General features: G+C 44.3%; 1 protein-coding gene across 2 annotated transcripts; it reads right to left on the bottom strand.

Moving 5' to 3' along the window:
- Positions 1–13,290: 13,290 nt before the first annotated feature.
- LOC125023979 (protein jagged-2-like) lies at positions 13,291–64,438 on the bottom strand. Of its 2 annotated transcripts, XM_047611587.1 has the most exons (26): positions 64,081–64,438; positions 62,980–63,303; positions 46,915–46,972; positions 37,704–37,958; positions 37,174–37,234; positions 31,498–31,628; positions 31,286–31,405; positions 31,051–31,164; positions 30,249–30,362; positions 28,652–28,765; positions 27,598–27,644; positions 26,928–27,101; positions 26,672–26,822; positions 26,413–26,577; positions 26,122–26,235; positions 25,361–25,474; positions 24,926–25,039; positions 24,719–24,838; positions 24,523–24,550; positions 23,007–23,092; positions 22,191–22,304; positions 21,205–21,320; positions 20,844–21,104; positions 19,934–20,065; positions 17,185–17,344; positions 13,291–16,085 (listed from the first exon to the last, which is right to left on the bottom strand). In XM_047611587.1, the coding sequence occupies exons 1-26, from the start codon at positions 64,147–64,149 to the stop codon at positions 15,589–15,591; spliced, it is 3,753 nt and encodes a 1,250-aa protein (XP_047467543.1). In that variant the 5' UTR covers positions 64,150–64,438; the 3' UTR covers positions 13,291–15,588. The 2 variants fall into 2 exon arrangements, with proteins under 2 accessions (XP_047467543.1, XP_047467544.1); XM_047611588.1 differs by lacking the exon at positions 28,652–28,765.
- Positions 64,439–72,089: the final 7,651 nt, after the last annotated feature.

The raw sequence follows: 72,089 nt of genomic DNA, 5'->3' as shown, positions 1-72,089 counted from the left end.
TAGTATTTTGACCTCCTACGCTGCTTACGCTGGAGTAATGTGTATGAAAAGCAATGCAGCCAACTACAACAACTACTCTCACACTCAGACGAACAGTAAAAGTTCCTTCAAATCAGTATTAGAAACTTGCAAATGAAACCAGCACAAACTTTTTGAGGTGCAAAGTAAAATCCAAAGTTGGGCGTGAAGCTGCTCAGTCTGGTTTCAGGCTGAATCACAGCTCCGACCTCAATCTGTGGAAGAGTCAGTCTCAGATCATCTGTTCACATCAACCTCCCAAACATGTTCGACATTTAGGATTTAAAATCTGTTTTCCCCACATGCATGTTGGGTCAATTAGCGATTCAAAAATTGTGTGCAGTCGTCTGTGGTCGGTTGGATCTGGGACGGATTTGTGACCAAGAAAAACACAGGCAGAATGAAAAGCAGCGACCCGGCTTCAGTCCTAAACAACGGGTCATCTCTGGACGTTTAACCAACACCAGCCTTAAGTTGCTCCCAATGGTGGACGAACAGCTTCTGCCATGGATAAGAAATAAAAGCGTGTGCAGGACATCAGTCAAAACTTTGATTTATTTCATTTTCTAATATAGAAAAATGTAAGAAGCTTGCTAATAAAATAAAATATAGTACCAGTCAAAAGTTTTAGCACACGCCAATATTTCTTTCTTTTTCATTGAAATGTATGAAGTTTAATGACTTATTTTACTCTGAAATGAAAGTATAGAAACAACTAAAGTAAAATAAATAAATAAATAATGGAATCAGTATATAACCCACAATCTATTCTAAGCTTTGGACCCATCACAGTAACATCTCTGTCTGATTTAACACGTGAACACACTTGTTTTTATACTGAGGTAGTTCTGGTTTAGCTTGGACTAACGTTGTGGGTCATTATCTTTCTGTAGGATGAAGCTCTGACCAACTACACCAGAGGAGACTGATGCTGGTCTAAAACTTTTAGCTTTTACATCCTTCTATGTTCATGAAACAGAGGAACAGACTTTATGTGGAAACCTTGTAAAAGTTAGAATATTTCCTGTGAGTTTGTGTTCTGTCCCAGATGGACAACAGCCGGATTCAGACGGGATCATCAGAAACCTCATGGCTTCCAGAAGTTTTCCTCGCTTGAGGAAGGATTTGGCTCCAGTTATGACACTTGAAACCGTATCTAAACTGATAGAAACATGTAGTGAAGAGCTCCTTTATTAATCACGGTCAAATCTCTTCTATTTAGTAACTGAACATAGGATCAGTCGTGTGTTGTGTGTTCTCCCTCTGGGTGAAAGAATGAGTTTTCCAGTTTTTTTGTGGTGGGGGGGACTGACACTAATAAAGGTATGAAATTCACCGCAAGATGTTCAAAGGACTTCGTCAGCCCAAGGCTTGTAAAACGTCCTCGACCTTAAGATGAACAAGTAATCCTTCAACTCAAGCAGAAGCACGCGCGAAATAATCCAAAGTGCAGCTACAGTGTTATGAGCTGACAGCAGCTATAAGGTAACACGGCTCTCGTCTGAATCAGGCAGATCTCAACACGTCTGATACAAAATGCCAATTCAGCTCCTCTGAAAATCCTGAGGGGAGAGGAGGAGGAGGAGGAGGAGGAGGAGGAGGTTTCTAATGATAAAAAAATAGCTTGCTTCACTCTTCCATCGGCTTTGATCACATTGTACTTTGGCAGCGGCAGTCTGTGGTGCAGCCCTGACTGACAGGTAGTATAAAGAGGAATGAGCTCAACGGCCCAGGGAGGCGACGGGTCCAACACCACATCAACGAGTTGCTTCACCCAAATCTATGGAGGTAGAAATAAGTTTATTTAGGGAAGCACAGAAACGACCTAAGACCTCAGTGACCTCCAGCCTCATGCAAATCTAATTTTATTACGATCATTAAGACGCCACTGAAATAACAAACTATAAAACCATGACGCTGCATCGCTGACAGGTACCTAAATCTGAATCAGAAACACTTTATTTACGCCAGAGGGGCAACTAGGAGGCCAAAGACAATATTACAAGAGAAGGAGAAGAGATACACAGAGTATGAGTGGTTGTTGTTGAGCAAACAAGGCAGAAGTGTGGAGAAGTGTGGGTGTTGAGGTGGAAAATAAAAAAAAATCAAGACATGGAGACAAAAATCATGGAAACAAGGAGCGTGGTGTGGAGATTAACAATGCAACAAGGACCAAAAGGAAGGCAGGGCTATAAATACACAAGGTGAAACAGATCAGGGCAACGACACCAGGAGAAACCAATTAACAATCAACAAACACACAGGGAAACATAGACAGGAAATCCAGAACTTAACAAAATAAAACAGGAAACACAACACATGACCTGGACACGCACGACAAAAACACAAGGAGGCACGACAGACAGGAAACTAAGAACATAGGCAAAATAAAATATGAAGCTCAACACAAATACAGGACAAGGACACAAAACCATCACAAGAAGTATCTATAAAGAGTCGCAACAAATAGCGAATATGAAATAAATGGAAAAAAATGTAAAAAAGTAAAATAGCAGATTCAGTCTGAGAAACCTTTGAACCTGACATTCATTCATGTGTATGTTACTTAGACATGTAGCCCCCACCTAGACCAGACCAGACCAGACCAGACCAGCTGGTTGCAGTTGCAGTAACGTGTTTACATGCACTTAAATTGTCCAGTTAAAGTCGGATTAAGGCAATCATTATTGTTTTTTTCCGCGTGCATGTAAATGAACTGATTGATAGGAACAGCAGGATCCCCAGCTGGATGCAGCCTAACACACACACACACACACACACACACACACACACCATTATCTGATGAGTCACAACTGTTTTGGAAGGAGAAGGGAGACCTGCACAATATTAGGAAGGTGGTCATAATGTTTTGGAAATGTTCCTCCACATGACAACGCCGGAGCATCAACATTATAATCTGTCTTCACGATATCTGGTGTTTATTTTGAGTCGGGACATTTACAACCTGATTTGCCACAACAGGAACACACGTCCAGATGTTACAGTGGAAACATGATCAGAAAACATCCTGGAGTCAGTCTTTAAAGATTGTTTTGATCCGTTTGAGTCACGTCAAGACATCTGTTCAAGGGCTGTTCCTCGAATGGGCCCAATAATATACCGACTGCACAATTTACGGGACGTAACCGTCGGTATATTTAGCTGGAATTAGAGTTGGATTCGTTGTTGGTGTTTACCTGGAGGTCAGAAGTCACTAAGAAGATGGTTGAACAAAAACAGCAGAAAATCTGCGAATCTATCCACAGGGTAAATTATCTAGATGTCAGGACTCCTGGTATGTTCAGTATCTACGAAGGATTTCGGACCTCGGGCTAAAAGTATCAGACAGTTCATCAAGCTGAATGACACCACTGATGCAAGAAGAATGAGGAGGAGGAGGAGGAGGAGGAGGCGGAGAAGGAGGAGGAGGAGGAGGACGAGGAGGAGGACGAGAAGGAGGAGGCGGAGGAGGAGGAGGAGGAGAGGAGGCAGTATAACTGATTTGTGCTGAGTCAAGCAGAAAATTGTGCAGCTTTAAAATAAAGTATCCGAAGACAGACGCCGGCTAATGATTAATGATGACAGCTAAAGGTGCAGAGAGACTGAAACAGCAGAGACTTGTTGAGCCGCTGTGTGTGTGTGTGTGTGTGTGTGTGTGTCTGTGTGTGTGTGTGAGTGTGTGTGTGTCCACGCTGCGTTTGCCGTTTGACGTGTTCACCCGTAATTAAAGCTGATCTGGGACTTAATCTCGCATTAGGCGTTATTGTTGCACCTCCGGGCCGAATGATGACACAGTGGTCCGAGCATCGTCCCGTCCCAGCCGGGGGGGACGTGGGGGGGAGGGGACGCGTCCTCGCGGCGTGCAGATGCCATGACGTAAGGTCCCACTCGGACGTCGCGTCATGTTTGTGTGTGTGTGTGTGTTAGGGTAACGAAAGGTCAGAAAGTCAACGCGTCCGGACAATAGAGACAAAGACGACAAAGAAACACAGACACGTTTTATAAAATAATATCAGTTAAATAGATTTTATCGTTTGATAATGAAGGAGTTCCGCTCTTTGATGTTTCCTTTTTATTAATGGAACCAAGAAAAGTGTCACATGAACTAAGAGAATGGATTTAATACGTGAGGAGGACGGGACTAGGAGGACACCAAGACACCTAGGACTGGTTTGAAGGACACTAGGGAGAAAGGACGTGAAGACACCTAGGACTAATATGAAGGTGGACACCAAGACACCTGGTCTAGTCTGAAAGAGACAAATCTGAAGGAATATGCCAAGACACCTAAGACTAGTCTGAAGGACACTAGAGAAGGAAGACATCAAGACACTCAGGACTGGTTTGAAGGTGGACACCAAGACACTTTAAACTTGTCTTAAGGACACTAAGGAGGGAGGACATCAAGACGTCAAGAACTACTCTAAAGGTGGACACCAAGAGACCTAGGACTAGTCTTAAGGTGGACACCAAGACACTTGGAACTAGCCTGAAGGACACTAGGGAGGGAGGACACCAAGACATTGATGACTACTATGAAGGTGGACGCCAAGAGACCTAGGACTGGTCTGACAGAGACAAGTCTGAAGGAGGACGTGAAGACAGAAAAGACACAAACATATGTTAATAAATATCATCAGGTCAAAGCAGCTCATTTAAAAAGCGTCTTTTCTTTTTATTCTGTTTGTTTCTATAAATAACGTGAGATTTATTTTCCTGTTGTATTTTCCCAGCGAGAGTTAAACTCTCTGCTTTCATTTTCGTTTTTTTACGTTCCAGGTTTAATCCTCTTCTATAAATTACCTCTTTAAATTGAGTCGTGTTCACGTGCGAGAGCAGAAACCACACACTCACTTTTATGGCCGTCAACCGAGGCTGAACCTTTCCTTTCACCTCCGGGCTGTTTTTTTTTTTCTGGCATTATAAAACTCACCGACCCACGTCATTTGACGGATTAACGCCGGGCGGCACGCACGTCCGTGTAAGCGTCAGGAGGTAATGTGTTTTACAGTCACACAATCGGATCCACTTTCCTCTTCCTGTGAAGGAGACTCGTCTCTTTGCACCGTGCGCTGACACTCAGCAGATCCAGGCCATTTGTTGTGATGAATGGGTGGATGATATTGGGAGTGATGGCGTTCCTGTCTCAGTCGAGGCTTGTCTATAAAATGTGCAGCCTTGGGTGGTGTGTGCGTGGAAGCCAGGCGTGCCCCATCCAACTCACATTTCAAAAGGCAACAAAACGACTCAAACTACTGCAGCGCTGTGACTGAACTCAGCTTTCATTTAGACGTTTGGAGGAGTTTCAATAAAATGCAGGCGATAACATCAACGTATGTGTTGTTGGTATAACTAGAATCAGTCAGGGAGCTGTTGGTCAATTTACTGCAGGAAATGTATTAATTCCTTACTCGGTTTTCACCATTAAAACTAGCACAACATAGACCTACGTAGTGGATGCAAGGCCACGCCCCCTTAGTGACAAAAACATGGTGAAATGTGTCAGTAAATACAGAGAAACCAGGAAAAATGTGGATTATCAAATCAAATTAAGGACAAATGGACTCAACTATGATCCCTATAAACTACCAAATAACAAATGGTCCACGATCATCGACATGTGACCAGAAACCAGTTCTCCTGATATTTATATGAACCTGATTTCAACACCAGGAAATATTAAACTAAAGTACGACATTTGGTTCTTTATACAACACAGCTCCAACAGCTTTGTACTAGACCCTTATTTGGAAAAGTGGTTTAGCCTCAGTTTCAGTTAGTTTAGGTTAAATAAAAGATGCTAACGCTAACAGCTTTACTGAGGGGTGCTGTAAAAAAACAAATATTTGAGAGTGCACAGTGGTTAGGACGCTCCTATTTCACCTGGTAAACACTGTTTTCTGATTGGCTGACTGAAGCAGAGCGTCTGTCCTTCGCCTTATCTACTCGTAGAATATTAATCGCTTTTAAAGTCTACGCGTGGTGAGTTTTATCGTTTTCCGTGAGAGCATGTGAACTCGCTGAAATGCATGAGTGAGACTTAAGAGCCCTGCACTACGTAACTTAGTATGACTTCATCAAAACATACAGCATAAATTAACATTAGCTGACACTAAATGTGCACCACAACACCACGGTTTCTGTGGCTGCTCTTCAAATGCAACGATCCATTCACTTCTCTTTTCTTATTTGTAAAAATATATCTCTGGCTGCTTTTCATATCTGTTGGTTCAGTCGCACAACAGCTCTTCGCCATCTTTATTTGTTTAGTTTTACAGTTCAGACGCTATTAAAGCCTGTGATTCAGCCTAATGCTGCTAATCTCCCCGCTCATCTGTTACTCCTGCGTAACCATGGAGACTTCCGCTCACGGCGACGTCATGCGCCTACTCTCTGCACTTCTAGGTGGACGAACAAAACAAGCAGAAAACACAAATATTGCAACTTGTAAATGACGTAAATTTCCTCCATCTGGGTTCAGCTGAAGCTCCACGCCCTCCACCAGCGTCGTTAACTTGGTATGAACCAAAGCCAGGACGTTTTAGAACGAGGTAAACCAAGGAAACCTTCTCCCGCCCCAAATGTTTCATAATCAACGTGTCGACTGCGTCCATGAAACCTTAAAGCCCCTGTCAGTCAGGTAGGAACCAAAGTGATTATATGTGAGCATCATACAATGAACCAAATGGCACCAGGTTCTTAAAATGGATGTTGAACAGTTGAATGTGAGCTGCATCCAGACATCAAACGTCACAACCTCAGGAAAATACCAGCGTCTACGAATGTGCACAAAGGCACTGATCAAAACACGACAACCAATCACATCATTAAAGACAAAGAGGACGCGGACAAGAGAGAAAAGGACGACCAGGAAGTTAGTGGGACGATCCAGTCCCCATAAACAGACGAGTTTAATAATACTCTCACATTAAAAAATGTTTTTCATTTTAAACAAACTCACTTTTCTACATAACACTTCAGCTAAACTGTCGGTATATAAATGTTTGTATATGTCATGTAAAATTGACTGTACATTTTTTGTGTGTTTTTTTACTACCTCATTCTTATTCTAGATTATTTTATTTCATATATTTTTATTTTATTCTTATGTCTGTGTCTGGTTCATATAAATTCTTTCTTACTTTTCTCTTGGACACAGTGATCTTGAATCTTGACTTGAACAGGAAGTGACAATAAATAAATATCTGTCACTGACACTATGAGAGTCCTGGCTGTCTGCAGTATTTATCTACAAACCTATAAAAGAAATACCGCGTTACCTTCCTGCTAACGTCGTCTCAGATGATCCTTCAGCTACTAATGTTAACTCAACATCTCCCACTGCTGCAGCGTCTCATTAGAAACCTAACAGCAAAAAACTGAAAAAAAAATAAGTCTGGCATTCAAAAAAAGTAAATGAGCCACAGTGATCTGTTAGATGAAGAGCTGCACTGGTAAAAATGAACAGTTACCGTCTGAAATCTTTAATTAAACAACAATGAACTGGAAGGTACCAGTCTGGGTGTGAGTTCTCTCTCCGTCCTGTTACTGTGAAGCAGATGCTGCCATGAACAGGAGCTCTGCATGTTCGTACAGAGCAGGACGAGCGCTATGGACGGACCCGTCGGCTGAAGGATGCGGGTGTGGGCTCCATTCTCAGGACGCAGACTTTAGCGTCAGCGGCCCAACCTCCTCCTTACCCTCCTAAATCATCTGCTCGCTCTCCGGCTCGCTCCTCTCTGGAAGTGCTCATTGTTTTGAGTCCTCCTTCACACTTTGAAGTGAAGGGGTCAAGCGGAGGCTCCCTCCTCGGAGCACAGAGGAGCAGAATATTCAGTGTCGGCAACATCTGGAGCAGCGCGTTAAGCAGGGCTTACTTGGCAGGCGGTTGGTATTGGCACCAGCAGACCTTCCTACCGGGGGCCTTTCATCTCCGTTTGAACATGTGGACTCGGCCCCAACCCTGGGAGGAGTCGGAGGGCTCGCTGCCAGCAGAGAGGCCGAGGTGTGGCCCCTCTGAAGAGGAATCCGGCTCTCCTGCTGTCCTCGGGAGCTCTGTCAAGCATTCCTCCCTCCCTCCCTCCCTCCCTCCCTCCCGTCCTCCTCCCATCGCGCCGTCAAACCCAGTTCATCTGATAAGATTTTCAGATTCACAAATCATCTCCCACCTTGAGCTGCAGCTACAGACTGAATCTCTGTCATGTGACCTGCAGGACGTCCAGCGGCCATGAGGTCCAGGTCCAGGTCCAACCCAGTCAGTCCCCCGCTAAATAAAACTCAGACCTACATGACGGAGGAAGGAGCAGAAGGTCTGAGACATAGTTGAAGGAGCAGGAGAGTGAACCAGCAACAAGGCAACCAGGGACGTCACAATTACAGTTTTCCTTAGTGCGAATATTGTCAGAGAATTAATCACGATGTTACGATTGGTTTGATTTCACAAATCTCTCGTTGAACGCTCCTGGAAGGTCTTAAAGTTTCCTTTATTTCTATCTTTTGATGCCAAAATATAATTATATTACTAATTGTATGACCCAGTATTTGTATTTGTATATTTAAGTATGTACAGGACCTGCAGGAGAATTGATTAAATTATTCATCAGTTGTCATCTATACCAGATGTTTAAGTTTATTTTTAATCGTTATAATCGTTTGTCTAATTTTAAGTGGCCACATATAAATCTTATTATTTTGGTTAATTTAAATTTATTTATGTTTAAATTACAATGACACAAACACATGAGTAAAACATGAACCGGACTAGAAGCACAAGAGTAAAAGCGCTGGATGGAGCTGAACGTTTATGCACAGATGAAAAAGGAGGTGATGCTAAATGTTCACATGGAGTTTTCTTCTACACGTCGCTGCACAGACACAGACACTGAGACGACAAAAGAAAGAAAGAAAGAAAGAAAGAAAGAAAGAAAGAAAGAAAGAAAGAAAGAAAGAAAGAAAGAAAGCGATCGACCCCGCGTCGTACGCGAACACAATTAATCGCAAATGACACGATAACATTTAATTCCCAACTAATTCAATGCAACGTTAGAAAAACATTGACGTATTTTAATGTAATCGTGTATTTACCTTTATTTCGGCGAACAAACACACGCGGGCGCGGCGACACGTGGGTGTTGCGTAACTTTGTTTTCGTTCCGTGTGAGTTGCCTTTAACTATGGTTCCGGCGTAATATATTCTGACGGTATTCAGGAAACGTTACGATCAATTAATCGTGGCGCTTAGTACCGCAATTAATTGTGACATCGAGTAATCGTGACATCCCCACAGGCAACAAATAAATACCAGCTAACGTTGGCTTCCTTCAGAACAACTGAACTAATCTCACCTGATTCAGAGAGAGTTAATCAGAACCTTCGCATCATTGAGTCCGTGACACCAGATCCACTGAGATGATTTCAGGATCAGGTGAACCCAGACGAGTTGTTGGAAGAAGCTCTGTACATGCACTAGTCATATTTTAATTTGAAGACCTTGGCTACCAGAGCCACTGGAGACCAGCATATCATTATGACCAGAGAATGGACTTCTGAGGTCTGTCCTTCTGGGTCCATCCCACAGATACTTGATCAGTTTGGGATCTAGTGAATTTGGAGGCCAAGTCAACACCTTGTGCTGTTCTTCATGTTTTTTTTGAGTTGTTTTCTAAACCACCATCAAGTCATTGCTTTGGGGTGGAGGAGCCTGGTCTTTACTTAACAGCAGATTAAATATGAGCATCAGGAACTTGCAGAAGATGAAGCATTAAAACGCAGTGAAATGTAAAAACACTGTTGCTGTTGAGAGGTTACCTCGGTTTCATGGGTTTCTCATGGGCAGGGACCAGGAGGTGCCCGGTAACTCCTGCCTCTGTGTTTATTATCGGTTGCTGAGCAGCTCTGAGACGTGAGCTGGATCCTGGAGCTGAGACCTGGTCCAGGAGAGTTTCAGCGCTGCCCCTGGTCTGATGAAAACAGGTGTGTGTGGGCGGGAAGCAGGAGGAGTCTCCCAGCTTCTTTATATCTGAGTCACAGCTGAGCGGCAGGTCAGGGAATATCTGGGATTTTACTGACACACATTCATATAAGAACTGACACTCTGTCAGAGAAACACATTATTGACAGATAATCACTGTTAAATGTTTGTTTTTGAAAGTTTTTCACTGTAAGTAACTTTTACAACAGCGAACACATCTGTGACAGCAACTCATTCAACTCCACATCGTCTCATAAAGCTGTGTTTCCATTGCATTTTATTTCAAAATAAAAGTCCAATTGCTCTTCCACTGAAAGGTGTTTTGTGCATAATTCTCTTGAATTCTCGTCACTTGCAAAGAGAAAAGTGTTTCTATTTCACTTTTGCGATAAACTTTTACATCGATACGTCTAAAAAAACAGATATTTGAGAGGTTTTTAGAAGTGTAGGCGTTTCCATCACCAGTTTTTAAGGTTTTGTACATTTCTAGATGGAGTGGAAACACAGCAGCTGACTCCTGTTACTCTTCTGTCCATCACAGCATTAAGCCCCGCCCCCAAACGATCTGATTGGCCCAGTGGATCTTTGCTGGAGGAGAATCAGTTCCTACCAGACCATCCAAACCAACCAGATCACCTACAAAAATAACCTTTATTTTGAAAAAGGACAGAAGAACCATTTAAAGGACGTTCTTTGGTGAAGTTTTCATGACTTCCTTGAAAATGGTTCCATAAAGAACCTTTTTTTTTTATAGGTTTGAAGTGTTTGGAGAACCATTTATGGTGCATAAAAGAACAGTTTTCTGGTGGTTCTTTGAGGCACATGTACGGATTCTTTGAACCAATGAGGATTCTTCTGTGGTGTCACTCTAAAGACGTGTACCTCAGTTCAAAGGGCAACAAATAATGTTTTATTTAAGATGTTTAAGAATGTGAATAATTTAAAAGTGTAAATACTACAGTTGTTACCATCCAGCCCTGGTGTTTGTTCTTGCTTTTCCTCTGAGACGTGGTTTAGAGACGCTCCTCGTGCCATGAGAGTCGTCTAGAAATCCTTCTTTTGTGAACAGAACTCATTAATCTTGTGATTGATGCAGTTTTCACAAAGTGTTTTAACCTCGTGTAACCCTGCGTCCTCGTATGGAGACGTTAGGTTTTATTGTGCAGATTATTCTGCTCCATTTAAACTTTTATCCTCATAACTAGACACAAGCTGGTGTAAAAACATGACGGCATCGTTTCAGTGTTTTCATTCTGCAGCCGATCACGTTAATTTTACCGTTGAAACTGGTTTATTTATGTTTATTAACTTTTCCAGTTTAATATGACAAACATAACGAATCCCATCAACGGTAACGAGATAAAACTCCACTAATTAGCAAATACTCATTTAAGGACACTGGGAATTCATTATTTGTAATTCTGTCTTTGCACCACCATGTTCAGTTTTATATTTTGTTACATATTGGTGACTTTATTATAAATAAATAATCCCCATGTCCACATATAAGGCTAAAGCTCAGGTCTCTTAGACTTAGACACCTTCAGTTTCCATGATTCGATGCTGGGAAACTTCTTCTGACCCTGTTTCCCACTATCGCAATGCAACGAAATATAATAAAACAGTTTTTGTTATATAATTTTCTATCCGTTTGAAGAGAGATATCCAGATAAACAGACCTCACCTGAGTTGTTGCAGTTAAACATCGAGCGAGGCCTTTCATTACGTCACCATGGAGACGGCTCTGTGTCCCGGCTTCACATGGTCCAGGAGAACGAGCATCTAATGGAGCGCGAATCCAACAAGACCAGACAAAACCTGGAGAGGATGGTCCATGTGGACGCAACGCTGGAGATGTGGAGACGTCTTGGTCGTCTTCTGAGACTCTAAGACAAACTCTTTCATAGTGCACATGTTCCTCCAGTTCCTTACTGCAATTTTCTAGACAAAAATGTTCTTTTCTTGTCTTTTTCTTCTTCTACTACCTGTCCTCCTCACTCTTGTCCTGCATCCTCCTCCCCCTTTCCTCCTTCTTCTTCTTCATCTTCTTTTCATTCTCATTCTTCTTCTCCTGTACCATTTCCTGCAGATTTAGATCCTGCTCCACAGCAGCAGATAAAGTTCTGATCAGATCATTGTATTCGGTCTCCATGGTAACGGCTCATCTCTGATCAGAATAAGTGACAAACTGTATCTGTTGGTTTTTCATGATGCTCTCGTATCAATGAGGTGACATGAAGGTGGAAAACACTTCACTTCCAGAGCAGGAGGTTCGTGGTGGGATTATTATTCGATCGACAAGTCATTCTTGTCTCGTTGTGACGCTTTTAATCTGAAGTTGAGCCTGTAGAGTAGATGAAGAGGCTTCTCCTGCATCATCATCATCATCCCTCCTCCGCTGGCGGGTCAGCAGGGTTTCACCGTACAAACACCCGCGACCAATTCCCGCCCCGGGATTCCAGACACGCTTCCCATTCTCCCCCAAACAACAGTCGAGTTAATGAACGCACGGAAACAGCTGCTGGGAGGCTAAAGGTTAATGATTTAACGCGAGATACGCTGAGGACGCACATCACTGGCTCAGCACTAACCAGAGCGGGAGGTGAGATGATTGGACAAACAGAGTCAGAGTCCTCAATGTCTTTCAGGTAAAGTGATGAGAGGTTACGTAGGGACGCACACCTGCTATATGTGTGTAATATACATTATTATCATTTTACATTCAATATTAAGCTACTCAATTAATACAGGGTCAAATTTCAAACATGTGCAACACTAGGGCTGCGCCGATACTGTTATTATTATTATTTTTAGTTTAATGAATTGGGACAACGCACATTAACCAACATTAATCAACACTGATGCGTTAGTCATCAGCGTAAATGCGCTGGACTTAGCACAAATGCTAATTTTTTTCAGCCGTAGTCCCAAAACAGGTACACGACACAGACAGAGAAGACTTTAAAACAACAATCACACAATAGACAATTACAGAACCAGACACAGAAACACAAAAGGGACACAGACAGACGGTATTATGACAAAACGAACATACCTTTACCTTTAAACATAGCTAAAGGCACCGAGCGCTGAAAGATAACCTCCGTTTATCCCGACACTAACATATGTTGGAGTCATGTTAATATGTTAAAATATGTTACTGTGCATTTAAACTAATTAAAAATTTGGAGGGAAAATTTTTAAAATATATGAAAAATGTTCAATCAACCAAACACGTTGCCCCCTGTTAAAGACAGAATCAGAGGGTTTTAAACTAACAATGAAGACAACACAAAGTCGAGTTTGGTATAAAATACTTTAATAAATAATAGGATTGTTCTAAGAACAAACAAATAAAATTCCACTAACAAACCAAAGACTTTTACCAAATTTGTACAAAATAATTACATTAATGTTCTGCACATTCTTTAACCTCTTACTGAGGCCACGGTAACACAAAGTCAAATTTACTGACAGAAAATGAAGCTGTTATTTTTCCCCACAATTAGCATTTAAAAAAAAAAAAAAAAAAAGGACAAAGAAAATCATCCACAAATAATGACGTGTTATTTTATTTTATCGTGAATTTATTTTCCCGGTGTGGAGGCGATGCTCAACGTCTCTCTCTTCCTGTGTGTTCTTAGTGCAGAAACAGACGGTCGACAACATCAACAACAACACAACTTGTTCCCTTCATTAGACCAGGACACAAACACAGGGAGAGGCGGGGCTTAGACCAGGTGACGGGATTGCAGGACACACACCTGTCTGTGATGAGGGTTCAGCGTCTTGCTAAAGGCCACTTCAGCCGTTCTGCTGCTGCGCGTCGTCTCTGCTGTTAACGAGTGGCGGCAGCTTCTTATTTTTTACTTTTTTTAAATGATTTTGTGTTTTACAGTTACTTGGACCCTGTGACCCGTTAAGTGTGTAGTGAAACTAGTGATGGGCTGCATCAGTGCTCGTAGGAGACGTCCCGCCAGAGAACAAATGAAAATAAAAAGGAGAAGTGTGCTTTCTGGCATTTTACAAAAAAACAAAAAAAAAGAACTAGGATGTTGTGCAGCTGTAGTTACACACATGTGGGTAACTAGAGGCCTGAAATAAAACGAAGAGCGGAGCATGTGCAGTATTCCACTTTCCACAATGCTTCACCTTGGCTGTTGACAGCGCGGCCGCTTCACGCCGCCGTCTGATGTGAAGCCAAAGCAAAGACTCTCAGCGAAGCAGCGGCGCTGACAGGTTCAGCTTCGTTTTCATCGAGCAGAAAGACGCTGGACGTCAGGACGTCTGCAGACGACCTGAGCCGAGACGCTTCAAAACCTGAAGGACTCATTTGGTTTAGATTTGTAGCTGCTCAAACCTCAAACATCAGTCAAGATTCTGTTAAAGGGGGAGATTTGTGGCTTTAATTTTCTGTTCACAGAAAAAAAAAGAAATGAATCAGATTTCTCTGGTGAAGTTTTTCCAAACTCTGCGCGTGTGTGTGTGTCTGCTGGACAGCTGCAACAAATAATCATCAGAAAATAGTTTTCTCTTTTTCTCAACCCAAACGTTTCAGCAGGACACAGTCTGGACACGTTAGAAAAACCTGCGTCAAACAGACACGAATCAACGGAATGACATCTTTAAAAAAAATAAAATAAAAACACGCAAAACTGTCTTATTCTTTAGAATAACTATCATACAAAGCGTCACTTAAGTTACTAAACTCAAATATACACAGCCATTTGATCCTATTTACATTTATGTACATTGCAAAAAGAAACGAGCCTTTACTGTGACACGAACAGCTGAGATCTTCTTCTTCTTCTTTCCCTTTAAACGCGTTTAGACTCGACAGGAGGAGAGAAAAGGATCGAAACCAGGACTGAAGGCACTTTTCTACCAAAGCAAATACTGAAAATCATCACATAGACTCGCAGGAAAAGGAGGCGGCGACAATTATTAAAAAAAAAAAAAAAAAAAAGACAACAAATGTAAACAAGAAAAGTTGTCATGCCAGGCGTCATACAGCAGATTCTCTTTCAAACACGTGTAAATATAAAACTGGTTTTATTTTATGTTTTTTTTTTTAAAGTTTTTTTTCTTTTTTTTTTTTTTTTCTATTTTAAATAAAAACGTGGTTCGTAGACGGTGTAGAAAAGGCCCCGGGGTCTGGGCTAAGGCAGTAGAGAGGAGCGATGAACAGCTGCCAGCTTAAAACCTCCCAAGGTTGAAGAGAAGGAAAAAAAAAAAGACGGAGCGTTAAGTTTTCATGAAGCAAACTGTAAACAGGAAGAAATAAAAATAATTAGAAAGTTTGAAACATTCTTGGAGGCGATTCAGCCGAAATCCACAAACCAGAATGAGAGGAGTTTATCTTCCAGTCTTGTTGTCTTTCTGTTTTGTGGTGGGGGGGTGGGGGGGGGGGAAGGCTCCGTGCAGCCGGACGACGACCAAGTTAAATAATTTGTGACAAAACGAAAAAAAAAAAATACAAAAATTAAAGCATCTGTAATCTTCACTTTTGGTGCTTTTTTAAGAGTTGAAAAGTCAGTGACGTTGAAGACATCGCAGTTTCCTCCTCCTCCTCCTCCTCCTCGTCCTCGTCCTCGTCCTCCTCACACATACTGGTCTTTAACGTCCTCGCTGAGCTTGGCGGCGTTCAGGTTTTTACAGCGGTTGTCTTTGGGGCTGTACGCCGTCCGGTGCGGCGCCTTCACGGGGCCGCTACGCGCCGTGCAGATGACCCGTCCTTTTCCCACCATCCTCCTGTCCTGCTCCCCCACCGCGGAGGAGCACTTGGGAGCTGGACGCTTGTCCCCGAGCGCCCTCTCCTCGTCCTCGTCGCGCTCCCCGTCCTCCTCGCCCTCGGCCCCGTCGCACGTCCTGTCGGAGGGGCCCATCAGCTTCTTGCATTCGTACTGAATGTCCTTGTCCCGGTTGTCTTTGAGGGCGTTGCTCCGCAGCGGCTCCAGCTGGTTGTTGACCGTCGTGTCCTCGGACCGGGACGCTCTCTCGCGCTCTTTCTTCCTCTTGCGCGTCCACCAGACGCAGACGATGATGCAGAAGATCCAGAGGACGCTGAAGACCACGCACAGCACGGGGACCAGGTAGCCTGGAGGACGGAGGACGGAGAGGACGTTTACATGAATGTCAAAAAACGATTTATTACATTAACCACCCGAGACCCTGCGTCCTCATATGGGGACGTTAAGTTTTATTGCAGCTTATTCTTCTTCATTTAAACCCGTTGTCCTCGTTAGTGGACACTTTATTCTTTATTCTACTAGTCGGTAAAAACGGGATTCATTCTACAGTGGACGAGGAAAAATAAGTTTACAGTTAAAACTTATTTATTTATTAACGCTTCTAGTTTGATATGACTCAAAAACTTAACACATTTTATCAATAGCAACAAGCTACAACGTCGCTAATTAGCAAGTGCTCGTTTGAGGACGTTGGGACTTTATTGCTCAGCCATGTTCAGGTATTAAAATAAAGAGTTTTATGTTTTCCTCACACATTGGGTGACTTTATTAAAATATAAATAATGAAATAATCCCAGTGTCCACATATGAGGACATTGTTTTTTTCATAAACTACTACTTCCTGTTGAAAGAGGAGGTTAATCAGACTTTAACTGCGTGACTTCAGAGGATGTAAACACGTTGAGTGTTTTTGTGTCTGTGTGTCAGGCTGTTTCCTGCTGGGGATGGATGCTGCCTTCAAGGACACGTACACGCACATGATACATGATACTGAATTACTGCCTTAATCAGACTTTAACCGCACGTAAACACATTACTCCGACTAATATCAGTTCTCCTTATGCGACTAAGACACCCAGATAATATCATTAGAAATTGGCATGTATACGCCTTAACAGGAGTTTAACTAGCTAACTAACTGTTGCAGAAGAAGAAGAACCACCTGAGGGATAGCGCCATCTATCTGCACCATAATAACTCGCACAGTAAAAAGCTGAACTATTATCCATCTTGAATGACTCCAGCTGTTTATTATATGACGTAACAGGTCAACCAGAAAGACACATATCGCCCCCTAGTGTGGAGGAGGAGGAGGACATGTTCCTGTCAGTTATTCCACGTAAACTGGGATCTCATCCATTAAACTGTCGCATGTAGACACACTGACTGAGACACTCAGGTTTCAAGAGGACAACGTCTTTTTCTACAATAAAATGTGAGACTCACCCATGGGGGGACACTCCACCAGCACCTCCACCTTGACCTCCACCACAGCGAGGAGCGCGGTGCTGTTGTGGCGCTTGGACAGGGCCCCGGTGATGGCGCTCGCCGCCTTCTGGATCTGTCCACACTCGCCCTCCTTGGACCGGCCGTCCTCCTCAAAGGACTGAGGAGACACAGGAGGAGACAGAGGACAGGAGTCAGTCTCAAGAACGTCAACCATTAATGCTTATCAAGGAGGAGGAAGAGGAGAAGGTGATAATTTATAAGGAAAAAGGAAGAGGATGAAGGACAGAGAGGATGAGGAGGAAGGAGAGGAAGATGAGGTGGGTGGGTCACCATGAATAAAGGAGAGGAGAAGAAGAAGGTGAATAAAAGAGCAGGATGATGAAGGAGATGAATGTGAAGAGGGGGAAGGAAGGGGAAAAGTGGGAGGTGAAGAAGGAGGAGGAGGTGTTTGAAGAGGGGAGAAGTGGGAGGGGTTAAATGTGGAGGTGACGGGTGAGGAGCGTCTCTGGTACAGTAGAGAAAGACAATACATGGTCTCACATGGTCAAAGTCTGGCTCCAGGCAAGAGAACACACATTCATCCAACATCTGGAGCCTCGGACCCCCCACCTCCCCCTGACCTCCCCCCTACCTCCCTCCCTCCTCCCCTGCTGAGACCACGGAGGGTGGAGTTAATTGCCTAATAAGGTGCTGAGGGGTGAGAGCAGGGAGGTTGGGGAGGGAGGGAGCCAACAATAGAGGAGAGGCCAGCTGTGCTCCCCCCCAGGGACAAACACTCCTCTTTCTTCTCCTCCTGAGGAAATCATTCACACACCTCCACACGTCTCCTTCTCATATAGTTCTTCTATGTTTTAGTTTATACTTTGATATATTTCATATGTTCGGTGCAGATGTGAAGTAAGAACTCTGGTTTGTTTCCATCATGAATGAACAGAGGAGAAATCTGAATCAGATCAGTATCTGGTGTGATCCCCCTTTACCTTCCAAACACCATCAGTTCTTCTAGATCCACTTACACTCAGACTCAGTCCATGATGCTGAGACCAGGGCTCTGGGGGGGTCATGCTGTTCTTGTCTCCTCTGAAGATAGTTCTTAATGACCTTGTCTGGATGTTTGGGCTCTTTGTCCTTCTGCAGAGTAAATGTGGGGCCAGTCCTCCTCCTCCCTGATGGTGTTGATGGTGGATCAGTATCTGCCTGTATCTCTCAGCATTGAGGACCATTGATCCTGACCAGACTCTCCAGGAGCCTCCTCCATGCTTCACTGTTGCCTGCAGACACTCATTATTGTAGCTCTCTCCAGTCCTTCAGTCAACAAACTGACAAATATTCCACATGTTGCCTCATCGGTCCAGATGTTCCTGAGCCCAGTTCCTATGTTCTGGTTCATAGTTGAGTCTCTTGGTCTTGTTTCCATGTCAGAGGGATGGATTTGTAGCTGCAGCTCTTCCATGAAGACCACTTGTGTCCAGACTTGTCCAGACAGTAGATGATGGACCTGGGTCCCACTGGTTTCTGACAGTTCATCCTATTAAACCCCCGACTTTGTCCAAGTATAAGGACGATGCTGGTTTGGAGGTGAAGGGCAGTAACACCAGATACTGATGTGACTTAGATGCTGCTTCTTTTATGCATATTTTTGGATATGTGGATTTTTTTAAAGGCCTTTTTCATTTGGCTTTTAACTGAATCTTGACCATTTATTTACTCATTTACTAGTTATTTATTTTTATCTCTTTTACTGTCTCTGTAGTTTTTATTGTGTTTTTTTATGACCTTAAGTGTGATTTTATTTATTATTTGTTTATTTATCTCATTTTATGTTCTTAGGTCTATAAATTATTTTTAGGGTTTTTAGGGAAGTTTCCACAGTTCCTGCTCCTGTTCTGATGAATATTGTCGTCTCATTGACTGATTATATATTTTCATATATTCTGGATTTTTTTTCTATATACATACTTCCTATATATACATTCTATCTATCCGTCTCTTTCTCTCAGGAAGTGTTTGAGAGCCGTCGTCCTGTCTCAAGGGTTCTGAGGGTCCACTCCGCTCGGTCTTTTCCTTCCATACGTGCGTCACATCCAAATATTTTGCTGCAGCTACTTGAACGTCTCCTGACTTTCCTTCCATCTTCACTCAGAGCAGCGTCAACACGTCAAGTCGGAGAAGAGCCGCTCGACTCTTCCATAAACACAGCGTCCGTCCCTGACGGAGTCCGAGCCTCGACGCTGAGGCCGGAACTATCCGGTCCAGCGCCGTGAGCCGGGAGGGGGGGAGGTTTCTTTTCTTTTATTATTATGTTTTTGTGTGTGTTCTGCTGTTGTGGGGTTTGGGCTGATGTCAGGCTCACCACTCCTTTTCCTGTATCTGTCGCTCAAAACCCCGTCTGCAAACATCAGAGGAGCGAGAGCTAATCCCCTCCATTAAGAGCTTACAGCCCCAAAGCCACTGATTCCCCTCAAGTCTGGGTGGCCCGGGCAGAAAGAGTCAGAGAAACGAAAGGAGAGGAGAGCAAAGAGAAGCAGTGAGGTTGTAAAAAAGACAGAAGAAGAAGAAGAAGAAGAAGAAGAAGAAGAAGAAGAAGGGATCAGAAAGGTGCTCCAGCAGAAAAACTAAATCTCCTCCAGATGTTGAAAGCTTCTAACGCCTCTCCCTCTTCTTTCTTTCATTCTTCTTTTCATGAAACAAAACCTTTTCTGCACCATAACTCGGGTTAACGCTATAAAGAGTGTGTGGTAATCACCATGGCGACCTCCACAGCATCGCTGGTGGAGAAGGACAGGTCGCAGAGGAAGAGCAGCGCCCGGTCCTCGGCCAGCGTCCGGGTCACGGGGAGGTACCTCAGCTCCGAGCAGATGTTCTCCACCGTCGTCCCCTGAGACACAAAGACGAGAGGACAAGAGAAGACGAGTCAGAGTGTCCACCTGAAGACGGGGAAGAGACCGAGTCCGACGCAGCCAATCAGGTCGCATCATCCGGCATCAGTCACATTCTGATTCATTCTCCAGGCAGAGAAGACGTCATGTGACCAGAATTAGTCTTAATCACATATTGTTGGTTTCCTGAACTAAATTTGAGTTTAAATGAAGAAGTTTGAGATCAGGACGAAATAAACCTGGAGCTCCGTCATCAAGTCAACGCGGCTGAAATAAAACCTCTAGTGCGTGTCTGTGGTTTCGTATTCAGGAAAAAAAAAAACAAGAAGAATTTGTGATTTTTCCGCCGCCCTGAGTTGTTAGTGTTGGGTAATTTATCAAATCTTAACAATCCAGGGTGACGCTGATCTCACATGTTTCCTCCTGACATCTGTTGACTGGATTCAACGCTCACTTTTCTGCTGCAGGGACGTCAGAGCCGATCAAACGTCTGGGTCTTAATTAACAACAGCGAGACGCCCTCAGCTGTAAAAGTCTGGCTTCGATATGGATTAATAAAACCACAACTCTTCATGTCATCCATGCTATATTTGAAATATTCTCTCATTAAACTGACAAACCAGTCGTCACTGTTTTATTGCCGGAGCCGTTTTAGTTTTTTTTTTATCTTGGAGTGAAGATTTAAAGCCGCGTCTTTAACTGGTTGATGAAATGTTTTGTGCGTAAAATGTAAAAATAAACACTTGACTTCCTGCCTGTTTCATTTTTTCTATTTACCTGCGGCACTTTGTCCTTTTTGAAGATGAGCGTGATGTGGGCGCAGCTGTTGTCGAGGTAACCGCTGTTGGGCTCACACTGGGTGTGCAGGGGCGTGGGGGGGTCGGGCGTGGAGCACACGCCCCAGTGATGACACGGCGGCGAGAAGCAGGTGAGGAACTGATGCTGCACACACTCATGGCCCCCGGGGCAGGACGGAGGGCTGGAGTCTGGAGGAGAGAGGGCCTTCGGGAGGATGCAGGGCCGACGACCACACCTCACCTACAGGACGGGAGGAGGAGGAGGAGGAGTCAGGGACAACGCTTTAAAACGCTTTGAAAACTGGTTGGCTAGAGGTTGAACGGGTTCTTGGAGAACTGACCTTGGAACAGCGAACGTTGCCGTTGACACACTGGCAGGAGTTACACTCCTCGTCCCAGCGGCTGCCGTGAGGGAACTGGAGGCCGGCGTGACGGCACGACTTCCCCAGACCGATGACTGAGGAGCAGAAGAAATGATTAACCTCTTATGATTCCAGCTAAAGCAACTGAATCCTGTTCATGAACATGTTGGAGCTCATTCATGGTCTTTGTCTCTTTTTAAAGACAAGACTCTGAAGTTTCTGTCACAAAAGTCAGAATGTCTCTAAGTGGTTTAGTTCTGGAGGAATTAAAGATGGAACACAGTTTGGTTCATCTGAATGTTTTTGTGTTGGTTGAATCTTGGTGTTGTGGTTCATTTAGTGTCAGGTAATTATATATTTTGATGAAGTTAAACCTTAAGCTACGTTCTGGAGGGATGTCAGATACCGTTCCAACAATAAATAACAATAAAACAATTAATGGAATATTTGTTTCATCCTCAGATGAAACGTCCAGTTACTTTTTCAACCTGAGACCCTGCGTCCTCATACGGAGACATTAAGTTTGTTCTGCTTCATTTAAACTTTCATCCTCATAACTAGAGACTAGTCGGTGTAAAAACATGACGGCATCATTTCACTGGATTCATTCTGCAGCCGATCACGTAACAAAAGAGCAAAAATGTACAAAACCTCATCAAATTCAACAGTTGAAAATGGTTCATTTATGTTCATTAACGTTTCTAGTTTAACATGACAAACGTAACGCGCTACAACTTCACTAATTAGTAAGTTTATGTTTGTTTTGTGACTTTATTATAATATACAGTGAATTGATCCCTGTGTCCACATATAGGACATCATTTTTCCTCCCAAAGCTACTTTCTTTCTAAGAAAACTAAAGCTCAGGCCTCAGGAGTTTAAATGCTTTTTGGATATAAACCATGACCTGGATGACTGAGAACTTAACACAAACCCAAACCATTCTGCATTTATATCGTACTCACACTCTTGACAGCGAGGTCCGGCGTGTCCCGGAGGACAAGCGCAGCGGTAGCCGTTGATCTCGTCGATGCAGGTCGAACCCTCGGCGCATGGAGACGACTGACACTCGTCTATGTCTGGAGAAGAAAAAACACAGAGCTGCTGATCAGATTCAGGATGGAAAGCCGGGTTTAGGTAAAAACTGTCGGGATTTCTTCTCGATTTTGGTGCATTAATGGAAAAACAAACCCCTGTTCCAAAGAGATCAGATCCTGAAGCTTAACCTCAGCTGAGATTAGGCCTACGATACGATACGTATCACGATACTCGAGCCATGATACGATACGTTACTGAGATATTATGATCTTGCATCAGATGCAATCAGACAAACTGATTAAAAAAACAATATTAATCCAAATGATTCATTTCCAATTTACTGCACTTGTGAAAAAAAGTGGTGATGGAGGTGCAGAAGAATAAGTATCGCGATATCTTGCCATATTGATATTTTTTCCCACCTCTACCCGAGAGACTGAATCCAGAGAATCGCTTCCTGCACAATGGGCCGATACCAGTTGAGCTGCATAACACTCTGGTTGTGAAAAAGGGCTTTTTATTTTCTCTCTCTTGCTTTCTCCCAGAATGCCGCGGGAGAGCGCACCGACCCGTCGGCCGAACCTCCGCTCTGACCTCGGCTCAGAGGTTAAGACCGTCTTCCTTAAAGGATCCTAATCTGTCGCCCCGAAACAATCGGCTCACGCTCAATCCCTCCACCCCCGTGGCCTTTCACCCCTGACCCCCCCTCCAACTCCACCAACCTCCCGGTTCCCAGGACTCACTGATGCGACAGTCCGGTCCAGCGAATCCTGGGGCGCACTCACAACGGAACCAGTTCACGCCGTCGACGCAGAGGCCCCCGTTGTAGCTGAACGGAGACAAAAACACACGGTTTCACATGGTCAATGCATGAGACACTAATGACATAAATAAACAGATAAAAATAATACATTTCCTTCAATGCATGTTATTTAATTACAGAACTATCACTCTACTAACAGATTTTTGGAAACTTGTGGCTGTTTCCTGAGGACTGATTCTGCTAGTTTTTGTGGAGTGAAACGAGTTCTCATGACAAAATTGCAGTGAATCATTTGATGGTCAGGATTCCTGGAGGAGAGCTGCATGTTGGACCAAACTCCTGTAACACGCCTCAATCTTTTCCCCAAATTTTGCAGATTGCTAATTGCTGTGTGATAGATTGGAAACTCCCAGAGCTTCTGATTCTCTACCTGCACGTTCAACAACATAAAGCAGTGAAGCCATGAAACAAGCTGGAAAATAACGTCCAGGAAGCTGCTAGTTTCAGTTTTTAGCCTTTTTCCGCCTTTTACATTTTCATGATGCATGCATCGTTCTGCAGAAAACACAGGAATTCAACTTTGTTTCCTGCAAAATCTTTGCAGGAAATTAGTGAGAAAATAAAAACGTTGTTCTTTAAACGTGTCTGCGTCTCAACTAGAGACTCGGGTCGTATTTTGGAGCTTGCAGAGACTTTCCCGACTTACATATGTAAATCCATGCAGACCCCCTACTGAGCCCCCCCGCCCCCCTCCTTCAAACCCCTTAACACCTCCACTCCTCACAACTAGCCCCAGGTCGAGGTCGGTGAATGGAGGAGAGGAGCGAGGCGTCTCTTCACACTCTCCTGCCCTCTCCCCCCTTCACCTCCTCTCCCCTAAAAAAAAAAAAAAACTAATCCCTGAGAAGAAGCCTGATCTGTTCCAGCTCTCGTTCACATTTTCTTGAGTATAAACGTTGTGTTGAAGTTTGTCCAGAGTGACTCATGAAGAGGCTTCAGATCAGGTTTAACTAATCGGACGAAACGTGATCGAGCAGCAAATAAACTGAGAGGAGCAGTTAGAGACTGAACAACAAAACATTAATGACTTTAACAGCCACTATAAGGAACCTTTCTGCTACAGATAACTCCATGTTACTGATCCTCTCTTTATATTATTATATATATATTATTCTCTTATTATTATTCTTATTTTTATGAGCTGAGCTTCTGTGACCAAACTTATCCCTTTGTTGATCAATAGAGTTGATAAAAAATGTCTAAGAGCCTCTGAGATCATGTTAATTTGGAGGTGGTCTGAATCCTTGTAGTGATGAACTAACTGGTTAGTTACTGATGTTGATGTATGAGGAGCTGCATGTGGTTAAGTTAGTTCCTCAGTCTTGGAGGAGCTAAGGGTTGGAGTTATAATTTGGTGAAGGTCTAGGTCTAGGTCTTAACGCGAGGTCTGAAAAATCAAAGAACATGATTGAACATGAGAATGAAAGGCGTCTTACCAGGGATGTGGATTACAGTCATCAACATCTGCAAGACAGAAATAAAAGACACGATAAACACCTGGAAAATCTTCTGACCATCAGTGACTTTAAGTTTGAGTTAATATCTTTGGGTACGTAAACGCTCTTCTAGATAAACCCTGGACGGGGCGACGGTTAAAGTTATGACATGAGAAGTGAAGTATTAGCGACGTACTCCGTGCACACGTGGGCCCCTCCCATCCGTCCTTGCAGATGCAGGTGAAGGCGTCTCCTCCTCCTCCGACGCACGTCCCTCCGTTCTCACACGGGCCTGAGTCGCAGGTGCTGTTCTTGGCTAAAAAAACCCAAAACATTTCTGTTTATGAGAATGCTCATGTGTTCGTTACGTAACACCAGCATCACTTCCATCCGCGGCTCTGACCTGTGTTGCAGGTGCGTCCCCCCCAGCCCGAGGGGCAGCTGCAGAGGAAGGAGTCCCCGTGGTCGAAACACGTCCCTCCGTTGCGGCAGGTGGTGGCGTCGCACTGACTCTCACCTGATCGGAGGCAGCGCGGGAAAGAGAGTTTAACAAGTTGTGCCAGTTTGGTTCAGAACCAGACGAAAAAACGTGTCTGCACAGCAGCCAGAGGAGGCTTCACTCCTCAGAAACGGAGATTAAGAAAGTGGAGTAGTTATAAATATGAGACCTGACACGTTGGAGAACTCCACTACACTCGTAATATACAGAACAACTTTATTATTAGAGCGACGGGCTCGTGACGGAGAAGAGAAAGGATCCAGATCAAAATGAGACGGGTGCCTCAGGTCAGTGACGTTTCATAAACACTAAACATCTCTTTATTGGCTCTTTACTCACGTGAGTGGCAGGTTTTTCCCTTCCAGCTGTCGACACAGTTGCAGTAGAAGTCGTTGAGCAGGTCGACGCAGTGGCCTCCGTTCTGACACGGGTTCCTGCTGCACTCGTTCACATCTGCAGCAAAGTCACAGAGCGGCTTCTTTAATACAGACTCAGTTACATGATCCTGCACATTATGATTTGATCTCAGTTTCATATATTATTCGTTTGGTAAAGTTTTAACCTATTTATTCAGTGATTTTCTTGTCTTCTGGAGGGTCTCTATCTCGGGGAACCTTTCACTCTCACACCTACAGCCAGTTTAGAATCACCAATTAACCTGCACGTCTTTGGACGATGGGAGGAACATGCAAACTCCACACGGAAAGGCCCAGAGTCGGCGTGGATTAGAACCCAGAACCTTCTCGCTGTGAGGCATCAGTGTTGCTCAACCTCACAAACTTAGCCTATTCAATTGCATGCACTGTTCTCTCAGTCTGCAGCTCATGATGAAATTATTTTAATTAAAATGTGGAATTCTCATTTGTAGTCGCTTTTGGTTCAGTTGAAGTGATGGTGTCATCTGCAAATGTGCACACTGACCATAGGTATATACAGAACCAGTCAAACCTAACGCATGCCAACACTGTTTATCTTAACCAGTCAGATATCGTTCCTCTGCATCTCTCTGGATATGTGACTCACAGGCAGCAGGACGTATCACAGCTCGTACAGACGTGCCTCCCCCAAAAGAACCCTGCTTCTCACACTCATTCCCTCACCTGCATCGCACAGGTTTCCCTCCCACCCGTCAGGGCAGAAACACTGGAAGGAGTTGATCCCGTCGATGCAAGTGCCTCCGTTTTTGCAGGGGGACGATGCACAGTCGTTGATGTCTGCAGAGAGAGGTTTAGTTTTTTTTTATTTCCTTCCTCCTGTTGTGAGTTATTTTAGTGAAGCAGGAGTCTGGTTTACCGTAGTAACTGTGCGGTTCCCAGTGACGGTAACCGGTGATAAATATAGTCTGAGTCTGAGCCTGCGTCTGAGTGAGTGTGAAGCTAATAATGACTCACTCTCATGACAGTAGGTGCCAGTGAATCCTGGTTCACAGGAGCAGCTGAAGTTCCCGGCGGGGAGGCTGATGCAGCGGCCGTGAGGTCCGCACACGTTGGACGAGATGTGCCACACCCGCTTCTGGGTGTCGTTGGACGCCACGGCGACGGTGCAGCTGTCAATCACTGAGGGGTGACAGGAGTTAAAAATGAATAAATAGATGAAAATAAATAAAAGAGACGACGGTGCATTCGGAGCCGGTGCAGCAGGCGGTGTTACCTTGACACTGGTTGGTTTTGCAGTGGTCCTTGAGCTCCGAACAGGTTTTGCCCTCGTATTCGTCGGGGCAGCTGCAGTAGAAGTCACCCGTCAGGCTGTGGCACTGGGCCTTGTTGTGACATGGGTTCGGGTTGCATGGGTTGCTCTGCACCTTTGGAAACAAAAAACCAGACAGTGTAAGGGCTCGTGGGAGGAACGAACGGAGGAATGAAGCCAGATTCTTAAATCCGTGTAAATGTCAGCGTTCAGCCCTCACCTCACATGTTGTACCCGTGAAGCCCCGCAGGCATTCACACATGAAGCCGTCCAGCAGGGCGTGGCAGCGGCCGCCGTTCTTGCACGGGCTGCTGGCACAGCGGTTCCTCTGAACCTCGCAGTGTCGACCCACGAAACCCGGCTGGCAGACGCACTGGTAGCCTCGGGCCACCTCCTGGGAAGAACGCACGGGAGACGTTATCAAAGCCTTCAGAGCCGATAATCAAACTGTCAGACGTTCGGATTCCCTCCAAAATTATAAAATATATTGGCAGTCAAGCGATGATTTAAATGATCAACAGGCAAAACATTCACTGGTTCCATCTTCTCAGATATGATGGTTGCTGTTGTATCTCTGGATTTTAAACATTTTTTAAGATCTTTTAAACCAGGAATATTATGAAAAGGTAAATGTTTCATTTATCTTTGATTTATCTTGGTATAAAAGGATAATTCAGGAAACAAAATGCTAGCATTAACTTATTTGCATTAAAAGGTGAAAGGTACTATAAGGTGGTAACCAGTGTTTCAGGACCATAACACCCCTGAGCGTATCCTTTTATGTTTTGACAGTTACTTTGATGATCACTTTCCCACTCAATTATCACATCATTCGTGTTAAAACCATTCATCAAAAGCAACAAAGACCTCCGTGTCGGCGAAAGCCTCACCTTGCATGTCCCTCCGTTCTGACACTGTCCGTGGCAGCTGTTCACATCTGCAGAGACAACGTCGGACGTTAAACCGAGTTCTACGAGAGGAGAGGGGAAGGTGCGACATGCATCGGGGCTTTGACATCATGCAGCTGCTACAGGAGGAGGAAAAGTGGTCGGCACGACCGAAGCAAAGTGATCCATGTCTGGAAGAGGTGCACGTTCAGAGCTGCAGAGGGAAATGCTGCCGCTACAGAATTCAGACGTGAAACAGAAGTTTGGAAAGAAGTCGTCGTTTTAGTCTCAAAGCCCTGAAGAGTTAACCGGCGAGCAGGAGGTGTGAACAGCCATCAGAGAGGAATGAAAGAGACTGAACGGAAAGCTAAAGCCCAGCACCTCCGACTGACGAGCTTCTCTGCCTTTCCACCAACAGACGGTTCTTTTATTGCTCCTTCTTTCATGTTTTATGTCTATACTGTTAAATAAATATCTGCACCGGACGGTAAAAGCTGAACCATGTGAAGAGGCACGTATTGTTGTTAGCATTAGATCCATCTGTTAGCATGCTGTCAAAAGTCTCATGGGGCTCCAATAAAACATGCTACAAGATGTAATATTTGAATCATTAGAAGCTAGCGTGGCTAAATGGATGGAAATGGAACCATTAGCGGGCCAAAAACAAACCCATGGGAGAAATAATTGGGGATTTCAATTATTCTGGAAAAACAAATCACTCTGATGGTAATGGAAGCCACTCGCATGCTATCAAAGCCCCATGGGACTGTTGGGACATTTATGTTCTCAGATAAATAAGAGCTGAGTCTGTGTGTCGAGCTATGAAAGGATAACATTAGCGTGCTGTCAAAGCTGCATGACAGCTGAAGTCGTCTAATGCTAACAAGTGTTTCTCATCAGTCTGTTGCGATTATGTTGTGGAGAGGACGCCTGGCTTGGTGTTGATCTCACTGGGAGCAGAGGCTGGCCAGCGGAGGTGTCTGGGTTTCATCTCTACAAATGCTACAAGAGGCTGGAAAGACGCCGGAGACCAGTGATTTTCTGAAGTCATACTAACTGGTGTCACAGTTTGGGCCCACCCATCCACGAAAGCAGGGACAGTAATATCCACCAATCAAGTTTTTGCAAGAGTAAGCATTGACGCACGGCCTCGCCGCGCACTCATTAACGTCTGCAAAGAGAGAACGAATGAAAGCCCCGTCACCAAGAGTAGGATGGAGATGACCAGGGCTCTGACTTCACGCCGGTCACATCTCATTTTATTTCAACGTCGATGCCTTTACTGAAACTAGGGACGTCCCGATCAAGTTTTCTTCTCCCCGATCTGATCCTAAATGTCCTTTACTTTTCTTCTAGTTCATGTAGTGTGGTCCTCCAACGCTGCCATAAATTCCCTAACCCTCTCTCTGGAAGATCAGTCCCTCGGTTTTGCCTGATTGTTGTCGTTCTTCTTCGTTTTTTTGTTTGTTTTGGCAGCGTTGACGCTAGCCAACCACCATTAAAACCTAAGAAGAAGATGTTCTGACGCTACGTTCTGATGTGGTTTCGGTTAAAATAACTGATCGGGACATCCCTAATTCACATTAAACCTCTAGCTAAATTAGCAAAATGTTTTTAAGACTTTTAAAACCATCATCAGCTCAACAAACTGTAAATGGGTCATCACATGTATTAGCATGCAGACATACAGACATATACAGATATGTACTGAACGTTTGGAACATTTAGTCGCACCTTTAAATGTGTTAAGTCTTCTAGTTCCAGTGACTGGATTGAATGACATTACACGGTACATCTAGTCTCCCTCCCGCCAGGCTCCAGCGACCCTAGCGACTCGGGCTCCTTTTGTAAAATTGCCAGAACATTTGCAGCTTGAAGTTCACGTCTGAAGAGGTTTTATTTTCTCCCCGACTCAACCCCCTCCCCGAGGGTTAACGTCTCTCTATTGCATTCCCTGAAGGCCAACCTGCGGCATTCCAAGTGGTCAGTTTCAGAGGCAGCGCTCACCGCGCCCGCCACGCCGCCTCGCCCGCTATAAACCAACACAGTGCATTAATACTACTCCCAGGAGGTAAGCGGCACCTGTTGGCCCGGCTGAAACCAAACACCCCGAGCCCTTTCCCAAAAACCCAACCTCCCCCTCCACTCTGCCACCACCCCGTTCTCCCACAGGTACCACCCTGCTCCCTGAAAGGAGAAGCTCCACGGGAATAAGAGGAGCCGTAACACAAGCCGCTTCGTTTCAGTTGCTCCCTGCACATGTTTACAGGTTATAAAGTGTTTCCTGGCTGCGCTGGAAACGGGACGAGGGCTCCGCTATGCCAGGGCGTCGCCTCACCGTAGTGTGCATACTCCTCTGTCACGCCCAGTCTGGAGCCAAAGATAACCCCCCGGTGGAGTATATTTGGTCCCAAGGCTAGCAGTTGGCAGGCCGGGGGTTATTTTTAGCTTTACTCAAGTCACCTGGCTCAAGTTGCAGATGATACCCAGTCAGTGGTATACACACAAACACACATTTAAAATGAGTGGCCCTCCCTGAATAATGCTAGCGGTTAAACTGCACGGCGGGAGTAAACAAACACACATTCACGAGCGTCGCTCCGCTACTCTACGACCTCCTCCGTTCGGCTGAATCTGGTCGGGCTCAGCCTCACCTATCTTGCAGGTCTTTCCTGTCCACTCTGGGGGGCAGATGCATTCGAAGCCGTTCTCCATGTCGATGCAGGTCCCGCCCCGAGCGCAGGGGCTGGACGCACATTCGTCCGTGTCTGAAACGAAGCCCAGTCACATAACAAGGAAATAAATATGTGGATCTAGTCCCATCTGGAAAACTGATCCGTCTTCTAGGCTGTCGGCTACTTTAAGAGGTAATAACTTACCTGAAATTAAAATGAGAAAACAACAAAAACTCAAAGTTTAGCTCAGTGTCCTACAGCGGAAGGTTTTAAGCTTTAATGCGACAGCTTTTTAGCTTTTATTGATATGAATCCCACATTAATGTTACGAGAACATTGCTGAATAAATGTCGGAAAAAGAAAAGAAGCAGGGCTTTTAGTTTTAGGTTCGAGAAGATTTGCAAGATTTGCACAGTTTGTATTATTCACTTTAACTCTCTGGGTACAAATATCCCTCGTTTATGCCATGATACTGTTAAAGCAAAGTCTAAGCAAGAAAAACTCAAACACCGGACAAATATAGGATCATAAAAACATCTTCTGATAAGTTACCATTTATATAAGAATCATGTTTGTTTTGTTGCAAAGTATATATTAGAACATATATTACAGTCTAGTCTAGTCTGGTCTGGTCTAGGTGGTGGAGGCTACATGTCTAAGTAACATCCACATGAATGAACCCCAGGTCCAAACGTCTCCCAGCAGAAACACTGAGCTGGTTTAAATGTTATTCACTGATGGAGGAAGAGTAAGATAACACAACCAGTGACTAGCTCCTCACCTTTAGCGCAGGTCGGTCCAGACCATCCAGCAGGACAGTGACACTCGAAGCCCGACAGGACCTCATGGCACGTCCCCCCGTTGGCGCAGGGGTTGGACACACAGGCGTGCTCCGCTAGGTCATAAATCTCACATTTAATCATCTATTCCGTTCCTCAGGGGGAACACAAACAAACAAACAAACATACAAACAAACAAAAAAAACATGCTAGCTGCGTTTGAGTTTTCACACTCACCGATCTCACAGTTCTTCCCGGAGTAGCCGTCTGGACAGGCGCAGTCGTATTCGTCCGGCTGCGTGTTCATGCACGTCCCTCCGTTCTTGCAGGGCCGGTTGGTGCCGCAGTAGTTCAGATCTGTGCAGGTCGAACCAGGGTTATTCGGGATGTTTCTCTCTTTCATATTTCACATATATCTTATATATATTTATGTAGGTATTCATATATACCTTTGTCACACAGCAGGCCGCCCCAGTTCTTCTCACACTTGCACTGCCAGGGCTCGTTGCAGGTGCCGTGAACGCAGCCGGGGTACGGGACGCACTTGTCACAGAGCAGACCCTGCCAGCCGAAGTTACAGCTGCAACACAACAGCAAGAACACTGTTAGACCGAGCCGGGGGGGGTTTCCTCCTCCTCTTCTCTTCTTTCCGTCTTTTGTTCAAACTTTCTTTGTCCTCTCTGTCTGTTTGACTTCTCCTTTTACTCTCTTTTATCTTCTTTGTTTCCTTTTCTTTTAGGTCTTAAGCTCATCTACAACATAATTCCATAAACTAAAACAGGATTCCGGTTTCTCGAGTGAAGCTGAATCTGCTCTGAATGTGCAATCGTTTCCACGCTTCCATATGCATATGGACAACACTGATCAGAGGGTCAGAGGAGCTCATCCTCCAGCAGAATGATTCAGATCAGAACTGCAGAACTGCTTTTATTCCATATTCTATCCAGCTCATCTCTTTCTGACAATTAAAGCTTCTATGGTCAATTAATTTCCCTTGTGGATCATTAAAGTCTGTCTTAGTCTATTAAACCTTTAATGTTGTGAGTCTGTTCCATCGTCTTTCTGGGTGGTTTATGTGACAGCAGCAGCTTCTTGAACCAGTCAGAGCTCTGGACACGAGATGTGTTTGACTAAATGCTGCATGATGCAATATGTCATTTTCTTATTTTTTTTACTGGGTGCCAACTTATATTACTCAACAACAGCACTAAGAGCAGGAGTCTTCAGCCTTTTTCAGGCCAATGACCCTAAAGTGATGGAAGCATGGACCCGTACCTGCTACCATGCTATCATTTTGCATTCACTATTAAACTACTCAAATATTGCTAATATTATTAATTTTTAAATTTCAAACATGTGCAACAGTAGGGTGGCCGTTAAACACACAGACCAAGACCATGAATGAGCTCCGACATGTTCAGTTACTTTGAGTTTTTCTGCAAAAACACTTGAATTTTCTTGCTGTTTTTTGCAGAATTCACTCAGTATCTAATCTAAAAATGCATTAATATGAAACAGGTCCTCAAATGCCGCACTGAACGTTTGTTTTGTCGGGTTTTTATATAAAAAAATAATAATTTTCTGCTTTAAGTTGACATAAGGAAACTATTGCCCACATTTTAAAAGCAGGAAGTGATTCTGAAGGAAACTAATCAGCTGCTTCCCAACGCCCTAAACTGACTTTCTAAGAGGAGTTTTCCCTCCCGCCTTCACACATGTCGTGTGTCGTCTCTCAGCCCTCGTCTCTTCCTGTGTCGTGCGCTGGGCTTGAGGTCAAACTTGGAATGAGCGTTGGGTTTTGTGGAACGAGGGCCGGTCGTCTGGGAGGGGGGAGGCCGGCGCAGGGTTAGCTAATCTGTTGGTTTATGGCAGCACTCTGTTATTCCAAGGCCAGCGGTAACCTTGCCCCACCTGTCCTGTCATTTCTCCGCCGGAGCTATTTTAGGGGAGCATCCCATCTCCCCCTCTAACCCCCCCGCCCCCCCTCACCTCCCACCCCTCCACCCCCATTCTTTCTCCAGTCTCAGACCAAAACAGCGGTGGTGCACTGATGTGTAGTGAGCGGTAACGTGCTGTAGTACACTGGCTGGGAGCATAACATTACGAACATCTTGTCTCCTGTTGTTAGTGGGGGGGTCTTTGAGGGGAGGGGCCTCTGTGGATCATCCCACAGATACTTGATAAGTTTGGGATCTAGTGAATTTGGAGGCCAGGTCAACAACTTGTGCTGCTCTTAATGTTTTTGTTTTTGTAGTTGTTTCTGTGTCAGGCTGCATCCTGTTGGTGGTCATAATGTTGTGGCTGATGGGTGTATTTCAGGACACTTTTAGGTTGAACTTAGGTTAACATCTGAGAACTTCTCCAGCTAAATTTAAAACACGGGAGCACAACCGAGCTTTTGTTTCTGCAGATTCCAAACGTTTTAAATGTTTAAATGTGAACGAGTTCATGCAAAATAAAACATTTTCAATTATCTCTGATCTGTTCTGGTGGAGTCGATGAATGCGATCTTTCTTTATGAGCTCCCTTTAAGCGAGTGTGATTATCACAGATTCACGTCGTAAAAATGCAGCGGGGGGGGGAGTTCTGGTTTTGTTGAAACCTGCACAGAAAGCTTCTCTTTCACCAGCGTGAACGGCCGCGGCCGCTTCCCTCCGCCCGGGTTCTGTGCATTGTTTACCAGCGTATGTGGCGGCGTCCGGGGCCTTGCGGTCGCCAGCGGTCGCCAGCGGTCGCCAGCGGTGCCCTGCACACTGTCAGCAGCCCTGCAGCGGCGTGGACAGTCAGTCAGTCTGTCTGGGCGGGGGAACGGTTTCAGGCGGCCACAGGCGAAGGGTGGCATTACCCGTAAGCGCCGGTCGCCAGTCCCGTCAATGGAAGGAGGAGGAGGGGGGGGACCCGGAGCCCAAAAATACCACGGTCTGCCCGCGAGCCCCCGCCCACCCGCCCACCCGCCCCTCACTTAAACCACAGCGACGGGCCGGGACTGGGCAGCAGAGGTGGAGGTGGCAGGGAGGGAGGGAGGGAGGGGGAGTGTGTGTGGAATTATTTACAGGGAAGAGTCTCGCGCCCAAATCCAGCGGACGGACTTATCCTGCTGTTGCCTGGATACGTGTTTAGTAGTGTCACATGAGGGAGCGTAGGTTGTGAATCTGCTGTGTGTAAGAAACAAGAGACCGAACACACATTTTTACTTCCCCTCTCCCTCTTTCTTCTCCTCTCCGACTTTAACTCTTCGCTCTCTGCTCCCACGTGCTCTGAATCTGGCCCCTGACTCCTGTTTGACATTTAAACTTGTCTCGCGTCTCGTTTAGTGTTTGAAAGCGTCCTCGTCTGTTCGACAGATTCGTTTGAAGATTCTCTCGTCGCGTGCTTTTTCTTTTTTCCTGCCGCTTGCAATCAGTTCTCGTCTGACACCAGCGGCGACTCGGAGCTGCTGGAGCCTCGTAAATGAAGTTTGATACTCGCGTGTTGACCCGTGGCGCCGTCACCATGGCGACAAACCGATTTGAACTTTTAATGTTTGTTGAAAGACGCACGAAAAAACGATTTAATGGAAAATTAAGAGACTCGTCTCTTATTCAAACCACTTCCCTCGGAGGCAATCAACTATTTATACATCCGGTCAAAGCTGCAGCGCGAGGCTACGACACCGAGGTTTGAGATTCGCCTTTAAAACGAACACGTTTCCACTAACAACCGACTGCGACCATCATCAGTTTCCAGTAACGCGCACCGCAGGCTGCTCTCCTTTCTTTCCCTTTCTCTTTCTGAGCAGAGTTGGATGAGTTTCGGGCTGAGATGCGGCTCTGAAGCACATGTCGGGACACATTCCGGGGTGTTCCTCGCTCTTCCAATCCTCTGGCCACTTTCAACCAGAAATGCCAGCTTCATTTTTTTATTTTTTATTTTTTTTGAAGGGGAGTAAATCAAACCTGCCCTCCCCTCCTCTGCCAACGCTGGCATTTCCAAACGCCTGGCACAGTGTGTGTGTGTGTGTGTGTGTGTGTGTGTGTGTGCAGTTTGGCTTTTTAAAGCTCGTCGTCCACTGTTCCTAAATGCACGGTTCAGTTCCACATGTAATCAAATCTAAATTGCCTCCTCTCCTGTTCACATAGCTGCTATGACGCCTGGTCTGCCTTAAATTAGCCTTTAAATGCTCAAAAACCCGCTCTTGCAGCTCTGTGTGTAACTACCGTGCATAAACACAATTTAAAAGCTTGTCTAACCCCTGTGAGAGGAGTCGGGAGATGACGCACAAGGAGTTAGACGTACCCTGACTTTAGCATCGTAGCGTATCTCTTTAAACACCAGCCTGGAAGTTCTGTTAAAGACAAACTCCCTGTTTCTCTCGCCTCTCTTCTGCTACCACTTTCTAAGTTTTCTCTTCAGGAATCGAGTAAGACGTAGCTGCCACAATATTTACAGCAACGTAGCGAGAGGTTAAACGGGATGTGCGCTGTGGCCTGACGTCCATCGGCCCCAGAAATGTAACACAACCGCACAGCGACGCAGACAACAACTGGGCTGAGATGGATTTTCCTCGTCCACGTCTCTCTGGAGAAACCTGCCTCCTTCTTCCTCTGGCAAACAGCTGACTAGCTTCTGATGAGAGTTTTGGTGAACGAGGCATTGGTGCAGAAATATAACACAAAGGCTGCACAGATGTTTTCTGGGAGCGTAAACCAAGCTTATAAAGTCTCTTTAGCATTAATTATGATGCAGTCTGGGTTTGTAGAAGCAGCACCAGATGTTTTATTTAATGTAGCAGATAAAACCTGAGCAATATATTCAGACACGGGTTCAATTTGGTGGGTTCCGAACTGTGTTGCACTCGCGTTCGACTTCCTGTAAAACGTAGCTGCTACGTACCACATGTCTGTCGCTGATTATGGTCGTAGCGTTCAGCAGCAAGAAAAACTTGTCCAAAAAACAAGTTGAATGAAGGGAAACTAGACTGAAAGGGTTTCTTGAAGATGTTTCACCACTCATGCATGTGAAGAACTCAAACACTTCCTGGAAGAATCTCCTAAAACGCCTTTTTGATTTTCAGACCTGAAGACCTTCAAGAAATCTTTATGCCCCTAGTTTCAACTTGGTTTTCAGAAACAACCAGATCCTTTTTTTGGCATTGATGGACATTGATCCTACGGTACCATTCACTGCAGAAACGACTGGAGCTACATTCGAGTATCTGTTTGTTCCAGACCAAAGTCGCGTGGGTTTCAGGAGGAAAGAAACTGGGACACTCGTAGCATCGATGTAGAAAGTCCAGCGTATTTTAAGGAGAAACTTTGCAGGTGCGGCAGACGTTTGAACCCGGAGGTCCGAACGTCTGCCGCACCTGCAAAGTTTTACCATTTTGTTGTCCTCACCAACTCTGTTGTGCGCCCTCCTTCTGCTTTTTTCGGCAACAACAACAACAACAAAAAAACCTCGAGTCCACCATCAGTCTTTTAGACTTGGTCCAGTTGCTGTTGTTTCAGCTTCGTGACCTGGATGACATTTGTGTTTGTGTATTAAATGAGGTGTTTAACTATTGTCGGCTGTATAGGGGTATCAGTTTAAGTGGATTCACCCCTCCGTGCCCCCTCAATCTCATCCTCCCTGCATGTTGTCTGCAGCTCGTCAGGAGGAATCCACACTTCCCCACAGGCTAGTGCCAGCCATAACAAGGCCCAGGATAGGAAGAGGTGATGTGGGCTGCAGACACTGGAAGGGGGGAGGCGGCGGGGGGAGGGAGGGAGGGAGGGAGGGAGGCAGGAGGGGGGAAAGGAGGGGGGCATGGAGGAGGATGAGGGAGGAAACATCACTCTCTCTCTGTGGTTCTCTGTGTGCGGGCAAGCTTTAGAACAGGAAGCAGAACAATGGCTTCTGGATCAGAGTGGAGCTGAGGGATTGAGGTGGAGGGATGGGGGAGGTAGTGAGGCAGCTTGGTATGTTATCAACAACCCCTCCGCCCCCTCCCCTTTTGCTCCCTCATCACTCCGTTGTGTCACCACTGCTATCCTCATTAAGCCTTTACGGGGGGGCTGGAGGGGGGGTTTCCATCCAAACAAGATCATATTTTACATCAGTTGACAGCGACACTGGTGCAAACAAAAACTAAACAAGCGTCAACTCACTTGCATTCCCCCGGCGTGCTGCACGTCCCGTGGTACGGGCTGCATCCCTGTTTGCAGATGGCTGTCAGAAAAAAGACAAACAAACAACAACAAAAAAAAGACAAGTTTGTGTTATTGAAGTCATCATCATTAAAACACACAACACCACCCCGTGTGTGTTTTTCAGTCGTTAAAGTCTAATTTCCTGTAATTTCCTTGTCTGTGAATTGTTGCCGTGGCAACGGCTGAGGGCAAAAAGTGTCCGTCAGAGAGAGTCGAAGGTGCCCTCAGCAGTGACAGGAGTTTCCAAACATTCCTCGGATTCTTGCAAAGTGACACTTGACATGAACTTGAGTGAACTTCCGAGCTTCTTCCGAAAGGCGCAGTAAGGAAGTGGGAACTGAGGACACTGAGAGTTTTGATGTGTGTGTGGTTATTATTGGGTGACTACGCTCGGCTTTGTATGTTTGGGAAAGTTTTTTCAGAGTCTTAAACAAGGAAAAAAATAAATCTGTAATATGCCACAAGTTGACCGATGTCCGACGTCTCACCTGCTTTGCAGTCCGGCCCCGTCCAGCCCTCCATGCACTCCTGGTTTCCGAACTGGTCGCACACATAATGCCCGAAGTAGTCGTCACGGGGTCGGCAGACTTTGTTGCATTTGGTGCCGTAGTAATTTTCGTCGCAGCGCACACGGACGGTGTACTCGATGCTGGCGATCAAGCTTTTATACTCGACCGGGTGCTTCTCCTCCCCGGGGTTACTCATCCCTTTGTAGATGCTGCGCTCGATCAGCAGTTCATCACCTGAACAAAAGGAAAATACGCAACAGGAGAAACGTTAGAGCTTCCCACTTCAGATTGTGTTTGATGATTGGTCAGTGGATAATGATTGCAGTGCATGGAAACCGGGATCATGATTGAATTCTGTCTGGTTCAACAGATAAATATAATTGTGCATCATCTGCGTAGAAATGGAATTTGCCTTAAGGAAGTGATAAAATGTAGCCCTAGCTTAGAGCCCTGTGGAGCTCCAGCTTTTGTTTGCAGTTATTTCTTTACGGTCTCTGATAACTTAATTATTCCAAAATGTACCGTTGACTATTGCATTTGATTCCAAATCACATTTTGATTTCATTTAGATATTTTGGTTTCAAAATAAAAAGATTTTCACTAAACTAATGTTGTAATTTAGTTCCAGAGATTAGCGGCGTCTCTACAGCTTCACACCTTTAATTTCATGTGTCTTTGCTTTTGTGCAGTTCTTCTCTGTTATTTTTAACATCTAGCTTTCAGTTGTGATGGTGCTCTCAGAGATGGAGCTTCTGTCGTGTTCTGGGTCTTTAATCACAAGTCGATTTCTCGTTAGACGTCTTGGAAGATTTTGCAAGATTTCTAATGAGAGGTAACAAGTCTACATTTGAGGAAGATCAAAAACAAGACAGAATGAGATTTCCTACGAGAAGATGCAAGTAATGGCATATCCTGGGATTTTAGGAATCAATCCAGCCCCAGCATTAATATCTTTAAATTGAGCTGTTCTGTACTCCCAATCCTGCTGGAACAATACCATTATTCTGCAGATATACAGTAGGATCCTTGGAACAGCCGCATGTACTCCATGCAGGTTAGTGCATGCCATGCAGTTCTAGCTATGGCTACCAAGGTATAATTGGAGAAACGCTGAAGGGGCAATGAGTCAACTGAATATCAACTACATGTTCAACTCTGCAGGAATAACCCAAAAGGAAACAGTGCTTAAAAGGTATTTGGGGTCAATTAGATCAGAGAGGCTGAACAACAAAAGTTCTGAATGGAATTCCAGGGAACAGGGGAGATTCCGACTTTAGGATCTGACCCTCCAACGTGGTGTTTGGTAAGAACAGTCGAGGAATGCCTGTTGTTACTGCAGATCAGAGGGAAAGGTTCAACCTCTGCTCAAACATCACATCAAGAATTTGGAAGAAAAAAAAAAACGGAGAGGAAAGGGGAGAAAGAAAAGGAAAATTAAGCAAGCACAAACAGAGGCAGCAGGAGCCAGGTCTGCGAGGGCTTGATAACCGAAAAAGCTTTTTCAGTTTTCCTGCTCGGTGAAATGCTTTTCTGCCCCCCCTCCTCCCCCGCCACCCCCTTCTCTCAGGATATCCAGCCTCGACTTCATCGGAGCCAGGCCGGAAATAATAAGAGACGGGGAACAGGCGAGGAAGGGCGACATAGGAAAGACCCTTTAGCTTGTTCTCAAGGAACAGAAGCACCGTGACCCAGCAGGATTTAGCTGCTGCTGCTTTCAAAGCTGAAGGGTGACAAGACAGAGCTGGATGGAAGGACTCATCTCCACTGATTCAGCTGATGTCAATGGGTTAATCTCACAGAAGAAACCACTACCACAGCTCAACCGGCATCTGACTCTACGCATTTTCCTTCAAGATCTATACTGCATTTGTTTTATCAAGCTCCAAAATGATCATAAAATCATAAATAAAATGAGTGCAATACTCAGATAATCCAAAGGGCTTTAAATGATTTGTATAACTGACGCCATAAATCATTCTGATTATTTTAGAAAACTCAAAATCACCAAATTTGGAAATGCACAACAACAGTTGATTAAATTTGTCACGACTACGCCCTTTGATGTCGTTGTCTCTGCATCTTAAATAAGATTCATAAAGGTCCGTTTGCACAACTCTTGCAAAAAGATCTCACCAGAAAAAACTGCATCGACCAGTATCTCTACTAACTTTGTGTGCATCAACTACACCAATAAAAGCAGGACAGCAGAGGACGTTTGTTTAAATACTGAACTGAGTCTGGAATTTGAGTTAGCATTAGCTGCTGTGAGCTAATAGTCTCAAGGTTTGGTGGCAAAAACCAATAATGAAGTGAGCAAAAGTGCATTTTATTGCTATTTTTTGGTGCAAAAAAATAACTGCATCCAGATAACAAACTGAAAACTAAACTAAAAATGAAACACATGGACTGGGGCCCGATGGCTTGAAGCTATTAACTGCAATAATAATAAACTGAGTAAAATAAAATACCTGCTTCTGTCTCATTGTCTTGTTTTTACCTCAATTTACATTCACTGGAATAAACTTTGTGTTGTGTTTTTATTGTGTCCAGTGCATCTACACACACATTTTAATACTGTTAAAAGCACAGAAAACCTAAAAATCCATTTTCACACTGTCCTGGTTTGCAGAGCCTCGCTGAGAGTTAACACACTGCCACAGATTTCAGTCCCACACCCACCACCTGAAACACCCCGACACACACACACACACACTCACTGCTGTTCATCTCCAGCAATTAGATATAAAAATATAAACCAATCATGAGCTCCCTCCCCTCTGTAGAAGAGGAGACTCGCTAAGAGAGGCTGTTGTTACCAGGGAGAGCATGAGAGAGAGGTCCATTTAAAACCAGCTTATATAAACAGCGAGGGGCTTCAGATCCGAGCAGCTGATCACGCCAAGACCAAAGAGGGAAGATTGTCAAGGAACACGCAACAAGCTGCAGGGAAACTTCAGTGCTTTGTTGGGGAGAGTCTATCAGTGTATTTCCCCTATGCCTGTCATCTCATAGGCTGGCGTAGCAAGACTCAATTCAACCGATACTGGAAAAAGAAAAAAAAAAAAAAAGTTTGCAGGAAACTGGATGCAAATGAAACTCCAAGGTGCTCAAAAACACGCCACAAACATTGTGATTGGCTCAGAAGATCTTTGCACAGGAGGATAATCAATTCCCAACAAGGAGAATCAAGTTCATGCCACAGGAAAAAATGTGGGCGTAGAAGTTGGCCTGGCTTCCAGGATCTCATACTTCCATAGCAAACGAGTGTTACGAAAGAGATCTTTAGGTTACTTGTGTAACCCCAGTTCTCTGACTGACACTTACTCGTGCTACTCAGAGAACCGGGGTTACACGAGTACCCTGAAGTTTTTTAACCATGTGGATCATAACCCTTGAGTCTGTAGTAGTTTTATTTTAAAGCAACGCACAGTTAAAATAATTTGCACGTGTGCAGCTCAAACTTAAACAGTGTTTTTTTTTTTTTTTTCCACAGGCACGTGGAGGTGAAAGTAAGATTCACGCATGTTGAACACACCTACCCATTAACTTCCAACTTTTATAATCTCATGTAACCTTCCATATTATCACACCCGTTGACAACCAGGTGCCACTGTTAAGTGAAACAACTGTAAGTGAACACCTGGAATGAGAAACGGTGCCAGGACTTCACTGTCATCACTGTCGTGTTCTGCAGTGATTCAGAATCAGACGACCTGGTTGTCAAGGAGTTGCTTTGTTTTGGGAGAAGCAGCTTCTATTTTGTGGTTCTTCACTGGAAAACCTCAAAAAAAAAAAAAAAAAAAAAAAGCACTGCTCTTTCTTTTCTGGAGGTCGACTGGAAGCAACCAATCATTTCAGAAATATTTATAAGAAGCTCAAATGACCAACGGGTCCTCTCATCTCCCCGGGGATGTGTCTCGGCCCGCTCGCAGCTCGGGTTGCGTGGAGTTGGAAACGATAGCGTAATGAAAATTATAAGGCAAGAAATAGAAAATGCACTTAATCAAGTTTGAAATGTCCTGTGATTGCCAAACGTTTATCATAAATCTTTTTTTCACTGCAGCTCAGGCAAAGACACCGTTCCCACCAGTAAAGATGCAAATGATCTCATTCTCACTGACGGCGTCAACCTGGATCGCTGCTCGCCGCGTGAGCTTAGAACCCATTTTGTTTTCAGGGTGTAAATCAGTCTCCGACACAAGACGTTTCCGTGCAGACATGCCAAGGTGTGCGTTTTCATCCTCTGTATTCCTTCTTTAAGTTGTTGTTACTGTCGACAAATTCCACAAAAAGACCAAAACCAACAACGTGTTAGTCCATCTCTGGATGCTTTCTTAGATACAGTAGAAGTAAAGCTCATAAATACATTTGATTCCTCCACAAACAGCTGACTACTGCAGTTTTTAAGCAAACATATAAGGTTTTGGTTTTCCCAATCCCTTAATTGGCCCATTATAGGGAAACATAAATCTTTCCAAAGCCGTTACTACAACGCACGACAAGGATTCTGATTCTGCCTAAGATAAGAAATTAAGGGAAAAAAAAAACAAATATCAAACCTGTCAGCTTATCAACACAATATTTAAGAGGTTAACAAGCAACTCTTTGTTCTCCCCCCAAAGAACATAACCACCCCGCCCCCCCCAGCGGCCCAATGGTGCTCCACCCTGAGTCAAGCCTTCAACCTCCCGGCTCCGTGGTACCGTCACAGAGCAGAAGAGTTCCCCGGTGCATCGGCAATTTATGATTTTGCACAATATTTAGAGCTAAAACACCAACGTATGAGAGGAAAATCATTATTGGGGATTAATTCCCCGGAGGATTCATCAGAATTTGGTGAATCTGGTGTTTTACTTTCAATCAACAAGACGGTGCATCTCTTTGATCAACGACGGAGCTCCGTGACACGGAAGAACAATTCACACACAAAAGTGTGAGTTATTATTACTATTAGTGGAGGGATGTGATGAGTGAGGACGGTCCCCTGATATCAGTGCATCTCTGCCCCTCAGCAGCCGACAATCCACCCGCTCCCAGAGTCAACATCAGCTCCGTCCTCTCCTTTCTCTCGTGCCATTTCTGTTTTGTTTTTGAACAGGCGGCGGCTTCCTGAAGCATAAACAACCTTTGCAGAGACTTTTTTTTTTTTTTTTTTTTTTCCTGAGGCCTCTCCAACCTGCTGCCCAGACCTGTTCACACACACTGACAGGAAACTCACTTCACGTCCTCTTAGAAAACGCATCGACTGTTTTCCAAATCCACACCTTGAACCGTTTCTGGGTTTTTTTTTTGACTTTCCGGGAAATTTATCCTTCCTTTCAGCCTTTTATACTAAGCTAAGCTAATCACCACCAGGTTCTTAATGCGTAGACATGACAGTGGTCATGACATCTGCACAGAACATTGCATTAATTATGCATCATATATTCATTATGTGTTTCCATTGTAAACGATATTAACTCCATTGCTTGGGGAGAATCAGTTGGTAGAATCTGGTCTGAGTTGCAGGATCGTTTTGGGAAAATATTCATTTTTTTCTCCCAAAACCAACCAACACATATCATGATACAAGCTCCAGTAGCTGGTTGGTGTTTCATCTCCACATCTTTGCAGGATCATAACCAGTTCCCAACGGAGAGACTCTCGACAAACTTCCCACCGCAAAAAAAAAAAAAAAAAAGAAAGAAATGTGTGAGCGGGGGAAGTTAGATTAGCTTCCAGGCTACTGACTCTCAGCAGGAGGACACATTAGCATTCAAATGCATGCAGAGGAATTTCTTTAAGGGATCCCAGTCAGATTAAAGCATCTTTTGTGACTGACTCAAGCTGCTTCAGAGCGAGGACTTTATCCTGCAACACTTCTGTTCCTGCAGAGAAAATTATCTTTGCTTGAATCTTCAATCAGAATCTTCCAGAGCCAAGAACGATGGTTTCAGTTTGTCGACTCTACACTTCCAGAGAATTCCAGCAGATAATGATACTAACCCGAAAAAAACAAATACTCAGTTATGTGATTCTGCAAAATGTCTCAGATTTCCATCTTATAAGACACTGGCCTGTCAAACTCCGTCCCCGCAGACGCCTCAGGTAAACACCGTTTAAAAACAGCTAAACTGCGTCGCATACGAATCTACATGAGCGATGATCAGGACCTGCGCTGGCAGATAATCAGAGGATTGAGACCGAGCTCTGGGGCATCCCCCGATTCTTCTGCACACCTGGACAGATGACAACTCTCTCTTTCTCTTTAATTATGTTGCAGTATCACTAATGCTTACTCCACCCGTGTATAACGAACACAGCTGGATGCTGCAGGTTCATGCCTGCTCTCTGACGTCAGTAATACCCAGAAATGTAGGAATTCCCAAACTGTGGGAGAAAAACAAGTAAAAATGAATAAATCAATGATGATCCCCAAAACCTGTGGGAATCAGAAATAAAAGGAATATATTCAGCTTGTCCAGTGTGTGTCCAGCAGACAGGTATGGTTTCTCTTTGACAGGACACTTGGCTGCTGACAGACTCAATGACAGATTCAGGGCTCAAGCTCCAGATCACGCAACGAGACTCCATCCAAGTCTACAAGACGGGACACGGTGGTCGGGACGTCAGCATTTCCCGCCTGCCTGCTTGTCAGTGCCTCCGAGCCACCCACCCTCCTCAGGATAAATAAGGCATCCCTCCATCCATCACACCCTCCGATCTACAGGTGGTCCAGCGAGTGGAGACCAAAGTGTCCCACCGCCGGGGCTGCCGTCCAGGCCCCCCCATCGTCAGGACGGAGCTTCTAGATAATGAAGTGGCGTGCGGTAGCCGGACAGCTGCTGGGATGGTAATTAGGAGGCAGACATTAGAGGACGGGGCTGCGGTTGGTAATTAATGTCTCGATGGTTTAATATAGAGGCTGGAGCGACCCTGAAGACGAGCGGACGTGAGGAGGACGAGTCCGATCAAACAGCCGCTCTGATCTGACCTTTTACTTTATGTCTTCATGAAAAAAGACGTGCTCAGACAGATCAGCTGTCTCAGGCGATGGCACACGTCTCCCATTCCTTTCATTTTTAGTCAACCATCTCATATCAGTGGATGTGCTTAGTGGTCTGGCTTCATTTCCAAGCTAACGCCCGCTCACCAACTCCGGCGTGGGCGTGAAGGTGTCAGTGTGCCTGAGACAAACTAGTCCGGACAATATGAGAGCACCAGTGTTTACAGTAGGAGGGTGGAAGGACCTCCCGGAAATATAGAAACATCCAAAATGTGATTAATGGCTGGAAAAATCGTTCCTCGATGGGTTCATGGTTTCATGCAGGGAAAGTGAGGCAGTAAACCTCTTGCTGGAGCCTCCTGATACTCTTTCGTGATTGAGACGCACTGATCCTGAACAAATTTGCAGGCTTTTACCTGAAGGGAAAAGCTGGAGACGAAGGAAACGTTGGCATGTGGCCCACGTACTGAGCAATGTACCGCTAACCCTCTGGTTCATGAAGTACTGCGTGGGCCACGGCCGCCCAAAAGGTGCAAAGCTTGATTTCATCGTTGGTGGTAAAAACAACAAATTCGAAAGCTGAAATCTAGTTCTTATCAAGCAGATTTGAATCCATCTTCCTCCCAGTGATGTTGGAAAAGCAAACAGATGTGAGATCAGGTGAGCGTGTATAAACAGACACCAGGTCTGATAGGACTAAAACCTGGTGGCCTGTCAAGAAGATGCATCACTCTGGTTCACACGGTCCCTGCTGATGACTGGCGTCGGTTCTCATGAAGAGGCATTAACACAAATTCTTAAACAGCGTATCACGCCAAGCTCATTTCAGATGCTACCTATGCTGCAACATGTTCCTCACCGATCTAACACGGCGCTAATACAACATGACGACATGCCTCCAAGCAAGGCAGACGGTTTCATGTGGCGGAACAAATAGATAAATGTCATCAATAATGCCAAACACATGTTTACCACTTCCATCAATTACACATGTTGTTGGATTCCGTTACCACGACTACAGGATAACACGACCCAACAAAAACAAAACTTAGATGTAGATGAAACCATTAGGTAATTGGAAGGTGGAACTGTTCAATTTGCTTGTGTAATCTCTCAAAGGAACAAAGCGAGCTGATGGTTTCTTGACTCGTCTGTCAACTGGTCCGACTCCTTGCTATCAAGCAGCAGAGGAGAGATTTTACTGACAGAGTCTGGGAACGATCTGAATATGGGCCGTGTTCCAGCTGATAAAGAGAATAAAATAAAATAAAATACCTCTGTAACATCCAAACTCACAAGATGTCCACATCACAGAAATGCTCGCGTCAATTTGACTAATGGGAGAAAGTGGAAACCATTTCATGTCTACAATCCGTGCAGGGTTCTTTAAGACCGTTCTTCATTCCAAGAAATCAAAAAGGTTCTCAATATTACTCCCCTTTTTCATCTTTTGCTTTAAATGAAGACATACAGGCAGCACATCGTTGCCTTATGGTGTCACCGAGGCCACACATGTTTGAACCAGCCATGTCCAGGACTTATTCCCTGTGACCTCACAGACCAAACGCTGATATTTTTTCATATTGTGTGACGGGGTACACCCTGCACAGGTTAGATAAACAACCACTCACTCTCACATGCATGTTGCTTTGTGGAAATTTAGAATAATGCCTGAAAGCACCCAGAGATAAACCTGTGTGGGCACAGAGAGAACACGCATGAACGTCGGAGGGAAAGGCCTGCAGCACCAGCAGCCTTTAATGTCTTTAATGCCAGTTTCCCACCTTGATATTGTGCAACATATCTGAAGTTTCACAGGGCGTCAATGATTTATTTTTCAGCGGAGCAAAGTGTGTTTGGAGCAAATGTCAGAGAAATGGGATCGGCAGGTTGTGAGATCCGTTTTGTGGAAAAGGAAAGATTAGAAGAGTTGAATCCAGAACAACTACACATGGTGGAAAGTTGTTCTGGTGTCTCTCCGTTGGAGACTGATAGTTTTGATTGCAACTGATGCTTTAATCGAATCAGATCAGCAGTGATGGACTGAAGAGTAACAGTGGTCTATGGCATCACATGGTATCGACTGCAGAACTGAACTCCAGAGATTAGAAGCAGCTGATGTGGATTGTGTCAAAGGTCAAAGTCATATTAACCTGCAGCGCCTCATTCTTGCATCACTGTGAGTTAATGAGGAGTGTTTCTTACCGTTGCTGTGTGTGCCGTTGTCCCAGTCCCACGCCTCCACTATCACAGTGTACGCTCGCTGAAACACAGACAGGAGGGGTCAGAGGTTATCATGCTGCACACTTTTAACACAGAAACACACAAACAAACACTCCAGCTCAAAGTCAGCCGTGCCCACTTCACGGCCTGATGTGGAGTTTACACAGAAACTCAAGATACGAAGCCGCCGTCACTCATAAACACGCACGAGTACTTTCATTCACACACACACACACATTCTGCAGAAAAAGGTGAGTAATCGGTGGGAAAATAAGTCTGGTTCCCACGCTGCTGTCACTGATTAGCTTCCATGTGCCCAGAGCTAGTTAACAAGTGCAGCCACTGTTCTGTCACCGACGAAAAATATTCACCTGGAAAACCCACCGACACATTTATTCATATTCCACCTGGTGAATGTATTCACAGACCCGACAGAGCCAAAAACATAAATCCAGACTTTTGTTGCCAGAACATTATCAGTTCCCAACAGTGAGGCTCCGGATCAACTTTCCACCAGAAGAACTTTCCACTGGAAGCTTCCAGGTCAAAGTCAGGTTGTAGAGGATGATGAAATTAGTGAATAAATAATGAAGAAGCTCCTTTAAGAAGAGCTGACTTCATGTTTTTGACACTAGAAACTGAGCGTCACCTCATTTTGACCCTTTTCCTCTTGAACATGCTCGTTGCTACGGGATATCAAAGAACTATATGTTTAAGATATGATGGTATAAACTGGTCCACCATGCAGAGCTCAATGATAAACACAAGAATCAACTGGTTGGTGTCTAGAACAAACAGAAGTGACACAAAAACTGCAGTGACTCCAAAAATGATTCAATCCTCGTTGGGTTTTTGTGTTAAAGTATATTTAAAAACAGTTAGCGTGCCAAGATGGAGATGGTTGGAGACATAAAACAACAGAAAAAAGTGTTTGAGCACTAAAGTATAGCGTAGAAACCGTTTTCCTTTTATAAAACATGGAAATATTTAAGTTAAAGAGCTGATGGAGAAGGGGTGGGACTAGATAAGGACGGATGATGTTCATCTATCTTCACAAATTCCACTCACAGGTTGACTTCTGGCATCTATTAAGAGCTTTAACCTCTTGAAACCCCCGCGTCCTCATATGGGGACGTTAAGTTTTAGGCTTTATTGCAGCTTATTCTGCTTTATTTAAACCCGTTGTCCTCATTAGTGGACACTTTAGTCTGCCATCTAGTGGTGGCAAAGGGTCAAAAACATGATAGCGGGCGTTTCATCGGATTCTACAGCGGACGAGGAACAAAACTCCATCAAATTCTACGGTTAAAACTCATTATTTACGGTTATTAATGTTTCTAGTTTGATAATAATCTGCAAATTTACCAAATTTTATCAACAGGAACGAGCTAGAACCTCACTAATTAGCAAGTATTCGTTCTGCTCAGTCATGATCAGGTATTAAAATAAACAGTTTTATATTTTTTCACACATTGGTGACTTACTTATAATATAAATAATGAAATAGTCCTTGTTTTATACTTCTTACTTCTCCTACTGTACCTTGGAGAAATTAAAAATGCTCAACCAAAGCTCAGGTCTCAGGAGGAATAATGAGAAGAACTGGGTAGCTAACGTCAGCAAACCTCCCTGATGTCACCCGTGGGTTTCCTGACGTGTTGAAGCTCAGCGTGGCGTCTCGGGCCGTCAGAAGACCTTAAGACCTCCTACGTCAGAAAACCTTAAAAGATGGAGACGGCCCCGGACGCCACGCCGAGCTTCAAACCGTCAGGAAACCCACGGGTGACATCAGGGAGGTTTCATCCGTCGCTAACAGGCAGGGATTACAACAGATGCTGTGTTAAGTTTTGGAAGGACAGCAAAACTAGAAAACTATCAGCCGTGCAATCTTTTAGACACTTGGCGTTTTACTCTTAATCCCGTTAATTATCACACACGATTAAGTGCTAAGACGCAGCGTTTTACATCGCGCCTGTGAAAGCCCAGCATGTCTGCACACTATGTCCTACTTTGCAGAGGAGACGGACTCCGTCATTCCTTCGGCAACAAACTGAAAACTCTGGATTGTTTCAGGTGCTATTTTTTTCCCCCCTCTTTTTTTTTTTCCCGGGCATCGGCAAACAAACCAAGACGGAGCTCGCTGTCTGTCAGCCGCATGGGGCCGGACGAACAGCTGTGAGTTCCCATGACCCAAGTGTGACTCAGAGTGACTGAAGGCTGCAGGGAAGATTACAGGGGAGGTTACAAAGTGGCGCTGGGAGAGATTATAGGCACAGGGAAGACAGAAACATGAAACAAAAGGGTACAGAGCTTAAGTGCTTTATGGTGCCTCAAAGGTAATTTTATGGTACTTTTTTCTTCTTCTTTTCGGCTGAGAAAGGATGCAGCAGAGACAACATCACAAGTCAGATATGAGACCAGGTTGTTGGTACTTGCAGTCGCTTCAGGCTGAGCAGGTTGCGTTCCCAGCAAAGAAAACACAATTAACAACCTCCGAATGAAGTGGCTCCAGAACTGAATGTTTTGTGGTCATCATGGGTGGAGATGAAGGTTCTCAGTTCGTTATGCAACCAAGAAAATGTCAAAAACTGAAATTGAATGAAACACGGCCAAGCCTTTTTCTGGCAGACTGACTGTACGACTGCTCACATTTAGCTGCATCTTTTGTTTCTCTGGTATTACCCACATTACCCACAAATGATCTTAAAACTATACTATGACAATTGTTCAGCTTTGATCTCTAAAGTTCCAAGAAAAATATTGTTTATTCAGTTAAGAGAGGTTATTATGCATCACACTACAATTATTACAAATACTGTAACACCGACTAAACCTTAACCTCCCTTTGTCTCATTAGAAATGGGTGCACTTGTTTATTTATGCTTATTAACTTTTCTAGTTTGAAGTACACGTTTGAGGACGTTGGGATTTCATTGTTTCCAATTCTGCTTTTGCTGACGTTGGTGACTTAAATTGTAATATACAGTGAAATAATCTTCTTAGGTCCTAATAAACCCAAATACCCAAAGATCTTAGTTTTATCTTAAAGAAATTAAGATGTATTCGAACAAATGCTTGGGACTCCGGACCCTTGGCGGACCTGTGGCCACGCCCCTCTCCTCTCATCTCTTCCCAACCCAATGGTTTTACACGGTTTTGAACTCAAATTACAGAAGTGACGTTAACAATGAGATCAAATGTAGTAAAAAAGGAATCAAGTAGTGTTTATTGACGTATGTCGGCAAGCAGCGAAGTCAGTCCCGTTTCTACCCTCCATCGTATGAACGAGTTGTCCCAAGTGAGTCTCCCAAGCTCAATGAAACACCTGAAGCTCAAGGTGATGCCCTCAATCAAACTCTAGAAACTCTGTGGAGCTTTGCTGATTTTAGGGCAATGATGCCCACTTTTTGCATCCAAAGCTTCTGACATGCACTAACCTGAAAACTACAGGCAAAGGGAGAAAGGATGAGACAGTTAAGCTGCAACGCTACAACACTGTCTCCATTGTCAAGATCTCCAGCAGATTCATATTTTGCTCCAATTGCTGATAATCCCAAATGCATGACTGGCACCTGAGGAGTAAGTCTCCCAGTCGACCATCACCTGAGGATGACACGGCGGTGATTCATGATTTATGAGCCCAGCGAGCTGCCAGGCTTCTGCAGCGAGAGAAAATGAGCTGAAATTATCCGAATCAATCTTCTTCTTGTTTTAAATGTCACCACCACCAGCTTCCAGACTGATGAGGTCTGAGGATACGTCTCTAAGGATAACGACAAATAAAGAGTCCTATGTTATCTCATCTTATCTTATCTGTCCACATCGGTATCTGGGCCGACCCAGTCATCCTGGAAACGGTTTAAATCTGTTTCAGTTATTTATTTAAGAGCTGCCAAAAACCAAAATCATGTCCGTGTAGCGTCAAAATGTCTTATTCCTCTTTGTTGGCTGAACCAAAACTAAACACGTCCGCTGTGTGAAAGAAGTTTACTCTGGAAAATGAAGTCAGTCAGAAAGAAATGTTGTAAATTGTGCAATGTGGGTGTTTGGGGAGGTGGTAGTAGTGGATCATTCAGCACTAACAGAGCGGTTCTGAACGTTTCTGGAGGACAGAACACGAGGTGCGAGCTACAGAAAGATTTACTGGACTGAATCCAGTCGACTCCAGGAGGAGACGAGGAAAGACTTTAGGACGGGAGCTGAGTCGACTCTCTGGCTTTCGCGGTGGGAGGCGGGGGGGAAGGGAGGGAGGCGGGTGAGGGCGTGTTGGGAGACACTTGACACCCCCTAACCAATTTACAGGAGTAAGAGGGATTTGAGTTTTCATTAGGCGAGGAGGAACCAGCCCACTCCTCAGCGCCTTCACCTGTTCAATGAATAAATTACCAGGAACAGCCGCGAGCGACGCGCAACTCTGCCGAGGATACGCCGCACATCCTGTCATGTTACACACACACACATTCTTCATAATGATGTTTGTGGTAGTAAACCATCTCGTTCATTTATTCATTAACAGACCCTCTGATCAATCTGTGTAATGTTGTTAGACTGAATTAAACAGCAATTAAAACCAAGACAGACAATTACGTGAAGGAAGCATCACCCCAAACGTCCTGTGGAGTCTGAAAACCGTGAACAGGTGACGTTAAAATCCTCTGAGCTTTGATTTACGTCAAGTCAATAAATCATTTCGAACATTTATCTTCTTGCTGAAGCCAAAAACTGCAGATCCTCTATTTAGAGGAAGTGTTTTCTTTTGGAAAAGTGAACAAGTTGCACGATGGATGTTCCAAATGCTGCAGTTCCTCAAATGTCCACTTGAGGCTCCAAAAGGAAAGTCGATCCGCTTAAACGTCGAAGATTTAAAGTTGAAGCGTCCAGAAATGTAGACCTAAATGTTAAAATGCCCAACTTTACAGCAGCGAGCTTCAGTTTGCTTTGCATTTTTAATTTCTCCGAGGTATTTGGGATCAGTAGGACCTAAGAAGTATAAAAACTAAGCGTCATCTTTGAACAGGAAGTTGTTTTTGGAAAAAAAACTATGTGGACACTGGGAATATTTCACTGTATATTATAATAAAGTCACCAATATTTAACAAATATAAAAGTGAACCTGGCTGTGCAAAGATGTCCTCAAACGAGTATTTGATAATTAGCGACATTATAGCTTTTTACTATTGATAGAACTTATGTTTGCATGTCGTACTAAACTAGAAAATTTAAAAAGTATAAATAAACAAGTTTCAAATGCAAAATCTGATGAGGTTTTGCACATTTTTGCACTTTTGTCACATGGAATAAATTCACTGAAATCATCACTATCATGTTTTTACACCCACTAGTATCTCGTTATGAGGATAAAAGTTTAAATGGATCAGAATAAGCTGCAACAAACCTAAAACTTAACGTCCACACATGAGGACGTATGGTCTCAGGAGGCTCTAGGTAACTTTTCCTTTCATGGTGACTGTACGAGGGAGAATTTATGTTTATGAACATATGTTGTGCAACTATTTGTCTTTTGGTCAAACTTTCATTAGCCTGAAACTCACAGAGACAGGTCAGATTCAGGTTCTGCCAAGATGGCGGCCGCCACAGACGCCACACTGAGCTTCAAAGACGCTCTTCAGGTGAAAATACAGAGTTTTCATCCATCTTCACCTGCAGTCAAGTCATAAAACTCATCAAAATAAGAAACTTTCCTCTTACAGGTTGACTTTTTTTGTGTTCTCTAAATTATCAGAGGAAGACTGCAGCTAACGTTAGCAACAAAATCGTTTTACATCAGAACCTGATGAAAAGAATGGTGAATAAAAGGAAATATGTGCCGTTATTCTAAATCTATTACCCAAAGAGGGAATAAAATCAAGGGGAATGTGCCTTTAATTGAAAACTCATAGCAGCAGGGAATAGTTAATGAAAAAGAATTGAAAAAAAGAAAAATGCTGAGACCCAATTAACAACTTTTCTGTAGTTGTGGTGAGAGGAAGAAAAAAAAAATCAAAAGCTGCACCAACACCTGTCACGTCACACCTGTTAGTCTATTGACATGAATAAAACATGTCGCTCCCGGCAGAGAGCAGCTCGGATGGTTAATTTAGCACGTTATTAACAGAACAAGCCCATCACCCCTCCGCCCGCCACCTCCTCCTCCTCCTCCTCCTCTCTAAGGAGGCCTCGCTGTGCCAGCCCTCTCCCCCGAGGAGGCTTCGTTCAGACAGCAAATCTAGTCTGAGCTAATCTAATCAGGTCTTTATTACTGAGCTGCAGAATGGTGAAATGACCCAGTTCACTTTTCCCACACCAAAACGCGTGAAAAGCTATTTCTGTCGCTGCAGGTCACGGCGCCTCCTCCTCCTCCTCCTCCAGCGACAGAGAGGAATTCTGTGAATTAGTCTCTCATAGTAAATCCGTGCAGTGAAAGTACGAGGGAGAAAATACCGCCTTAAATCCATTAGCGCTCTGATTCGGTGATATAACAGAAAAGAAAGAGGGCTTGTTTGTTTCTCCGCTTTTCATCTCCTGCAGGGAATGTTGGACCTTCTACAATTTATTTGTTTGACTCTAAACAAAGTGGTCGGAAAGTCACAGCGTGTACGGAGATAAAATCTGATTCAGGTTTTATTGCCTCTTCGTAGAATAATCAGACGCTGGAATCTGCTGCACGTTGAGCACATATACCAACCGCAAGTCGGGAACATTTCCTCTGCTTTGCGGCGCTATCTTGTCGAACAACCACAGTCAGTCATCTCTGGAACTCAGGATCAGTTCAAGGTGTGCACAGGTATGGTGCATTTGGCTCTGAGAGAACGGGCTAATATGTGATTAATGGCAGGAATAAAATCTGAACTGAAAGAGTTTAGTATTTTTATTGGTGCACATCTGCATCTGTAAAAACGTCTTCTTGGTATTTAATACTTTAACATGTGCACAAATATCTTTGCATGCACGCTACTAAGAGCTGTGATCGGGTCCAAATGTTCTGCAGAATCTTCTGGTTGGATAACGGGCGGCAAACAAGAAACCCAGAGTCAAAGTCAGGGCGGCTACTCGCTGAGGAAAACCCGCCAGGTTTTCCCTTAAACTGACCAAATCTAATATTGAGCCAGAGTCACATGTCTTAAAGGAGTTGAAAGGCAGATGTGTAAGTTTCTGGAGCTGCATGCAACTCAACAAGATCAGGAGCTTTAGAGGAGTTGGTTCAAATGCATCACTGTCGAATGTTTAAGTTGTGTTAATTAACTTTTAGTTCGACTTGGAAACCTGCCTGTTTAGCTTCGCCAAAGCTTTCTCCTTCTATCCTACAGCTGAGTTTCATTCCCTGTTTGCAAGACGACTCAACAATCTTCCTGCAAACAACCTGTAAAAACAACTGTATCTCTTGTGCAACCTCACCTGCTACCAAAGCGCACGGAGGAGGAGAAGAAATGTGCAACAACTTTATTGGGCCGATGCATTTTGGCTTTTCCTCAGAGTCACCGGTCGAACAGCCCCTGAAATGTCGTTATGTTCTCTTTCAATTATCCTCTTGGCAGCGTGTGCTTTTAGGTGAGCCTCGACGGGAGGCGGCTATAAATTCCTAGCTCGGCGCTGAGTGAGAAGACAACACCTGAAGCAGGCGTGAATACCAGATTCAGCGCGTCGCTCCCCAGAGAGGCCTTATGTAAACGCTCTCAAATCCGCCGCTGACACTCACCCAACGCAGCTGCCCTCCTCTATCTGCGCTTCTTTCTGTTTCCATTTCTCTGTAAGCTCTCGTTTCTCTTCCGTCCCCTCGGCCTGTCTCAATAACTCAACATCTGGGCACAAAAGCTCAGGTGTGAAAGTCATTGTTCCTCCTGAAAGGCGCAGCCACAAAGAGGTTAAGTCAGCCCTCGTTTCCAGAGCAGAGCCAGGAAAGTGATATTCACGCCACGGGAAAAAAAAACCCTGAACGACTCGTTCAACACTGACTCCACTCCACAACGAACACAGGTGATTGTTTCAAACGTGAAGCAGAGCAACATAATCCTAGATCCCCGTTTAACAGAGAGAGTCTATGGCGTCGGAACACTTTGGCCGCAGAGACGTACAGTTGTCGTGCAAAAAGAGGAAACGACGATGACTTCCTCACTTGCTCTGCAGGTTTCAACTCTCGCTATCAGGGTCGATCCAGGCACTTTTACAGTGATAGGATCTGAATCGAGCTTCAGTCAAGTCTGATCTTTTGTAGTTATTTATTTTAGGTCTAACATAATCTAAAACCACATCCCTGTAGCTTCAAAACTTCTTCTGTTTTAGTGGCAACAACAACAAACACTGAACGTTTAAAAGAAAAGTCGGGGAGGGTTAAGGGAGTTCATGGCAGCGTTGGAGGACCAGAGGAGGTACAAGCTCCTCTCTCCACACGGCATCAGCTTAGACGGAAAGAATCACTGGACTGAATCCAGGAGAAGACAACGAAAGACAGTTTGAGGATCTTAAAGTTCCCCGACAACTCTAGCAAAGCTTATGGGCTCACATCAACACATGACAGGTTCCAGGTAGACTAAACCAGGCCGGTTCATCCATCACTCCATGACTAGTCCCTGCCTTCATCTGAAAAATGAGATCTATGAAGAAATCGGATGTCAGGTCGGGAAAAATGTGACTGGATTTACAGTCATCGTACGGGATTAGAGAGTGTCCCAACACGTATGACCTAGGTTTTTATAATGAGTCACATTTCCCCAGATATCCTGATTTATGTCCTTATATTCTTTCACGTTTTGATGTTACGAAATGTTCATTCATGCAGATGGATGACTGCGGTTGGCAGAAGATTTGCAGCGTAATCGATTTGTCAGACCACATAATCATCCATCATCTGCCCAGTTGCTGAAGCAGAGAGTGAACTTTACAGACGACTTCCGTCCTATCTGCTCATGTCTCGGACTTCCTTGTACCAGCGTTTGCTCAGATCCCCGTCCAGAAGACTCATCTGACTTCTCTGTCCTCAGCTACACACAGAGAGGGCAGAGATTTTAGAGGCATTATTGGTTCAGAAGTGAGTGTTGCAGGGGTTTCTCCACGAAGGGGAGGTTGGGTAACAGAGATTACCGACAGAGCATTTGGTCCCATAGTCAAGTTGAGAAACCCTCCTGAACCTTCACCCCATCCCCCTGGAGAGGACGGTTACCAAACACAGCAGGACGTCCATGATGAAGCAGCGTGCAGAAGAAGAACAAGAAGAAAGTTGTAGTCATTCTTGCTAGTTTGATTTCTTCAGCATACTTCGGGAGAGCCAAACGATGAGTCAGTGTGCGTCAATGCCAAGCGTGTTTGGAGTGGTTTCCTTGAACTCCAGAGCTTTAACTCCTTTGGTTTGGGTTTATTTATCCACAAGACGAAGGACAGTCACGTTCGAGGGTTTGGGCTCCTACTTTATGAGCACTTAACTGACGATAAACACCAAAGAAGAAGAAATATTACAAGTTAATGTTTCTGCCTCCACACACGTGATGTATAAAGTCACACCAGAAGTCTGAGGATCCAACAGTTCTCTGACAACCAGAGCAAAGTGTATCAGCTGATTAAGATCATGTGTTGTTGACAGAAGCTCCAGGACGAGAGGATTAGTCATCAGTATAGATGGGACATGGACCAAAGAAGAAGAAATATTATGAAACCTTTCATGCTAAGCATTACAACTTCATGTTTCTTGGGACCCAAAACATTGTTGGCATGCAACATAAACTCAGAAAGATCTTTCACCTGGTCCGTCTCGGTAGGTGTGAACACACCTTCAAAGCTAGCAAAACAAGCTAAGCTAAGGCAATACTCAAAATATGCAGCTGCAGGGAGTTGTCCTGGTATGGACAAGATCAACATGAGATATTAGGAGGTAAATAAATACGGGAACAATGGAGGATGTGGTCTCATATAACCTCTTTTTCTCTAAAACGGCTGAGAAATGAAGCTCACCTCACCTTTGCTCACAATGCATTTAATTTCCTCTGCTTCATCATGTTCTACGTTTCAGAGGAAAACAGTATCCTGCATAAACCTGCACACACATGCACTTTATGCTCAGACCCTTGACCAGATACTTGACCAGTTTGGGATCTAGTGAATTTAGAGGCCAGGTCAACACCTTGTGCATGTTTTTTTGAGTTGTTTCTAAAGTGTTTTTGCGAGTGTGTGTCAGGCTGCATCCTGCTGGGGATGGATGCTGCTATCATAATAGGACTTTAACTGGACAACTTAAGCTCATGCAAACGCGCTACTCCGACTAATATCGGAGTTCTCCTTTTTCGACTAAGACACCCAGATAATGAGATTGGTAATTGATTTTCTCTGGCATGAACTCAGAAGAAAAACATCCAAGAAAGCTGGTCGCAGAAGAAGAAGGTAAACAGATCCGGCAGAAGAACCACCTGAGGCCTAGCGCCATCTTATCTGCACCAGAAGTAGCGATATACATATTACGTAATAGATTTAAAGCTGAACTATTATCCATCTGGTTGTTGTTTGAAATGTCGCTCTATCTAAACTCCAGTTGTTTATTGTATGACGCAACAGGGTCGTATGGTACTCGTATCCATAGCAACCACAGTAATGCTTAGCATCACCCAACCAGTTAAGTGGAGGCAGTATCAGTGTGATAATGGGACGCAGAGGCAGATTAATGTTAAAAATAAATGGACTCTGTGGAAGGGAACGGTTCTGTGTCATTTGTGATTGTTGTGAAACAGTAATTCCACTTCGAGCTCAAACATTTCTCTGACAAGTCGAGTCAGCAAACTTCCTTTCACATGCTGTGTTCTGCTTCACCTTCACCTCAGCCTAGATTAACTCCTTTCACCTCACTGGGAGGACGCACGTAAAACCCAACCCATTAAGAATCGATCAGCCGGCCGGGCGGAGCAGCTAATCCCACGTTTACGCACCTTCCGACCGGAACCGGGTCATCTGACATGGAGCCGGCGTGGGAAAGGTGAGCAGATCCACCCTGACGGCAGTAAACCGCCGGGAAACTGAGCCGCCCTGCAGGCTTTTAGGGTTATTACTGACACACGGAGGAGGAGGAGGCTGGAGCGGACTTTGAAGTCATGCAACGTATGAAGAAAAGGGAAAACTGTGCAGCTCTGATGAGGTCAATTAAAAAATAAAACTCACAATGAGCGAGTCGGTAGCCTCGGGCCTCGGGGTTAATGATGCTCAGTCTGCTGCACAATAAATACGATTATTACTGAAGCTCAAACTCTGAACAAATATGTCTGGAGTGAAATATCTGTTTAATTAATACAGGACGTTTAAAATAAAAAATCGTCCAGAAAGGGTTTATGGTGCGAGCTCCCCTCTTCACACTACATTAACTTTGTAATAACAGTAAAATTCATAGTGTCTGTGATGTGATGGCTTTGTTTTCTTAGCAAAACAAATAAAAAAAGAAGATCAGGATCGGATCCGGAGGTGAAATATTGAGATATTTTAAAAAAGAACAGATGCTCTGGGAGTCAAATCAAACCGGTTTAAAGGAATCCTCTTATTTCAGACGACATTGTGAACGTTGTGTTTTTATTGTGTGCAAAATTAGGTGATTTCTATTCGAAAGCAGAAGCTAAAGTTATTTTCTTGAGTCTCGACACTCGTCATAACTCAACTCTTTGCCTCCAAATCTGGATTCCGCTCATTCCTCTCACTCGTCTTCGGTTCTCTTCTCCTGAAGTAATCAACCACGAAAGCTTCACCACACCGAGACGCAACTGCGCCAAGAAGGCACTCGGCAAATGAGCCAAATGAGCCAAACGAGCCGAACCAGCGGTGACGGCATCGAGGCGCAGGGAGAGGAAACCGCTCCTCATCCAACACTGCACTTTGCGATTGCTCAGTGATACTCCTCCGAGAGAGGTGATCTTCTGCTGGGTGTGCTGTAATCGTGGCCTGTTTTCCTAATGCTGTTTCACTAAAACATTTATTCTAGGAAGAGGAGGAGGAGGAGGAGGAGGAGGAGGAGGAGGAGGAGGCCTCTGAACAGCTGGTCTACCTCTGTCCTCGCTGCTCTGCCAGGCTCAGGGGGAAACTTGTGGCGAGAGGGGAGCAGGCTATGAAACTGAAGGAGTACGCACCCTTGATCCTTGATTTACTCACAGAGGGGTGATGGGAGGACAGCAGCTCTAAAAATACCCCATAAGGAGAGAGGGAGAAGAAGAAGGAGGAGGAGGAGGAGGAGGAGGAGGAGGAGGAGGAGGAGGAGGAGGAGAAGGAGGGCTGGGGTCTGGCCGAGCAGAAGAGAAGAAGGAATAAGTAAATCCTTGTTTTTGCTTCAGTCACTACTCAGTCCTAAAAATACTTCCCCCCCTCGTGACAGAAACCTCACAAGGAAACAGGATGGAGGTTTTCATTTATTTTGAACATCCCCCCCCCCCCCCCCCCTCCCTCTCTCGTCTTTCATAGATATAATGATAAAAAAAAAACACCCAAACAGCCGGAGGGGTTAACGTGAAGGGGAAACGATCGGCGGAGGGCAGAACAATGCTGCTTCGCGGCGGCTAATTCGTGTCAGGGCCAGTGGCCCAGATAGCGGGGGCCGGCCGACCGACCGAGGGAGGGAGTCCACTATAGCAGCACCAGAGGCTACAGGCCACGGCCCCCGCACAGAGACGCACTCCGGGAGCATCCATGCACAGGACAAACCAGGGGACGTATTAACTGATGGAGACATGTGCGTAAAAGACGTTCATATGTAACCAACTAGCAGGACTGGGCGGTTCAGACCAAAAACACATATGATTGTTTCAAACCGGACCGTTTTCAAAGCAGCGCTTCTAAACACACATGATGCGACTGTGTCACTGTGACGTGGTGAAGATGGAAATGTCTGAAAATGAAGCGGCAGAATGAAAAAACTGTCGGTTGTTTGGAGTTTTTTATGGGGACTCATTTCTGGGGACAGTCCCCGTTTTGCCCAAATTTCCGCTTTTTATGAATGAGAAAAAGAAATAAATGTTGCGTGCACACTACATTTATTACGGTAGCCGTTACAGACGTAGCAGATTAAACATGTTTAAATATGAATACATATGTGAAAATAAATGAAACCGTAACGGGTTTCTTCACTTCATCTTGATAACATTCATTTTATTTTATTTATTTTTGTTCTCTGAGCCGTTAATGTCCCCAGCAAACCTGTTTTACCACCAGTGTGGGATTATTCTACGATGCATGAATAAAATAAATTAATACCGTGATATATATTTGTGGTCACACCGCCCAGTCGTACCAACTAGTGGGAAAAGCTGCAACAACAGCTTCTCTTTTAATTACAGTCGGCAGAAAACTTGCAGAAACTTGTACATTAGTCATCTGGTCACAATCGCTGAACCGAGTGACGTGAATTCTTCTCTAAAAGCAAAATTTACTTTCGCCAGCTCACGCAAATGATGAAATCATTTCTCAACCAAAGATGACAAACAGCTTCTGGCTCCAGATTCTCTAATGCAGAGATGTGCAAATCAGACTTTCCAATGACGTACTGTAAATTAGAGTTAGGACTTTAATGACGACTGAAAAAGGAAAAGAGGCTTTGAGGTTCTTCTCGTGTGGAACCAGATCTCAGTTTGTTTGGAAGTGAGGACCAAAACATTCCTTCGTGATGAAGTTTATAGTTAAAGCTGTAACAATAACAACATGGACGCCTCCTAGAAGACAGGTGAGGAGTCGCTGCAGCAAACCAGCAGCGGTTCATCGAGTGAAAAGATGAAGCTCATGCTAATGTAAATAAAGTCCTACTGCAATGCAAAGGCTAACGCTAGCAGAGCAACAGTCAGTAACAGACATCAACTATTTGATAAAGTTATTAGAGTTTTAGCTTTAGAGAAACACCTGCTCCACTGTCCCATCTAACAACATACTGTGGAGAGCTATTAAATGCTACTGATGGTGCTGAGGTGCTGCATGTTTTATACAGACTATACATATCTGCAGCTCACAGTATGGAGCACATGAGCTGCCTGTTCTCAGCAAAATTCAGGTTTCAGGTCGAGATTTCATTACTTTAAACTGTGTTTTTATAACAGACGTCATCATTGATCAGTCAGATACATTCATCTATCACTGCAGAGCAAACGTGTCTCCGTTTGCTTCTGTAAATGTGGCTTTTTTTTCTGCAGGTTCCAGCAAACAGTCAGTTTATGTACTTATCTGTTCATATCAAACAAAATCTAATCAGCTGCTCTGAAAATATTTGTGCCAAAATTCATGTTGGCTATAAAGCAGAAGAAGAGAATTTCAAAAATAATTAACAAAGCAAAAAAAAAAAAAAGCCTCAGGTGCAAACTGAGGTGAGAAACTACGACTTTAACTGCTTTGACCTTCACAGCTTCATCAGAAGAAGCTGCTGAGCGCTGATACCCTCCTTCCTCTATCCTCCTCCTCCCCCCCCCGCCTCCCAGGCAGATAGTGGAAAATACTGACCCCCACACACGCCGAGCGAGACAATGACCCAATAACGGTCGGAGCGTGAACCTGAGAGGCGGCGAGGTAAAGGCATCCCCGGCCCAGATTGACCAGGGATCTTCACTTGTTTGAGTAGTTGGTGACACTGATATGCGCCGCCTGTGTCACACACAACTTAGTGGTAACCGTATCTGACCGCAGGGCCCCAACTTACTACTTCCATCTTCCCTTCTGCTGACAGCTGACCATGGGGAGTGATGAATGGAGAGGTCACGTAGCCAGGCGGCCACACAAAGCACCCCATATATAAATATATATATATTTATTTATATATATACATGTATATATGTATGTCCTGACATGAGCACACGGGCCTTTCTCTGCTTTTTGGCTGAATGTGGATAAACAACAGAATGATCTAACTGCACCTTTCAATGATTTCCAAATGATATTTAATGTTTTACTGTTGCAAAACATTTTTTATAGACCTTTTAGAATTCAAAAGATTTCAACATCTGACATATAAATCACAAAAAAAAAAAAAAGCTACAGATCCTCGGTTCTTGGAGCTAAATCCTCCACAGTGACACATTTATTTTTTTTTCTTTCTAACTGTTCAGCCCGAAAATTCTAGTTTGCTTAAAGCCATAGAATAATGTCCAACTCAGAAATCAACATGCTTTGAGAAATTAGCACAAATGTGTAGAACCGAGCCCAAAAGATGGAGAAACATCCAAAATAAATGGATGAAATCGGCTCCGTTGACGCATTGAGTGACACCTCAGCACAAGCTAATACTCTCACATTACAGACTTCATTCATGGCCCCACTGTCAACCCTCCTCCTCCCTGGTAGTCTGCTCCACTTTGACTCTAATGACAGAGGGCTCTTATTTTGACAGCTCACTCAGCTGTTGTGCGACTCAAACCTGTGGTTTCCTCCACAGAATGTCACTCTGACCGTCAAACCTCCCTGATACAGATCTGTGGGTGTAGCAGCAGTTTTCGTGGAGCTCTGATTGCCAGCACCGATCCACTTTCCCACGCTGCTTCTCCAAATAAGGAAGGAGAGCAGGCTTTGATTGGCCCTCGGCTTTGTTTGGATTAGATAATAAGTTACCTGCCACTTCTTAATCAGCATCCTTATCCCCCCCACCCCCCCACCCCACCCTCACCCAGCCCTCCAAACACTGGGCCCCCACCTCTTCCTTCAATCACTGAGTCCACACAAACAGCGGCTTGTTTGGTAACTCATCAAACAGAGACACAACTGCTCTGCTGCCGTGCGTAAAGGGCGTGCGTCATGCGCGCTCAGGGCTTTGGCTGGATCAGATACACGCAGACATTCACTCAACATTCACTCAAAAGCTCCACAGACGATCGCAGCGTCTCTCAGCAGATGATTCCTGATGTATAGATGTCAGAAGTTGCCAAACTGGGATGCGGGAGAATCAACGATCGGTGCGCAAAGTTACAGAAAACTGAGCTCATGCACCAGCAAAACATCCAGACTCTCACTTACAACTCTACATGTACGCATTTTTTAATAAAGTGTTAACATCCACGCAACCTTTCACGCAAATCCAACTTTCACAAGCAACCAACTAAACCAAGACAGTTTTCCACTTACCGGCCACGCAAACTGGAAGGGGATGATGATTTTCCCGGCGTCATGGTTCCGGTTCTGTCCGCTTTTCTGTCCGCTCTTGAACTGAAAAGTATTCCCACCTAAAACCTTGGTAGTTTCCGAGCCGTAGGTGCACGGTCCGCCGGTCGTGACCTCTGCTTGGTATTCCTTTAAACACACTCTGAAGTAGGTGTCGCACTCGTCCGCGCCGCAGTGGCCCTCCGCCGCGCTCTTGTCCGAGTCGCAGCAGTCGCCGCTCAGGAGCTGACCTTTGGGGTTCTTCAACGAAACCAACTGCAGCTCGAAGTAACCGGTGGACTCAGACACCTGAGCAGAACATGGGGCGGGAGAACGTGTTAGGCAGAACATAATCTACTTAAATTACTTTAAACGGTCATTTTATGCCAAATAGTGAGTTCGTTCTCATCTACTAGTGACTAATGCACGTATTTGAAGTAATTCTAAACCAGAGAGTGACCGATTTTACTAGATAGGTCACCGGTTGAACCCAACACTGGAATTGGAAACAAGTGGAATCGAGTCGTTTCTTCGCAGCGCGCAGTCGCTCTGCCCACTCTACTGTACATTCTGGCACCGCTGAAGTTCAGGGCTTGATAACAAGACTCTAATTTAGCTCACTCTGCGGATCAGGCTGCAGCCGCGCGGATACAGATATCCACCTCAACAAGACCCTCCGGTCCGAGGCATTTAAATCCTCAGGAGGCGAAACAACTCGACCACAGAGATAAAACATGACAGATTTGTCTCTGAACGCGGACTGGAAACAACTATTAAGCGCAACTAGAACTTTTGAGAGTAATTCACCATTGATTCTTTGATTAGTGGAAGTTTATTTCTTATGATCCTAAAAAGCTGACAGCTACGCACGTTCTGCTGCACAGCTCAGACATTTGTAAAACTGCAAACCGCAGTTCGTCTCCTGAAGGAAGCGCACATTTCGAAGTTCCACATCACATGAGTAACATGAGGCTGGAATTAAAACGCCTAAAAGAACATTTTTAAAAATGAATAAAAACCATCCAGGTGACTGATACGTTGAACCTCCTCCTCCTCCTCCTCTGAGATGATAAATAAAGTTCTCACCTCGACCCACAGCGTCAGGAGGAGACACACTAGCGAGACGCGGTGCAGTTTCCCCAGATTAGTCCACATGTCTCCGGCCGCTCAGTGTTGGTTACCATCAGGGAAAAGCGAAATATGTCTGTCTCAGTCAGTCAGAATAAGAGTGAAGAACGAGGGGATTCAAAATGAATGAATAAAGAAGCCTCCTGCTGTTGCGCACGGTCGCGCCGCTCCCCGGGATGCCCGCGGCTCTGGATGAGGAAAAGCGCACCGCTCACTGCTGCTGCTGCTGCTGCTTGGTCCACGGACGCACAACAAGACGCGCAGACTCCACTTCCAGCTCCGCCGCTCGACGCACTAAACAGCAGAGACGAGGAGCAGCGGCGCATCTCTGCTGCCCAAAGCCGGAGCCGGGCGCTCTGCGTGATGGACGGCTCAGCTCGGCCAATCAGAGGACAGCTGGGAGGAACGTTTGTGCCAACCTCAGCCAATCAGAGAGCGGGGCGGGACGCAGAAGGAGTGGAGAGAGGACGGCTGATGGATTTATTATCGAGGTTTGTTCTCCCAGGAGCGTGTATTTGTATTTTGTAACGACCCCAACAGTGTCAGCTTTCTTTTTCTTATTTTAAATACGCGGAGTTTTCTTTTTAAATAAATCCATATAAAAACACAACACTTTACTTTGGGAGCTTCTGTCAAAACTTCTAATAAAAATCAGTGTTTCTTTCTTTTTTGTTTTTTAAAAACCGTCCAGATCAAAGGGCTATAAATGAGAGCCATAAATAATACTTAAGTACATGCAGAGTGACCCTCACGCTGCCTCCAGTGAGGGACACCTGAGCTGCCGGACGCATTCAGGGATGTTAGCGCCCTCTACTGGAGCATCCACCACCACCAATGAATGAGGATGACAGGAGATTGAACGTGTCCGGGAGGCAGACTTGTCCTTCACAGAATAAAATACTGACACTACGTTCTGTCTCTCTTCATATAATTTAAAGAAAATTGAATTAGTATTCCATAAATATTCCAAATATTATCTTATTTCCCTAAATACACATTTATATTGATATTGTCCACATTATTTGCTTGATTCAGTTTTAGTTATTGTCTTATACTGCTTTATAAATGAAATTAAACAGACTAATTGGCAAACAGCTTAACATAAACACGCTATATTTTTAGAGCTGGTTGTGAAACTCCAATTAATGTCAGCTTTTCTGGAACGGATAGAAAATGTTGAAATGAACATCTGCGAGCTGCTCAGCACAATGGAGCCTTTCTTTTATTTACACACTTCGGGGTAATGTGGCAACACACGCCCACGTTTTAACACAGTATCACGATCCCAAACAAGCCCGAGAGTCCTCCAGGACTGCAGCAGCATGTTGAAGCAGGGTTCACACAAATGGGACAAAGTGCGGGATCAAAAACCCAGCGAGGTTTTTGTTGTTTTGTATGATCAGGATAATCAGTGAAGAATCTTTATTTGACGCACAACAAACTCAGTCTTGCGTCATCTTGAACCAACAACAACAAAAAGATTTAAAGGAACATTTACTTGATATTTGCTATAGAATCCAGCATTGGTACCTCGTCCTCGGTGGAGGACATCAGCTGTCCCTGCATCACATGTTCCAGCATCATTATCTGTGTTTCCATTTCATTTGGTAATTAAGGTAATTTGAAGTAAACTTGGATGTGCTTTCATTTACTTTTTCCTGGGAAACGATTTAATCTGGCTGCGTTTTTAGAAGGTGCTATAACATGTCTGTAATCACCAGAGGAAGAAGAGGAAGCAGCAGAAGAAGAAGCACTGGTCGTTCATTGGTCATGTCTCAGAGTGAAAGTAAGACAGAGATGCAGTTTTTTTTTTTCAATTGGTCAAGTTGTACTTATTCTTTCATGTCAGTTCATATCTAAAAGAAATGCAATGAGTAGAGCTCCCCCTGATGGCTGGATGCAGTGTAGGTCATAAGCCCCACCTCCTTCTTGCTAGTGGGCGGGGCTTGAGCCAAACTAAAACGCTAAAATACACCTGAAATTATTTTATTCAAGGACGGTTTCTGTCAGTTTACGTCGTTAATATAACACTGATGAATCAGAGAAGTTTAACCGCTCGATAAAGCGATCACGCGTCACCATGAGAGTAGGAAAAAATAAATATGGTGTAAACTCCTTGCAGGTAGAGTTTTAGAGCACGTAGTATTAACTAAATGAAGACATGAATCTGGAGGAAGTGTGGGCAGGGCATCCATAGCATGGCTCCGCCTTCAGACCATACTGATCAGAGTCTGGCTAAAAAGTAGCAAGATGGCACCGCCCACATCCCCGGGAAAACAGCTTCAGTTCGGCCAGTGCGAGGAAGTTGAGACGTGGTGTCCATATTTATATACAGTCTATGGTTCGACTTCATCAGAGTCCATCCATAAAAGACAATTCTTTTTTTGATAAAAACTATTTTGCACAATTGAGGAGCTCTATTAAATTTTGCTGTTTCCACAGATGCATAAGAATAAACTATGTGTCGTGCACTTGTTATTTCTGGACTATCTAATAAAATAAAATACAACATGAAGCTCTGCTCAAAGATCTTTGCGGGAGCTGAGCGTCCTCCCAGGCGACCAAGTACATGGGAATGTTTTTAGCTTTGTTTGTAGATATTCTAGTAAAAGTATGTCCTGTAAACGGACCTAGAGTAAAGACAATTAGGAGTGTGTGTACAAAACTGGCAGATGTAGAGATATTTCAGTCTGGACTAGCGCGGTTAACTTGCTTCCATCCTTGATGTTAGTACCTAGCGCGGCTGCGACCTCAGACAAACACATTTACTTATCGTCCGGAGTCTCAAATCGTTTTCTAGGACATTTATGGCATTTAACGGTTAAAGATTTCTCAGCATGTGTGAAAACCTTGGTAATTTGTTGCTTCCACCGTGCAGAGAAGATTTCCTGTCGCCCTCTGTAGCTGTAGGCTGAGGTCCATTTGGGTAAATGGGGTGAATCCAAGTCGCCTCAGATCAGACAGCCGGGGCCATGGGAGAGTTTAATAAGACAGCTGTTCCTCTGCGAGCGGATCTTAATGCTGCAGCTCGAGCTGCTGCAGACAGTGGATCAGTCCTGCAGGCCGCCCGGCCGTTCGGCCGCCCGGCCGGTCAGCTGCAGGATGGAGGCCGACAGGTGGCCTCTGACACCCTGCAGCAGATGTTTCCTCCCGGGGAGGCAGGTGCAAACACACACACACACACACACTCCAACACACTCCAACACATTTGCGTATATGTGAGTCACTCACATGCCTTCACACAAACACAAAAGTCTTGTGTTCACCTCTTTGCGACATCTCTTATCAGCGGCGATAAGGAAAACTGTGACAGGCTGCTCAGGGGGAACACGCTGAGGAAGTTATGAGTTTAATTAGCTGCAAAAAAACACAAGTAGAGTTCATGTGTTGCAGATCAGACAGAACCACATCTGGATCCTGTGCTTGATATGAATATTACCACATTTCCACTGTTGCACTACTTGCACAACATAGTGTCTTTATTTATTTATTCATGTGCTTACTGCATTCATACTTATTTGATCAATAAATCAATAATCACATATATCTGTCTATTATTAAGAGCCTACAGATGGAGTTAATTGAAATACTTTGTTAATAATCAGTGAAATTCCTCTGAGGATGGAAGCTTTTATCTCTAAAATATAGAAGAAGCTTGTTTCAAAATCTGGATCATCACCAGTGGCAGGTAGAGATCCATTAGAAACTGACCACCTGGTGGCGCTGCTGCTGATTTACACACAAACTGAGATCAGATCTCAGGTGCTGGCTGGGGACACGTGTGGAGACACATTTTAATTAATACCTGGCGTCAGCACACGAACTCTAAATACTCAGAACTCTGAGGTGCTTCACCATCGTGATTATGTGAACAGCATCAACTTGCTCGCTCACGCCCTCCTTTTGTATTTATTAGCTCGACGAGAGGTCAAAAAGGCAGCGTAGCTTGGTTACAGAAAACATTTGGATTCATCATGGCATAAAAAAACGCTGATTGGCTCAACGCACAAAAGGCTCCTTTTTCATCTTCATCTGAACGTTTTAATCTGTTAAAATATTTCCACAGCAACATCTGGACATGTGATCACCGTGACTCAGGAGAGGTTAGCTCTGTTAGCTCTTTCATAGCTAACATTAAATCTTCCTAGTGTCCTAGTCCCCGCGCAAAGCTAGCTAGCTAGCCTCTCAGCTTATAGCAGCTCTTCCTAGCCTCCCAGCTAGCAGCAGCTCTTCCTAGCTAGCTAGCCTCTCAGCTAATAGCAGCTCTTCCTAGCCTCCCAGATAGCAGTAACCCTTCCCAACTTCCTAGCCTTCTAACTAAAAGTAGCTCCTCCTTGCTTCCTAGCCTCTTAGCTCACAGTAGCTCTCGCTAATATATAGCCTCTCATAGCCTCTCAGCTAACATTAAATCTCCCTAGCTTTTCTAGCCTCTCAGTTAGCAGTAACTGTTCCCAGCTTCATAGCCTCCCAGCTGATAGTAGCTATTCCTAGCCTCCCAGCTAGCAGTAGCTCTTCCTAGTTCCCTAGCTTCCCAGTTAATAGTACCTCTTCTTATCTTCCTAGCCTCTCAGCTAATAGTAGCTCTTCCTAGCTAGCTAGCCTCTCAGCTAATAGCAGCTCTTCCTAGCCTCCCAGATAGCAGTAACTCTTCCCAACTTCCCAGTCTTCTAACTAAAATTATCTCCTCCTTGCTTCCTAGCCTTTTAGCTCACAGTAGCTCTCGCTAATATATAGCCTCTCATAGCCTCTCAGCTAACATTAAATCTCCCTAGCTTTCTAGCCTCTCAGCTAGCAGTAGTTCTTCCTAGTTCCTTAGCTTCCCAGCTAATAGTAGCTCTTCCTAGCCTCCTAGCATCTCAGCTCATTGTAGCTCTTCAAAAGCTCGTGTTTACAAAAGTGGCGATCAGTTTGAGTTTTAATCATCCTGGTTTCAAATAAAGATGAACTTCCTAAAAAGGTATTTAAAGCGAAAATCCAAAAAGGATTATTTTGCACAGCGCATGCAAGACCTACTGCACATGTTGACTGATGATTCTTTTAGATGGAAGAACACAACAACCCCCCAAGAAAGTCTGTTTTCATATTCGGGATACGAATGCTTGAAGGATTAAGAAATTCAGCAGGAGATAAAGAACCATCTCGCATTGCTGGGGCCTCTAATGCGGAACAAAGACTAAACAAGAGGCCGGCTGAAGTCTACACACACCTATCTGATGTGAGCCGCAGCTTAGATGAGATGCTGATGTTTACGAGCAACACACCACATCCAACACCACTCCTCGGAAATAAAACTTTACCAAAGTTTATGGATTATGACGAAAAGGGAGGATCCTGCTTGTTTCTTCTTTGAATGTCTGTCCCACAATCCTTCACATTAATCAGACCCGGTGATTAAAGTGATTGCACCGCTGACTATTATACATTACGATGAAATATTATTATCTCATTATCATTAGCTGTGAGTCAGCTCTGCAGCGCAGCATGTAGCTACGTGCACAGAAAGAGAGTTTATTTTACCTTCTTATTACTTCACACAGACTCACTTAGTCAGACTCGTCCTTCAGAAACGTCATTTATGTGATAATTAATGTAATGCTGGATTTACGCTAACACACTGAGGAAATGTTTCAAATGAGCCGATTTAATGCTGTAATGATGTAACGTTGCAGCCGATTCATATCAGAATATGAGTCTGGTAACACTTTGATTTTTTCATTATGGGGCTTCATTCAACCAATACATGGACAAAAACATACTCCTGCATCAACTGGAGACGTTTGGTTGTAAACAAATCCGTCCGATGCCGGAGCATCATTAGCTCCAAACGGAGGGACAACTCTGGGCTGGTTTCCAGGCAACGTGATTTGGGCAATGGACAGAAATATGAGACTGAAAATAGATCCTTAGAGACCTGGAGACGTATTCAAAGGGAATAGAACCTTTGCTCCTTTGTGATGATTGTAAAGTTTTTGATAAAGAAGCTTCACAGACGTCTCCATTAAAAGCAACATGCAACAATCATTACTGTGCACTTCAATACCCTTTGTGTATATGGCAATACTTGTATTTTTTTTTATTCTATTCTATTTTATCTTATTATTTATCTTTTGTACAGTCGTTTATTTTTCTGTCTCTATTTAAGCTATTGCAAACTGCAGTTTCCCCACTGAGAAACAAATACAGGTTTTCTAATTCTGGCTGTAGCAGAATCCTCCCTAAACCTCCTCCCTCTCCTTCCAGGCTCATATATATATATATATTTATATATGACATAAAATTATTGGCCAACTTTTAACAAAAGAAGTTCTGGAGTCTCTCTGGACCAATCAGATCGGGTGGGCGGGGCTTTGTGCAGTGATGGACAGATGAGTTTAATTGGAATGGCTCTGATTGGTTTTCTTTGAACTGATTGAAACACACTGGATAATTGGATCCAGATGGTGCGTTCAATTAACCTTGTTCGTCTGAAAACTCAACGGCCGCGTCCAGAAAAGCTCCTGCTTTATCTGGATATAACTTGGTGCAAACTTGGTGTGTTCAATATTCACATTTGTTGAGTGCAGAATGAAATTAAAGGTTTTTTTAAAAAAATTCTTAATATTAACTGATATTATTGCTATAAACTAAATCTAGGCTATTTAACCTGAACAAATTGTAAACGGAACAGATAACTTTTTACTGTTATTATTAACAGTGATGAAATCTAAAGACCACACGAGGCACAAATTTATACAAATATTCAAAAGGCACAGTTTGCCACGATGGTGTTTGGTTCTGTTTTGGTTTTACCAGGCTACTGTTTTTAGCGGTTGTTAGCGGCATGAAAAACGTATGAGCATGAGGAGAAATACTGTCTGTACGACCGAATGAATGCAACAACAGTGACAGTGAGAAAATTGAAATAACTGATCAGACTCTGGTGGCACCGCCTGCATCCCCAGGAATGCGGTGCCAGTTTGGTCTACAGTCATACCACATTGCATATTATCATTCCTGCTTTTCATATTAAAGAATGGTCCAACAGCGCAGTGGGGGTTGTTTTCATTTGCCTTTTCTTTGCTTCTCCTCAAATCCTGTTGCATGCAAAGGAAGAATCATGACAACAATATCTGTCCATCAATGAAGTGAAAAGCGGACGTGTAATTAACACAAAAGACATAAAGGAAGGAAGAATTTGTCTGCACGGTTCCATCTACAGATCCTGCACCAGATCTGAGGTTTCACAGGTCTGAATTCTGCAGATGTGACGCTACTACAAATGAACACATGTCCTGTAGCTTCTCTATTTCCAAGCATTAGTTTTAGTAAGAGATGTTTGTGGTCTGAGAAAGGTTTCGGTGGCCACCACCTGCAGCAGAAAATGTCCCGGGAATCTTTTCATTTGAAGAATGTTTTCGTTTCTATTCGAAGCCGAGCCAACGGATTCTGTCACGAGAGCGCGGCCGAAAGAATCAATGGAAAAATAAAAGATCTATTGAACTTGTGAGCACAAGAAAAGAGCGGCTCTCTCATGCCAAGCGATAAATCAGTTTCACTTCCTCAAATGTATCTGCCATTATTACAAAAGGCCTGCGCAAGCATCAGCGACTCCCTCGTGACAGTAGCATTAAATCACTTCTGCACATATCTTCATTTTCCTCTGAACCAGGAGCTACTGCTTTATTTATTTTTTTTTTTTTTGTTTTGTTTTCAGGAACGACTACGACCACAAACAATGGCTTTCACCTTCACCCAAAGCTTCTGCACACAATGTGGAACACGGCAGCGCACAAACAGGCCGAGGGCTGAGGGAGCTGCCATGGAAACGTTTACAAGTCCCGTCCTGAAGAATGCAAACAGAACTGAGTAGAGCTCTTATCTGACAAAAGAGTAAACTTTAGACAGTCCTGTTGCAGCTTGCCTGTGTGGTCTTTCTACTACAACGCAGCACAGTGCGGGATCGTTTTCTCCAAACACACGATTGTCTT

This window comes from Mugil cephalus, chromosome 17 (genome assembly GCF_022458985.1).
Source record: "Mugil cephalus isolate CIBA_MC_2020 chromosome 17, CIBA_Mcephalus_1.1, whole genome shotgun sequence".
NCBI classification, from domain to species: domain Eukaryota; kingdom Metazoa; phylum Chordata; class Actinopteri; order Mugiliformes; family Mugilidae; genus Mugil; species Mugil cephalus.
The sequence above is the reverse complement of the archived record's forward strand: the minus strand, read 5'-3'. Positions and strand labels throughout refer to the sequence as shown.

Coding starts and splice junctions, on each gene's coding strand:
- LOC125023979 (XM_047611587.1), bottom strand. CDS start 64,149: ATGTGGACTAATCTGGGGAAACTGCACCGCGTCTCGCTAGTGTGTCTC. Junction 31,165..31,285: donor CGGGAAGAACTGTGAGATCG/GTGAGTGTGAAA, acceptor TTTATGACCTAG/CGGAGCACGCCTGTGTGTCC. Junction 25,040..25,360: donor GGGAAAAACCTGCCACTCAC/GTGAGTAAAGAG, acceptor GCCTCCGATCAG/GTGAGAGTCAGTGCGACGCC.